This window comes from Lolium perenne, chromosome 2, assembly GCF_019359855.2.
Source record: "Lolium perenne isolate Kyuss_39 chromosome 2, Kyuss_2.0, whole genome shotgun sequence".
NCBI classification, from domain to species: Eukaryota; Viridiplantae; Streptophyta; class Magnoliopsida; order Poales; family Poaceae; genus Lolium; species Lolium perenne.
This window is the reverse complement of record NC_067245.2, coordinates 210,445,022-210,517,110: the sequence shown is the minus strand read 5'-3', so window position 1 is coordinate 210,517,110 and position 72,089 is coordinate 210,445,022. Positions and strand designations below refer to the sequence as shown.

Sequence of the window (72,089 nt, the reverse complement as noted above, 5' to 3'; positions counted from 1 at the left end):
CATATGCCGCCTTTGAAATTGAGGTCGCCGCCGGCTCATGGGTCCCACATGTCGGCCTCTATGAACAACAAACCTTTCCTTTGTTGGATTTATTTTTTACCCCTAATTTACGGCTATTTACCTTTTTTCTTTTTGATCCCCTGCGGCCTTTGAAACGATGAGGACGCCGCTGGCGTGTCGGTCCCACATGTCATCCTCTATGAAGAATAAAAGTTTCCTTTTTGGATTTATTTTTTACCCCTAATTTACGGCTATTTGCCTTTTTCTTCGATCCTGCCGACTTCGAAATGATGAGGATGCGGTGGCAGATCGGTCCCACATGTCGGCCTCTATGAACTATAAATGTTTCCTTTGTAGGATTTATTTTTACCCCTATTTTCGGGCTACTTGCCTTTTTCTTTGAAACGTTGAGGAAGCTCCTGTCTCAAGGGTCCCACATGGCATCCTCTCTGAATGATAAACCTTCATTTCTTGTTAACGACAGGTTTATCAGTATTATTTTCATGAGACTAATACAAGCTCTTTCGCTCCAAGATCTTGCAAGTTAATAGAATAAATCATGGAATTATTAGGATATGTTTTAAATTTCAAATCCACTTTATGAATTTTTGAAAATACCGTGATCTTTGTGGGTATGGAGCGATCAAGGATTTTCATATTGGCCATGAGCAGTTTCAAAAATTGCAACCCAATAATTCAAAATAAATACAAACAACTTTTATGTAGAATCTCCGTGTTTTTGTTTTTGCCAATCATAGGATCTGTGGTTCTTTAGAAAAGGGCCAACATTGCATGAGCGAAAGGCCCATTTGTAGTTATTGGGCTTCGACAGTAGGAGCAAGTAGGCCTATAGCAAATACCTTGTAGATGGCCGTTGGAACCCAAAAGTATTTGTTGCCTAGACTTAGATGCCAAACTCAGCCTTATTGACATGAACCTTGCTATGCACACGACAATTTCAGTCCGATCCGTGTACGAAACACAAGATCCAACCCTTCGTGTGAGGAAGCGGTGGCGACACACCTCCCGGATGCTAATTCGTACATACGCATATCATATAGGAGTTGTCGTATGTACATCAGTTCCGTATTGACATGTTTTTTTCTTTGGTTCACATGTGGGGTCCGCACAGTCACCTAGGTCGCACATCTACTTCCTTGCTCGTAGTTGATGCATGTTCGGTTTGGGGATGGGGTGGAACCGAACACACCCCGTGCCGGTGGATGTACTTTACCCTTTAGCGGCGAAAAAATAGGAATGGTCCTCTCATGAGTATGATCAACAAGAGGTGGCTATATTATAAAGGACGTACACACATTGTAATTATAGTGCTGAAATAAAGTCAATCCTAAAACAGCCATGCATGGGTTATAATATGAAGGCAACACAAAATACAAAAGCGGGCGGTGTTCAAATAAACCGATTCAAACTAGTACATACTAAAAACAGTGTACTACTTCTCAACACTTCAAGCATAATAAAAAAGTGTCACTTGTTTTTAAAGGTAACACCGAACGGGCAATGTTTAAAGCAGGCTTAAACCACATAGCCGCTTGTCGGACACTATCCCAACCATCCTTGGGAAGGCTGATAACTCCCAGTCTCACCTTCATCGTTTGGAGGTTGCGGCGCAAAATTTTAGGGTATTGATTATAACGAATATTCCGGTATCTTTGTGTAGACGCAGTTTTTCCTCATGAATGGAACCAATGTGCCATCGGGAGCTTTGGATTCACGCTTCTTCAGGTTGGCAATGATTGGGTAATTGAGTCCGAGGAATAGAGAGTGGTCGGCGAGGAAATTTGTTAACTTTGCCTCCAAAGAAAGTCCACTGCACATGCGGTAGATAAGGGATCCAGCTCAAAGACGTAGGTGGCAACGGGAGGATCTGCCGTAGCTGAAGCCCATTAGCAGCATAGGGAATATCGGGAGGTACTTCAGCATTGGCAATCCCAATCTTGTTTCTTGTAAGGATGATCATCAATCGCTTGCCATCAACGAGATGGAGCGAGGAACCACGCGTCTTGCGATCATCCACCACCGGTGGCGGGATTACAAACGGGAGCATCGGGTTTTACGCAATATTAGAAATGGAGACGAATAGGGTGTTGCGGCAACCATATTCAAACGGCGACATTGTTCATCGTTCATGCTCACGGTATAAATACGACTATGTAAGCTAAGGACATTGGTCATTCATGTGTTCAAATCGAGTGTCCAATATATCGGTTATCTTGCATCCATCCCACGAAACTAGTCTAAACTTCGCCAAAACTAGACACTAGTTAGTGTATACACGATTATATACTACCTCTCGTCCCACCGAAAGTGTCTGAGATTTGTCCAAATTCAGATGTATCTAGACGGTGAAAGCATATAGATACATTCAAATTTTGACAAATATATATCATCTTAAGTTTAAGTCTGTCTTGTAGTTAATTCCCTTTGTCTTAAGTGATCTATTAGAGAGCTTCCTGTGACCACCCGAAGGGTAAGAAATGTTTAAGCGTATAAGTGGATTGCCTAGACCTTTCCATCGATTCGGACTTTTGGTTGCGTTGGCTAGTCCATGAAGCTTGACATGGTGTCGAGCCGGGGTCTCGAGTTCGAGTCTGGCTTTCGCAATTTATCCTAAAATTGTTGTTGCCCCCTCGGAGTCCACGTATATGCCTCTTGAGCTATACCTCTGAGTCTTTCCACATGTTGACTTGTCTCCCATCACACGTGAGGGGGGGTGTTGAATTGTATAAGTGGATTGCCGCCCTTGCGATCAGTTCGGACTTTTGGTTGTGTTGGTAGTGCATGAAGCTTGACAAGAAAGAAATGCTCTTTGTAGCTAACCCCAAGTCCGGTAACATTTGCAAAATAGGTATCGAGATGCGGCTATCCATTCGGTAGAAGAATTTGCATTTTAGAGTTGAAGGTTCATAATCTCTTCTCTACTATTGATAGTAAAGGGTACACATGGTATTTGTTTACCTCATTTTCGCGTTCTAAAAAAGGTACGCTATATGGTTGTGCTAAGTTAAACTGATTTAAGTCTGTTCAAGTTTATCGAAAATTATACTACCAACATCTAAAACATCAATATAGGTTCATATATTACAAAAGATATTTAGATTTTCTTTTCTCGAACACATGCCTAGTCGTGCATCATTATATATTAGAGCATACGGGGTTGTAGCAAGGCTACGAAAAACTGAGAAAGCAAAAGAAAGAACTATACGGGGGACTAGAGGCAGCTAACTTTGTTAGGCTGCGGTGCTAAATCTTATATATATATGAGGTTGTAGATATTAATCGTAAACTTACTCAAACTTAAATATCATTGAATTAGGAAAAAGATAACCTGAGTTATTTTGAATGAGGGGACGTCACAATCACTAATGAAAGATAATTGTGGGAAACTGAAATCTATTCAAGAAAATGGGAGAAAAAATGTATCAAAAACAAAATTAATTATACCATTCTTGATTGTTCACCGATATAAACAAAGAAGCTGTTTGATCTGCATGTAGGTACATCCAATCAAGGCTTTTTCCCCGATCTCTAGAAAATATAAGCTACGCATGTAATTACAAACGATTTTCTTCTATTTTTCTGTTTCTACGTTAACATTTGAGATACTTGTTAATTACATCCATATTCTGCAGTTGCATAGAGTTACTAATTCAGGAATGCATTCACATACGGAGTATACTATGTTTCTTGATGACTGACTAGTACTAATTCATTGCAAGCAACGGTTCATTCATATTCGGATAAATGATGTGATCGTTAAGTCATATACTTATGAAAGTCCTTATGCATCTCTCTCGATGCGAGATGGCGAGGTGTCTCGTCCTCCTTTTGGAGGCAAAATCAATTAGTTATATATGAAACAATGGGTGTAAAAGGTTATCAAAAAGGGTGCCTTCATAGTGCCACGTTATCTTTTGAGATCTTTGGTTAATTACATCCATATTCTGCGATGGCGTAGAGTTACTAATTCAGGAATGCAATCACATGCGAGCATACTATGTTTGTTGGTGACTAATTAGTACTACTAATTCATTGCAAGCAACGGTTCATTCATATTCAGCAAAAGGGGGTGTGATCATTAAGTCATATAAGAAAGGTAAAATATAAACAAGGTAGTTCATGAATAACTTCATTGGTTAAGGCAGTGTATCATGCAATGCAACATAAGGACTGAAAAAATACCATTTGCGGTGTCCCAGAAGTACGTGGAGCCGTCAGTTTCGTCCACCGCAAAAACGTGGCCACGGAGTTCAATGGCATCACAGTAATTTGGATAATCAGGTGCAGGTGTAAGGGCCTCCACCATTCTCCAGTCGCCACCCCCTTCAAGGTAGAAAATCGTTTTGTCGAACAAGGCGATGAGCTTGTAATCTGCGTACCTCCCACCTTTTGTGGGCACTTGGCAGATTACAATCTTCAACAAATTAATTGCTGGACCCCAGTTAAAAGAGTATGCAGGTCGATATGAAACAATACTATGATGAATCTTCGAATCAGGTAGGGATGGAAGGGGGATATGTCGCTCGGTGTAGACGTTCACGAGGCACCACTCATGATGATCGGCGGCGGCGATCCAGTCGCCGTTCGCGCCAAGCCATTTTCTGTCGTGCATGAACGGCAGGGCGACAGAACGGCGAGGATGGTCGAGGGGCACCAGGTCGTACACGGTATCATGCGAGACGAGATGCGTCGCCAGGTCCCGGTGTTCACCGAACCAATAAGCGAGCGGAGGCATCGGCGGGCGGGGTTCATCCCAATGGTGCATCTTACCTTCATCCTTGCTGATCATGTCGTAGAGCTCCCTGGAACATGCAACAAGTCGGACGGTGTAGGTAACGTCCAGATGCGCAGCGATGAGGTCGATGTTGTCGCCGGTGAGAGCCTCCAAGTGGCCGTCCCTGCCGCCCCGGCAAAGCCTAGAATAATCCATCACGTGAAGATGGATTTAGGTGGATGGCGGATGCAACTGCGCTTGGGGTTTTCGGAGGAGAGGGCGAGCGCTATGGAAGGAACGATGCGGCGCGCGGCCGGCCGGGGTAAGGAGAGAAAGGTATACGGAGTAGTACTAGTGATGCGGCGTGGTGGGGATCGAGATCCTGCGCGTGCGCGTGATTCTGGGAGGGTGAAGAAGAAGATTTTTTATTTTTTTTGTAACGGGGTGAAGAAGAAGATGATAGACATGCAAGGGGCAAAAACTAGGTAATACTCTAGGCTGCTGCTGCGGCTGGGCGCCGATTTGACTGTTGGTAGACTAGCACGCCACCCATCTATAAATTTGCGACGACGTTTGGTGCAGTGATGTCTCGTCACATCAGGTTGACCAGAGAGGGCTTTTTTTTACAGTTTCCATTTCGATATATTTTTCGCCAATAATCGTAGTTCTCTACATGCCAGAGACACGTACCTTAACACGTGGGTAGCATGCAACCGCGCGAGCACCAAAATGGAATGAGAAATGTTTTAGAGCAGAACTTCATTTTCAATGCCTTTCCTAGCTTGGTTTGGAAACCGGACAGAGCTTCAGTGACTTGATGCTTCCAAGATACATTGTGACTGTGTCCCACCATCTACCATCCATTTGAGATCCAACGTTCCAAACTATCTCTTATTTCGAAGCTAAAAAAGAAAAAACTATTCATAAAATTTTGAAAAAAAATCCAGTAATATGTAGATTCCTTGTTTTAAAATCTATGAATATTTCATCCCATTCGGATGATTAGCTTGTGATTAAATAGATTCTTACGTACTCGAGCACTAGTTTAAACTAAATATATATTTGCTCACAAACCTATGATTCAAATCGAATGAAACTTCACCAAAATATAAATCGAAATATGCATGATTTACTGGAAGTTTTTCAAAATTTTCATGGTCCATGGGGTCCTCCAAAGTGCAAGCTTTTTTTTTCTTGGTTGGTACTTCAAAACCGAGTTTGGATGGTGGCAAGACTTGCACAAAGAGGATGTCAAAATTTTGGCCTTTGTGAACTTTGCAATCAACATCAAGTGTCGGACTCTCGAGAAAAAAATATGAGTTGGCGCCCACCTTTCTTTCAACCGTTGGTTCTCAATCTGAGGGTGGTCCAACTAGCTAACAAAATTGGCTTGGTATTCATGGTCTTGAACCAACGATTTGGCATGGCTTTCAATCGGTATGAGAGGTGATGTATGGAGGTGATTCATACGAGAGGGCAATAAAGAAATGTTTTGTCATCCTCGCAAAGCTAGTCTATTTGGAAAGAAATGAATAATTGGTTTTTCGCAACATTGCATGATACTAATTCATGATACTATGCATTGAAGGTGTTGTATCATAGACTAGTATCAGTCTACGATACTTCCCATTGTGACTAGTCTAAGTGCTTTTGCACCATGAACACTAGCTATGCCTGAGACCTCAAAAAACACTTCTCCATCATTCTACTATTCACACTTTCTTTTTCTAATAGAACTATGTACCATTGTTTTTAATATAATCTTGTGTCGAGAGTATATATTTCTAAAATAGTCATTTATGTTTCGCATAAGCTCAAAGAGGGGTACTTACTTATGAGATATATCTTTCAACTAATACGTTGTAGGAGTACTTTAATTATGTGAGCTATAGTGTGAAATGCTTACTAGAACGAGTACAAAAGGTGTTTGATAACATTACGGGCCACACGCCCGGTGTAGCACATTGTAGGAGCATTACATCAATTTAACAACTACGGAGGAGTAGCCTAGGTAGAGATAACGAGGCAAAGGAAATAGTTCAACGAGATAGTACAACACAACTACGGAAAGGGAGTAGCCTAGGTAGAGATAAACATGCAAATGAAATAGTTCAACGAGATACAAATCTTGCATTACAACACGAGTATTACATAAAGTACATCAGCCCTTCTTTACGGACTGTGACGCGAAGGCGGGTTCCATTGTCGGGCGTTGGCGAAGCTTGGGATGAGCCACAATGGAACCTGCCGCCATGTCCATCTAATGTTGGTTTGGAAACCAACGATGCAGTCTTCAGAATTCAAGCGAAGCGGCAAATTTACGGAGAAGGAGGATATGCAAGGCCTACGCATGGTGCGATGTGTAAACAGAGTTGCTTCTCGCCATATTTGGACGGTCATGTTACGCCCCGTCTTCTCTTTGGAAGGATAATCGGATAGTTCACTCCAAGGAAGAGAGAATATGATCCAAGGGAAATAATCCTCCTCCATGGCCTCGGTGGCATCAAGCGATCGGTGTCCATCCGTACACCTCGCAGCCAAGTAAACCCTTACCATACCCGCGAATAGTGCGACCATGACGACCCTCGGAGGTAGAAGCGGCGGGTAAAATCCGAACCAGTCCGGTATAATCCCGCCCGTCGATGCGCCCCGGGTATGGACCGGAAAAAGTCTAGAACCATCGGGAGATCGTGCTAACCACCGGGAGCCAAGATTGTACCGACCTTGTTCATCAAGTTACGGCGGAATAGGTGCCGTCTTCGATCAACAAAGGACCTTGCAAAGGAAAGCACAGCTTGAAGTCGGTTCAGCAAAACTTGATTAGTTCATTACATACATGAATAATGATGTAGCTAAAATACGCCTCCGATCCAAATTAATTGACTCAACTGGATATGTCTAGCTAGATATGCACAAATTAATTGACTCAAGTTTGTCTAGCTAGATGCGGCTAGACAAAGCTGAGTCAATTTGATTTGGATCGGAGGAGTACTTTATTTTGACTCAAAGGCATATCGGCTGCTGATTTTGATTGAATATAGAGGGGGAAAGGTACAGGCATGACACGAAAACTGCACAACAAAAAGAAAAAGGCTAAAGCTAAATCTGAAACTAGCAGGTAATAGCGAAAACACATCATATGAGATGAGAAAAATTACCCCAAGAAAGTTGATTCCATGCATAAACTTCGCACTGTCGAGTTACAACAAATACAATACCCTTGTGGATGATTGCATCGGAGTAGCCGTACGCTAAGAACTCGGTTGTCAAGAATCGTCCATCTGCTAGAAGCACGGTGAAGGACCGCAATTGCCGCGTTGAAGATGGCAAGAACAGAGAAACTAGTATAATTTGAAGCGGTTTGTTGGAACTCGGCAAATAGCTATCTTCAGCGAGTTGAAGATGTTGATCATTAGACTCGAACACAAGTTTATCCGGGGTGGATTTAAACTCACTTATTGGTGGTAGAGGAATCCGGCGACCGGTGTACACATTGACAAGCTCCCAATTCCAGGGGAAGCCAAGAAGGGCGATCCAATCTCCATTCGCGCCGCCCACATGCCCGTACCACCATCCGGAATCACGGCATCGGAAGAGATCCTGTCCAGCGGCGTCGGTTGGCACAAGGTACCCTTGCGATCTTTTGCATCATCTTGCTTGTCCTTCTCGCGCACCCCGCCGCTTGAACTTGTGGACGCGGGAGAAGGGATTGTGCGTGGCGGTACCTCGGTTTGGTGAGTATGAAGAACACAGGGCATGCCAAACGGCTGAGATGCGAGCGAGCTACACTTTGTGTTCTTGAATCATGATAAAACTTGCATGAACCGACGAGGCTCGCGGCGGTGATGACATCGCATCGGGATGCGATTTCTTCAAGGGGCCATCAGAAACACCCAAGAACGCCACTCTCATTGATCGATCTCGCCATTGGAAGGATGCGGTCAAGTGGGTGTGGGGGTGTGGGAGTGGGACGCTGGCGTTTGGGTATGAGGTATTGGAGGACGGTGCGACGGCAGTGGTAGAGCGATATGGATAAAAGTCCACAACTCCTACTAGTACCATCAAACAATTGGCTCGAGATGATCCGAAAAAGGCATGGCGGCGGTGGTGCAGGGGCTGCTTTGGTGTAGGCGGGGTCGCGAGAGAAGATGGAGATGAAGAAGACGGAGAAGCGAGGCAAAAAAACAATTTGAATTGAAATCAATAATACGAGTACTACGGGCGTGCCTTCTCTCTCTGGTCTCTGCTGCACTCTTTTTGTCGTGAAGGCGTGTGACCCGAGAAGAAGCTAATGTCTTGTATACTGTCCTTGCACGCCGTGGAGCTGTATTTTGTCTCATCAAATCAGCTGCAGACAGTTCAATGAGAAAAGATCCTTTGCCATCATCATGATATATTACCACGGGCCCACGGCGGTCACATTCATCTTGTACTACCATATCTTTGTCTTGCTCTATATGTTGCACAAACCACCACTTGGACATTTTTTTTTGCAGTTTCCACCATGTGGTGGTCTAATATGTTGCAAATTTCACCACTTGGTTATCTAATCAGCTAGTTAGTCATGTTGATAGCAAAATCGACAAGTGGGTTCAACATGTCAATGCTCCAATTAATGTTTTAGAAAAAATAAATTTTTCAAAATTCATACTTCTTTTATTTAGCTATTTAAAAATGCTTATTCATTTATTTCAACAAATATTGTGCGGTCTTGAATTTTTTTCAAACAAATATTATGGCATCGGGTTCGGGACTCCTGAAAAGGACTGGCCATCGTACGGGAACCCGAAATGATGCCCACAACATGGTCGAAAGTGGCAAGGAACCCGTCGAGGTGGATGAACTCGGGAAACCTTGGTAGAGGTAGGGATCTTGAGGAGGCCGTTAGGGTTAGCCTACCCCCCAATAAGCGTATGAACGAAAAAAATTCACATAAGTAGTAGCTATTATTAAAATTTCACAAATATTACGCGCTTTTGAATATTTCAAAAGTATTGTGGCGTCACTGGCCTTGCCCGAATTTTACCTTTCAAATTTGGATGTCACGAGCATGATCACTCAACCAACCGGGTCCAAACATATATATACAATTGGCCTCCTCGAGCCTACACCGACCAGATTGTCGCTGAAACTGGATCATATAGTTTCTATTGGATTGATGTCCTAAGGAAATATTCCAACAACGGAAGTTGTTTGTTCGTTGTATTATATTCCTTTGGAATCTTGTTGGGCTTGTTTGGTTCGAAGAAAATTCATAGAAATTTTGTGGGATTCAAATCTCAGTGGCTCCTTTGATTCTTGAATACATGATAATTCATACTAATTCACGTGTTTTTTGTGTAGCACTACAACCAAAGAACATGCAATTCAAATTTGTGTGATTTCTCTCATATAGGATTAATTCAACATGCAATCATATTCAATTCCTACATTATTTCTATTTTAACATTTTGTACACATCATGCATGTGACCCAAACAATGCGTACATGGTGGGGGGGTTGTTTCGTTGCAAAAGCAGTTGGTCACACCACAAACAAACAAACATGCAACAATTAATCTAAATTCACGCGGTTTCCCCGCGATGCAACCAAACAATATTCGATGAAACTAAGCATGGCATAAACATATACAATACACACCATACATTTTGGCTGCTTTGATTATTCGCAAGATTTTCAAAGTGCGGGAATATTAAAATTGTATGATTAGAGAGTGATGATCATCTCCAAATATATAGGATTGAGAAACAACGGTATTTGGATCCAATAACATTTGATTGCGTGTGAAAACCAAAAGAAATACTAGTAGTAGCATACGGTTACACAATGAAGGATTTTTTGTTTTTGTATAAAATGTATTGTCAATGAATTCTGAAAATTGCAATCTTATGAATTAAACAATCAGAAATCGTGTCAGACTAATTCCTACGTTTGAGATTCTAGTACGGAGTATGATTTCTTTGAAGGGGCGCAGAGGGACGTGGGTAGCAATGTCTAGTCCCTGTCTTGTCTGTATACTGCTCGTACTTACGTCGGACTAGTGTTGCTCATGAAGTCTTAATCGACGTACTACGAAGCTAGATGCATCACCGTTTCCAGTCTCTGTCCTCGTTTTTTCGATCGGCAAAATAGACAGAAATAACCCAAAGTCGAAAAGATTGGGAAAAACAAACTTTCGACATACTAGCAAGATTGGGTTATTTTTGTCCAAATTCTCGTTTTTTTCTCTTGGCTTCCCTACCCTTGAATCCATGTCACTTACGTGTGTTGCCCATGCATGCGTCATGTCCCACACTTCAGTGAGCACAAGTGACGTGCTGTACGTACGCAAACTCCCAGCGATCTTCTTTGTCAAGAGAAGACGCATCAAGATTCAAGACCCGATCGCATTTCTTGCTTTCAGCCTGGGGTCCTCCATGTAAAAGTTAGGGATTTAGATGTAATTTCATGTTTATTTTGTGTGCTGTTGTAAACTGTTGATTTTTTATGTCCTTTCAATCTTGGTCAAATCCTAGGTTTGACCGAGATTTAAACAAGTTTAAAACATGAAAATGAAAAAGTAAGCCTGGATCCTCCTTAGTCAATCCAAAATGAAGCTTTTGGGAGGTTTTTGAAATTTCCATGTTTGAAACCCAAAACCACTTCTTTTCATGCTAGACTTCATAAGACATAGTTTAGGGATAGGGGTAGATACATGATTTGTCTGGTTTCAGTATGTCTAGAGCTTGTTTATCCACTTGAATGCTTACTATATGACATAAGAAGACTATGTGCTATGGTTTTTCATTTATCTAATTTTTTTGAATTTTATGCCCATTTGAATCTTGGTCAAATCCCAGGTTTGACCAGGTTTTAAACATGTTTAAAACTTGAAAATGAAAAGGTGTAAGCATGGATCCTTTGTAGTCACTCTAAAATGAAGCTTTTGGGAGGTTCTCGAAATTTCCATGCATGCTTGAAACTCAAAACCACTTTTCTTCATGCTTGACTTCATAAGATAGAGTTTAATTAGGGTTAGGGGTAGATACACGATTTTTCTGGTTTGAATATGTCTAGACCTTGTTTATCAACTTGAATGTTTACTATATGACATAATTAAGAAGGCTATGTACGTGCTTTGGTTTTTCATTCTTTAGATTTTTGTCTGAATTTTTATGCCCATTTGAATCTTGGTCAAATCCTAGGTTTGACCAAGATTTAAATAAGTTTAAAACATGAAAATGAAAAGATAAGCATCGATCCTTCTTACTCGCTCTAAAATGAAGCTTTTGGTAGGTTTTTGAAATTTCCATGTTTGAAACCCAAAACCACTTCTCTTCATGCTTGACTTCATAAGACGAAGTTTAGGGTCGATAGGGGGTAGATACATGATTTGTCTGGTTTGAATATGTCTAGACCTTGTTTATGAACTTGAATGCTTACTATATGACATAAGAAGACTATGTGCTTTGGTTTTTTTTTATTTTTTTATTTTATGCCCATTTTAATATTGGTCAAATCCTAGGTTTGACCAAGATTTAAACAAGTTTAAAACATGAAAATGAAAAGGTAAGCCTGGATCCTTCTTAGTCACTCTAAAATGAAGCTTTTCAGAGGTTTTTGAAATTTCCATGTTTGAAACCAAAACCACTTCTCTTCATGCTTGACTTCATAAGACAGAGTTTAGGGTTAGGGGTAGATACATGATTTGTCTTATTTGAATATGTATAGACGTTGTTTGTCAACTTTTGAATGCTTACTATATATATATGTGACATAAGAAGACTATGTGCTTTTGTTTTTCATTTTTCTGATTTTTTTAATTTTATGCCCATTTAAATCTTGGTCAAATCCTGGTTTGACAATGATTTAAACAAGTTTAAAATATGAAAATGAAAATGTAAGCATTGATCCTTCTTTGTCACTCTAAAAATGAAGTTTTTGGTAGGTTTTTGAAATTTCCATATTTGAAACCCAAAACCACTTCTCTTCATGCTTGACTACACAAGACAAAGTTTAGGGTTAGGGAGTAGATACATGATTTTTCTTGTTTGAATATGTCTAGACCTTGTTTATCAACTTTAATGCTACTATATGACATAAGAAAACTATGTGCTTTGGTTTTTCATTTTTCTGATATTTTTTGGAATTTTGATGCACATTTGAATCTTGGTCAAATCCTAGGTTTGACCAATATTTAAACAAGTATATATAGAACATGAAAATGAAAAGGGAAGCATGTATCCTTCTTAATTAGTCACCCTAAAATGAAGTTTTTGGGAGGTTTTTGAAATTTCCATGTTTGAAACCCAAAACCACTTATCTTCATGCTTGACTTCGTCATAAGACAGAGTTTAGGGGTTAGGGGTAGATACATGATTTGTCTAGCTAGTTTGAATATGTCTAGACCTTGTTTATCAACTTTAATGCTTACTATATGACATATAAGAAGACTATGTGCGCTTTGGTTTTTCATTTTTCAGTTTTTTTATTTTATGCCCATTTGAATCTTGGTCGATTTAAACAAGTTTAAAACATGGAAATGAAAAGGTAAGCATCGATCCTTCTTAGTCGCTCTAAAATGAAGCTGAATTTTGGGAGGTTTTTGAAATTTCCATGTTTGAAACCCAAAACCACTTCTCTTCATGCTTGACTTCATAAGACGAAGTTTAGGGTCGATAGGGGGTAGATACATGATTTGTCTGGTTTGGATATATCTAGACCTTGTTTATCAACTTGAATGCTTACGATATGACATAAGAACACTATGTGCTTTTATTTTTTTATTTTTTTGTGCCCATTTGAATCTTGGTCAAATCCTAGGTTTGACCAAGATTTAAACAAGTATAGAACATGAAAATGAAAAGGGAAGCGTGTATCCTTCTTAGTCACCCTAAAATGAAGTTTTGGGAGGTTTTTGAAATTTCCATGTTTGAAACCCAAAACCACTTCTCTTCATGCTTGACTTCTTAAGACATAGTTTAGGGGTTAGCGGGTAGATACATGATTTGTATGGTTTGAATATGTCTAGACCTTGTTTATCAACTTTAATGCTTACTATATGACATAAGAAGACTATGAATTTTGGGAGGTTTTTGAAATTTCCATGTTTGAAACCCAAAACCACTTCTCTTCATGCTTGACTTCATAAGACGAAGTTTAGGGTCGATAGGGGGTAGATACATGATTTGTCTTGTTTGAATATGTCTAGACCTTGTTTATCAACTTGAATGCTTACTATATGACATAAGAGGACTATGTGCATTGGTATTTCATTTTTTGATTTTTATGCCCATTTGAGAATCTTGGTAAAATCCTAGGTTTGTTGAGCAAGATTTAAACAAGTTTAACATGTGAACATGATAAGGTAATTAAGTCTGGATCTTTCTCTTAGTAACTCTAAAATGAAGCTTTTGGGAGGTTCTTGAATTTACCATGTTTGAAACCCAAAACCACCGTACTTCTGTTCATGCTTGACTTCATAAGACAGAGTTTAGGGTTAGGGGTAGATACATGATTTTTCTGGTTTGAATATGTCTAGACCATGTTTATCAATTTGAATGCTTACTATATGACATAAGAAGGCTATGTGCTTTGGTTTTTCATTCTTTCGATTTTTTTCTAAAATTTTATGGCCATTTGAATCTTGGTCAAATCCTAGGTTCGACCAAGATTTAAACAAGTTTAAAACATGACAATGAAAAGGTAATTAATCATGGATCCTTCTTAATTAACCAGCCAGTCTAATTAAAATGAAGCTTTTTGGGAGGTTTTTGAAATTTCCATGTTTGAAACCCAAAACCACACTTCTCTGCTTCATGCTTGACTTCATATATAATTAAGACAAAGTTTAGGGTTAGGGGGTACATGATTTGTCTGGTTTGAATATGTCTAGACCTTGTTTTTGAACTTGAATGCTTACTATATGACATAAGAAGCCTATGTGCTTTGGATTTTTATTTTATTTATTTTTTATTTTATGCCCATTTGAATATTGGTCAAATCCTAGGTTTGACCAAGATTCAAACAAGTTTAAAACATGAAAATGAAAAGGTAAGCCTGGATCCTTCTTAACTAGTCACTCTAAAATGAAGCTTTAATTTTGGGAGGTTTTTGAAATTTCCATGTTTGAAACCAAAAACCACTTCTCTTCATGCTTGACTTCATAAGACAGAGTTTATGGTTTTAGAGGGGTAGATACATGATTTGTCTTATTTGAATATGTCTAGCTAGACCTTGTTTATCAACTTTTGAATGCTTACTATATATATGTATGTGACATAAGAAAACTATGTGCTTTGGTTTTTCATTTTACTGTTTTTTTTTGGAATTTTGATGCACATTTGAATCTTGGTCAAATCCTAGGTTTGACCAAGATTTAAACAAGTATAGAACATGAAAATGAAAAGGGAAGCATGTATCCTTCTTAATTAGTCACCCTAAAATGAAGTTTTTGGGAGGTTTTTGAAATTTCCATGTTTGAAACCCAAAACCACTTATCTTCATGCTTGACTTCGTCATAAGACAGAGTTTAGGGGTTAGGGGGTAGATACATGATTTGTCTAGCTAGTTTGAATATGTCCAGACCTTGTTTATCAACTTTAATGCTTACTATATGACATATAAGAAGACTATGTGCGCTTTGGTTTTTCATTTTTCTGTTTTTTTATTTTATGCCCATTTGAATCTTGGTTAAATCCTAGATTGACTTCATAAGACAGAGTTTAGGGTTAGGGGTAGATATACACATGATTTTTCTGGTTTGAATATGTCTAGACCTTGTTTATCAACTTGAGTGTTTACTATATGACATAATTAAGAAGGCTATGTGCTTTGGTTTTTCATTCTTTAGATTTTTTGTCTGAATTTTTATGCCCATTTGAATCTTGGTCAAATCCTAGGTTTGACCAAGATTTAAATAAGTTTAAAACATGGAAATGAAAAGGTAAGCATCGATCCTTCTTAGTCGCTCTAAAATGAAGCTGAATTTTGGGAGGTTTTTGAAATTTCCATGTTTGAAACCCAAAACCACTTCTCTTCATGCTTGACTTCATAAGACAAAGTTTAGGGTCGATAGGGGGTAGATACATGATTTGTCTGGTTTGGATATATCTAGACCTTGTTTATCAACTTGAATGCTTACGATATGACATAAGAACACTATGTGCTTTTATTTTTTTATTTTTTGTGCCCATTTGAATCTTGGTCAAATCCTAGGTTTGACCAAGATTTAAACAAGTATAGAACATGAAAATGAAAAGGGAAGCGTGTATCCTTCTTAGTCACCCTAAAATGAAGTTTTGGGAGGTTTTTGAAATTTCCATGTTTGAAACCCAAAACCACTTCTCTTCATGCTTGACTTCTTAAGACATAGTTTAGGGGTTAGCGGGTAGATACATGATTTGTATGGTTTGAATATGTCTAGACCTTGTTTATCAACTTTAATGCTTACTATATGACATAAGAAGACTATGTGCTTTGGTTTTTCATTTTTCTGTTTTATTTTTTGAATTTTACGCCAATTTTGTTTGACCAAGATTTAGACAAGTTTTACACGTGAAAACGAATAAGTAAGCCTGGATCCTTCTTAGTCACTCCAAAATGTACCAATTGATAGGTGCGTTAACTTTGCTTCATGGAAAAAATAATGTCATGTAAATGAGTTAACTTGGATTTCCTACCCTTGAAACCATAGGAAACTTTGTTCTAATGCACTATAATAATCAACCGAGCTTTTACACCGGAGTCTGTCACTTACGTGTGGTGCCCATGCGTGAGGTCCCACACTTCAGTGAGCACAAGTCACGTGCAATAGGTACGCAAACTCCCAGCCATCTTCTTTGTCAAGAGAAGACGCATCAGGATGCATATTGGAAGTCTGTGGGTCCTTCTGGATCCTTCGGTTGTCCCTCTCACAAAAAAAAACAAATCTCTCTCATTCTCAGCCTCGCTCGACTCGCTCGCTCGCTCGCTCGCACCTCCTGCTCACTGACAAACCCTGCACAAAAGTCAACATCATCACCCGAAAAAGGGGAGACACCATAATTATCTCCCTTCTTCTCTCCTTCCGAGTGATCCCTCTTCCTCCGAGTTTCACTCGACAGGCAAACACACATGTGCTGCATAGTAGAAAAATCGACCTACGAATCTATAATTAAATAGGTTAAACTAGGGTTTTGCCCAGTACTACAGATCAAGGTTCAAAAAATCCAACTACGGGGTTCGAACAACCCCATTTCTAATCCAAGATTTTTTTCGACCTGATCCAATGGCCTCAAACTATAGGCCGGGTTAGCATCTAGTGCAGTATGTGTGAGAATGTATGCACTATGTGTGCTATAACTTGTGTGTCTTTGAAATTTGAACCAAATTTGAATAAGTTTGAAATATTTGAAATGGGGCTTTTGGCCTAAACGTTTGAAACCCAAAACGACTTCTCCTCATGCTAGACTTCATAAGACCGAGTTTAGGCTTAGGGGGTAGATACATGATTTGTCTGGTTTGAATATGTCTAAACCTTGTTTATCAACTTGAATGCTTACTATATGACATAAGAAGACCATGTGCTTTTGTTTTTCATTTTTCTATTTTTTTTAAGAATTTTATGCACATTTGATTCTGGTCAAATCCTAGGTTCAACCAAGATTTAAACAAGTTTCAAGCATGAAAATGAAAATGTAAGCCAAGATCCTTCTTAATTAGTCACTCTAAAATATATGAAGCTTTTGGGACGTACTTGAAATTTCCATGTTTGAAACCCAAAACCAATTCTCTTCATGATTGACTTCATAAGACAGAGTTTAGGGTTAGGGGTAGATATACACATGATTTTTCTGGTTTGAATATGTCTAGACCTTGTTTATCAACTTGAGTGTTTACTATATGACATAATTAAGAAGGCTATGTGCTTTGGTTTTTCATTCTTTAGATTTTTTGTCTGAATTTTTATGCCCATTTGAATCTTGGTCAAATCCTAGGTTTGACCAAGATTTAAATAAGTTTAAAACATGGAAATGAAAAGGTAAGCATCGATCCTTCTTAGTCGCTCTAAAATGAAGCTGAATTTTGGGAGGTTTTTGAAATTTCCATGTTTGAAACCCAAAACCACTTCTCTTCATGCTTGACTTCATAAGACGAAGTTTAGGGTCGATAGGGGGTAGATACATGATTTGTCTTGTTTGAATATGTCTAGACCTTGTTTATCAACTTGAATGCTTACTATATGACATAAGAGGACTATGTGCATTGGTATTTCATTTTTTGATTTTTATGCCCATTTGAGAATCTTGGTAAAATCCTAGGTTTGTTGAGCAAGATTTAAACAAGTTTAACATGTGAAAATGATAAGGTAATTAAGTCTGGATCTTTCTCTTAGTAACTCTAAAATGAAGCTTTTGGGAGGTTCTTGAATTTACCATGTTTGAAACCCAAAACCACCGTACTTCTGTTCATGCTTGACTTCATAAGACAGAGTTGAGGGTTAGGGGTAGATACATGATTTTTCTGGTTTGAATATGTCTAGACCATGTTTATCAATTTGAATGCTTTACTATATGACATAAGAAGGCTATGTGCTTTGGTTTTTCATTCTTTCGATTTTTTTCTGAAATTTTATGGCCATTTGAATCTTGGTCAAATCCTAGGTTCGACCAAGATTTAAACAAGTTTAAAACATGACAATGAAAAGGTAATTAATCATGGATCCTTCTTAATTAACCAGCCAGTCTAATTAAAATGAAGCTTTTTGGGAGGTTTTTGAAATTTCCATGTTTGAAACCCAAAACCACACTTCTCTGCTTCATGCTTGACTTCATATATAATTAAGACAAAGTTTAGGGTTAGGGGGTACATGATTTGTCTGGTTTGAATATGTCTAGACCTTGTTTATGAACTTGAATGCTTACTATATGACATAAGAAGCCTATGTGCTTTGGTTTTTTATTTTATTTATTTTTTATTTTATGCCCATTTGAATATTGGTCAAATCCTAGGTTTGACCAAGATTTAAACAAGTTTAAAACATGAAAATGAAAAGGTAAGCCTGGATCCTTCTTAACTAGTCACTCTAAAATGAAGCTTTAATTTTGGGAGGTTTTTGAAATTTCCATGTTTGAAACCAAAAACCACTTCTCTTCATGCTTGACTTCATAAGACAGAGTTTATGGTTTTAGAGGGGTAGATACATGATTTGTCTTATTTGAATATGTCTAGCTAGACCTTGTTTATCAACTTTTGAATGCTTACTATATATATGTATGTGACATAAGAAAACTATGTGCTTTGGTTTTTCATTTTTCTGATTTTTTTGGAATTTTGATGCACATTTGAATCTTGGTCAAATCCTAGGTTTGACCAAGATTTAAACAAGTATAGAACATGAAAATGAAAAGGGAAGCCTGTATCCTTCTTAATTAGTCACCCTAAAATGAAGTTTTTGGGAGGTTTTTGAAATTTCCATGTTTGAAACCCAAAACCACTTATCTTCATGCTTGACTTCGTCATAAGACAGAGTTTAGGGGTTAGGGGGTAGATACATGATTTGTCTAGCTAGTTTGAATATGTCCAGACCTTGTTTATCAACTTTAATGCTTACTATATGACATATAAGAAGACTATGTGCGCTTTGGTTTTTCATTTTTCTGTTTTTTTATTTTATGCCCATTTGAATCTTGGTTAAATCCTAGATTGACTTCATAAGACAGAGTTTAGGGTTAGGGGTAGATATACACATGATTTTTCTGGTTTGAATATGTCTAGACCTTGTTTATCAACTTGAGTGTTTACTATATGACATAATTAAGAGGGCTATGTGCTTTGGTTTTTCATTCTTTAGATTTTTTGTCTGAATTTTTATGCCCATTTGAATCTTGGTCAAATCCTAGGTTTGACCAAGATTTAAATAAGTTTAAAACATGGAAATGAAAAGGTAAGCATCGATCCTTCTTAGTCGCTCTAAAATGAAGCTGAATTTTGGGAGGTTTTTGAAATTTCCATGTTTGAAACCCAAAACCACTTCTCTTCATGCTTGACTTCATAAGACGAAGTTTAGGGTCGATAGGGGGTAGATACATGATTTGTCTGGTTTGGATATATCTAGACCTTGTTTATCAACTTGAATGCTTACGATATGACATAAGAACACTATGTGCTTTTATTTTTTTATTTTTTTGTGCCCATTTGAATCTTGGTCAAATCTTAGGTTTGACCAAGATTTAAACAAGTATAGAACATGAAAATGAAAAGGGAAGCCTGTATCCTTCTTAGTCACCCTAAAATGAAGTTTTGGGAGGTTTTTGAAATTTCCATGTTTGAAACCCAAAACCACTTCTCTTCATGCTTGACTTCTTAAGACATAGTTTAGGGGTTAGCGGGTAGATACATGATTTGTATGGTTTGAATATGTCTAGACCTTGTTTATCAACTTTAATGCTTACTATATGACATAAGAAGACTATGTGCTTTGGTTTTTCATTTTTCTGTTTTTTTTTTTTGAATTTTCTGCCAATTTTGTTTGACCAAGATTTAGACAAGTTTTACACGTCAAAACGAATAAGTAAGCCTGGATCCTTCTTAGTCACTCCAAAATGTACCAATTGATAGGTGCGTTAACTTTGCTTCATGGAAAAAATAATGTCATGTAAATGAGTTAACTTGGATTTCCTACCCTTGAATCCATAGGAAACTTTGTTCTAATGCACTATAATAATCAACCGAGCTTTTACACCGGCAGTCTGTCACTTACGTGTGGTGCCCATGCGTGAGGTCCCACACTTCAGTGAGCACAAGTCACGATGCAATAGGTACGCAAACTCCCAGCCATTTTCTTTGTCAAGAGAAGACGCATCAGGATGCGTATTGGAAGTCTGTGAGTCCTTCTGGATCCTTCAGTTGTCCCTCTCACAAAAAAAACAAATCTCTCTCATTCTCGGCCTCGCTCGACTCGCTCGCTCGCTCGCTCGCACCTCCTGCTCACTGACAAACCCTGCACAAAAGTCAACATCATCACCCGAAAAAGGGGAGACACATAATTCTCTCCCTTCTTCTCTCCTTCCGAGTGATCCCTCTTCCTCCGAGTTTCACTCGACGGGCAAACACACATGTGCTGCATAGTAGAAAAATCGACCTACGAATCTATAATTAAATAGGTTAAACTAGGGTTTTGCCCAAGATTACTAGATCAAGGTTCAAAAAATCCAACTACGGGGTTCGAACAACCCCATTTCTAATCCAAGATTTTTTCGACCTCATCCAATGGCCTCAAACTATAGGCCGGGTTAGCATCTAGTGCAGTATGTGTGAGAATGTATGCACTATGTGTGCTATAACTTGTGTGTCTTTCAAATTTGAACCAAATTTGAATAAGTTTGAAATATTTGAAATGGGGCTTTTGGCTTAAACGTTTGAAACCCAAAACGACTTCTCCTCATGCTAGACTTCATAAGACCGAGTTTAGGGTTAGGGGTAGATACATGATTTGTCTGGTTTGAATATGTCTAAACCTTGTTTATCAACTTGAATGCTTACTATATGACATAAGAAGACCATGTGCTTTTGTTTTTCATTTTTCTATTTTTTTAAGAATTTTATGCACATTTGATTCTGGTCAAATCCTAGGTTCAACCAAGATTTAAACAAGTTTCAAGCATGAAAATAAAAACGTAAGCCAAGATCCTTCTTAATTAGTCACTCTAAAATATATGAAGCTTTTGGGACGTACTTGAAATTTCCATGTTTGAAACCCAAAACCAATTCTCTTCATGATTGACTTCATAAGACAGAGTTTAGGGTTAGGGGTAGATATACACATGATTTTTCTGGTTTGAATATGTCTAGACCTTGTTTATCAACTTGAGTGTTTACTATATGACATAATTAAGAAGGCTATGTGCTTTGGTTTTTCATTCTTTAGATTTTTTGTCTGAATTTTTATGCCCATTTGAATCTTGGTCAAATCCTAGGTTTGACCAAGATTTAAATAAGTTTAAAACATGGAAATGAAAAGGTAAGCATCGATCCTTCTTAGTCGCTCTAAATGAAGCTGAATTTTGGGAGGTTTTTGAAATTTCCATGTTTGAAACCCAAAACCACTTCTCTTCATGCTTGACTTCATAAGACGAAGTTTAGGGTCGATAGGGGGTAGATACATGATTTGTCTTGTTTGAATATGTCTAGACCTTGTTTATCAACTTGAATGCTTACTATATGACATAAGAGGACTATGTGCATTGGTATTTCATTTTTTGATTTTTATGCCCATTTGAGAATCTTGGTAAAATCCTAGGTTTGTTGAGCAAGATTTAAACAAGTTTAACATGTGAAAATGATAAGGTAATTAAGTCTGGATCTCTCTCTTAGTAACTCTAAAATGAAGCTTTTGGGAGGTTCTTGAATTTACCATGTTTGAAACCCAAAACCACCGTACTTCTGTTCATGCTTGACTTCATAAGACAGAGTTTAGGGTTAGGGGTAGATACATGATTTTTCTGGTTTGAATATGTCTAGACCAAGTTTATCAATTTGAATGCTTACTATATGACATAAGAAGGCTACGTGCTTTGGTTTTTCATTCTTTCGATTTTTTTCTGAAATTTTATGGCCATTTGAATCTTGGTCAAATCCTAGGTTCGACCAAGATTTAAACAAGTTTAAAACATGACAATGAAAAGGTAATTAATCATGGATCCTTCTTAATTAACCAGCCAGTCTAATTAAAATGAAGCTTTTTGGGAGGTTTTTGAAATTTCCATGTTTGAAACCCAAAACCACCGTACTTCTGTTCATGCTTGACTTCATAAGACAGAGTTTAGGGTTAGGGGTAGATACATGATTTTTCTGGTTTGAATATGTCTAGACCAAGTTTATCAATTTGAATGCTTACTATATGACATAAGAAGGCTATGTGCTTTGGTTTTTCATTCTTTCGATTTTTTTCTGAAATTTTATGGCCATTTGAATCTTGGTCAAATCCTAGGTTCGACCAAGATTTAAACAAGTTTAAAACATGACAATGAAAAGGTAATTAATCATGGATCCTTCTTAATTAACCAGCCAGTCTAATTAAAATGAAGCTTTTTGGGAGGTTTTTGAAATTTCCATGTTTGAAACCCAAAACCACACTTCTCTGCTTCATGCTTGACTTCATATATAATTAAGACAAAGTTTAGGGTTAGGGGGTACATGATTTGTCTGGTTTGAATATGTCTAGACCTTGTTTATGAACTTGAATGCTTACTATATGACATAAGAAGACTATGTGCTTTGGTTATTTATTTTATTTATTTTTTATTTTATGCCCATTTGAATATTGGTCAAATCCTAGGTTTGACCAAGATTTAAACAAGTTTAAAACATGAAAATGAAAAGGTAAGCCTGGATCCTTCTTAACTAGTCACTCTAAAATGAAGCTTTAATTTTGGGAGGTTTTTGAAATTTCCATGTTTGAAACCAAAAACCACTTCTCTTCATGCTTGACTTCATAAGACAGAGTTTATGGTTTTAGAGGGGTAGATACATGATTTGTCTTATTTGAATATGTCTAGCTAGACCTTGTTTATCAACTTTTGAATGCTTACTATATATACTAGTCATTAACCCGTGCAAACTTGCACGGGCTAGTTATTTAGAAAACATGAAAGTAAAGAAGTATTTGAAAAACTTTGTACGTGAATTTAGTTGGCCTGAAACATGTGAGAATAGGAACATACGTTTGAAAAGGTCCAACTGATCAATATATACCATGAACCGCTCCTATTGATCAATATATTTCATAGTTATGGAAACCTATATTAGAATGTGCTTATTTAAGGAACCACATGCCTAATTCATTGAGAATAAAGAGCAATACCATTCCGTAGTCATTAGAGTTTGCTTAGTTAATACGATTCGACATACAATTATACATGGATGACATCAAAGAATAATAGTTTATCTTGAACATAAAGGATGTAGAGCTATAAATTTATTCGCTGTGTATCAATAGATAGCAACACAAATTTTATTTACATTGGTATATGTACCAATCCAGGAAAGTAAAATAGAACAAAATATGTTCGTGCATGTCAGAATAAGCATTTTATGTCCTCAACAAACATAAATAAATTTCGTTCTCTTAAAATAAAAATAGAAGAAATTTGTCTTGTTTGCATGGAGCACATTTTAAGATCTTATGAATAAAAAATTGCAACCAAGTAACTTGAAAATTGACCTTATTTTGAAGTTCTTGTCAAGCTAGTTATTACTGTAACTAATCATCTGCAAGCGTAGCCTGACTCCATGTATAGGCATGCATCACCCAGGTTGCCCTACTTGGCTTGGATTTATTCAGTTATGTTAAATGTTATAATGGTAAGAATTGATTTTGGAAAAGTTATGGAGTTCCATCTATCATAGTCCGTAATGCCTAGATTTTTTCCTAGAGCTTCTAGCTTTTCTGCCAAGTGAAACTGACATTTATTATATGCACAGTTCGCACTGGCTTAGAAAATAGGGAAAATATATTAAAAGAAAATTTTATGAACACGGAATCGTTTTCCTTGGTTAGCCATATGTTGAAATATAATTTATATCTTGGATCAGATTGTGATAACCGAGGGGAATTCTAGTTGTGTGTTGTGAATTTAATATAATAATATATGGAAGTGTTCTAGCGATAACGCAAAAACAATTCATTCCTTATTTTCACACTAACCATGCGGTCTAGATGAATTAGAATTATTTGTCCAAGACTTATAACATGCATAAGTATGTATATGAGATCTATGGAATACACATAATCATACATATGATATATTTTCCATTGCTCTATTCACACAGATGGCTTATTTTCTCCCTTTTAGTAAGTACATGGCAACTCCTTTTTTTTTTTCGATAAAGGATGTTTTATTCACATCGTGTGTATACACACATGGCAACTCCTGAATGAGATGTTTCTTGTACTTTTTGTGAGAGGGACTTTTTTATACACATTAGCTGGGGCCAAAATAAATACATAGACCATATGTGTATACACACGATGTGGGGCCTGTGTATGTATAAACAGGGAAACATCAGTAATCCACTATCTGCATAGCTTATCATCCATGCATCATGCGCTGAGGGACTAAGCAATCGAGACAAATCCATGCTAACAATCAAATTTCGTTCAGCATGGATCTGTACAAAACAAAACTGCATGTAACTAATACCTGCACTTTCAGACATAGGATGCAACCATGGCGTGGATGAGAAGCTCATGCAGCCAGTACGTCCTCCCCGTCGCCATCGGCACTCGGCTTGATTTGTCTCCTTTTGGCTTGGACTTTCGAAGAAAAACTATTCGTAACGACTCGCTCAGATTGATAAACAATACACCTCAGAGCATTTATCATTCATAGGAATTTGATTGAGCATCTAATGAACAAAAAAGCAGAGTAAAAAATCGTAAACATAATGCCATCTAATCAACTATTACAGGATATCACAGCCGCATTATAGCAGGAGAAGGAAAACGTGGATGAGGTCCATCAAAAAGAAAGAAGCTTACCTGACGACAGTCAATACGTTCTAATCGCCTGATGTAAAGACACTGCCGATCGTACAATGAGAAAACCAATCCAGTGAGAAGAAATAAACTTACCTGACGATAGTCAATACGTTGTAATCGTCTGATGTAAAGACACTGTGCCGATTGTATAATCCGAGAACCAATCCAGTGAAGGTGATAAATAATGCAACAACTAAATCCCATGCAATCAGAAAATCAATGTTAGATGATGGTATGAAAAGCCATTAGAAAATCTCATGTGCCGATTGCATAATCTGGGAACAAATCCACTAAAGACGATAATTAATCCAAGAAGCAAATCACCTTCGATCAGAAAATCAAGGTTTAGACAATGGTAGGCAAAGCCATTAGTATCGTACCAGCAACCTGCAAAATACGGTAAAGTCGATTCAAGGCGGACTCACGGCATCGGCACGAAGCAGCTTATGACGATTGTGCTGATCCTCACCATTGAACAACATGGTTTTGTGTGGAATCAGGATTTCCGATGGTATTGTCTTGCATGGATCAGCCGTATTTGTAAGGAGACAGGGAGAGGAGTCCAAGAAGAATACAACTACGTGGGGAATTATTTAGACGCGCAGCGATCGGATCGGTGCAATCCGCCTACCTGGGGTAACCGTGCGTATGATAAGTAACGTGTCTACATGACATATGGTACGTTACAAATCACGACTTTTTTGACTAATCTTAACCATAAATTTTAGATCTAACTGTCTTAATTATTCTAATGATGTGGATTAATGTGGAGACTTTTACGGTGCCTCCAATTAGTAAATATAAGATGTATGTGACATAAGAAAACTATGTGCTTTGGTTTTTCATTTTTCTGATTTTTTTTGGAATTTTGATGCACATTTGAATCTTGGTCAAATCCTAGGTTTGACCAAGATTTAAACAAGTATAGAACATGAAAATGAAAAGGGAAGCCTGTATCCTTCTTAATTAGTCACCCTAAAATGAAGTTTTTGGGAGGTTTTTGAAATTTCCATGTTTGAAACCCAAAACCACTTATATTCATGCTTGACTTCGTCATAAGACAGAGTTTAGGGGTTAGGGGGTAGATACATGATTTGTCTAGCTAGTTTGAATATGTCCAGACCTTGTTTATCAACTTTAATGCTTACTATATGACATATAAGAAGACTATGTGCGCTTTGGTTTTTCATTTTTCTGTTTTTTTATTTTATGCCATTTGAATCTTGGTTAAATCCTAGATTGACTTCATAAGACAGAGTTTAGGGTTATGGGTAGATATACACATGATTTTTCTGGTTTGAATATGTCTAGACCTTGTTTATCAACTTGAGTGTTTACTATATGACATAATTAAGAAGGCTATGTGCTTTGGTTTTTCATTCTTTAGATTTTTTGTCTGAATTTTTATGCCCATTTGAATCTTGGTCAAATCCTAGGTTTGACCAAGATTTAAATAAGTTTAAAACATGAAAATGAAAAGGTAAGCATCGATCCTTCTTAGTCGCTCTAAAATGAAGCTGAATTTTGGGAGGTTTTTGAAATTTCCATGTTTGAAACCCAAAACCACTTCTCTTCATGCTTGACTTCATAAGACGAAGTTTAGGGTCGATACGGGGTAGATACATGATTTGTCTGGTTTGGATATATCTAGACCTTGTTTATCAACTTGAATGCTTACGATATGACATAAGAACACTATGTGCTTTTATTTTTTTATTTTTTTGTGCCCATTTGAATCTTGGTCAAATCCTAGGTTTGACCAAGATTTAAACAAGTATAGAACATGAAAATTAAAAGGGAAGCGTGTATCCTTCTTAGTCACCCTAAAATGAAGTTTTGGGAGGTTTTTGAAATTTCCATGTTTGAAACCCAAAACCACTTCTCTTCATGCTTGACTTCTTAAGACATAGTTTAGGGGTTAGCGGGTAGATACATGATTTGTATGGTTTGAATATGTCTAGACCTTGTTTATCAACTTTAATGCTTACTATATGACATAAGAAGACTATGTGCTTTGCTTTTTCATTTTTCTGTTTTTTTTTTGAATTTTCTGCCAATTTTGTTTGACCAAGATTTAGACAAGTTTTACACGTGAAAACGAATAAGTAAGCCTGGATCCTTCTTAGTCACTCCAAAATGTACCAATTGATAGGTGCGTTAACTTTGCTTCATGGAAAAAATAATGTCATGTAAATGAGTTAACTTGGATTTCCTACCCTTGAATCCATAGGAAACTTTGTTCTAATGCACTATAATAATCAACCGAGCTTTTACACCGGCGGTCTGTCACTTACGTGTGGTGCCCATGCGTGAGGTCCCACACTTGATGAGCACAAGTCACGTGCAATAGGTACGCAAACTCCCAGCCATTTTTTTTGTCAAGAGAAGACGCATCGGGATGCGTATTGGAAGTCTGTGGGTCCTTCTGGATCCTTCGGTTGTCCCTCTCACAAAAAAAAACAAATCTCTCTCATTCTCGGCCTCGCTCGACTCGCTCGCTCGCTCGCACCTCCTGCTCACTGACAAACCCTGCACAAAAGTCAACATCATCACCCGAAAAAGGGGAGACACCATAATTCTCTCCCTTCTTCTCTCCTTCCGAGTGATCCCTCTTCCTCCGAGTTTCACTCGATGGGCAAACACACATGTGCTGCATAGTAGAAAAATCGACCTACTAATCTATAATTAAATAGGTTAAACTAGGGTTTTGCCCAGTACTACAGATCAAGGTTCAAAAAATCCAACTACGGGGTTCGAACAACCCCATTTCTAATCCAAGATTTTTTTCGACCTCATCCAATGGCCTCAAACTATAGGCCGGGTTAGCATCTAGTGCAGTATGTGTGAGAATGTATGCACTATGTGTGCTATAACTTGTGTGTCTTTCAAATTTGAACCAAATTTGAATAAGTTTGAAATATTTGAAATGGGGCTTTTGGCTTAAACGTTTGAAACCCAAAACGACTTCTCCTCATGCTAGACTTCATAAGACCGAGTTTAGGGTTAGGGGGTAGATACATGATTTGTCTGGTTTGAATATGTCTAAACCTTGTTTATCAACTTGAATGCTTACTATATGACATAAGAAGACCATGTGCTTTTGTTTTTCATTTTTCTATTTTTTTAAGAATTTTATGCACATTTGATTCTGGTCAAATCCTAGGTTCAACCAAGATTTAAACAAGTTTCAAGCATGAAAATGAAAACGTAAGCCAAGATCCTTCTTAATTAGTCACTCTAAAATATATGAAGCTTTTGGGACGTACTTGAAATTTCCATGTTTGAAACCCAAAACCAATTCTCTTCATGATTGACTTCATAAGACAGAGTTTAGGGTTAGGGGTAGATATACTTATGATTTTTCTGGTTTGAATATGTCTAGACCTTGTTTATCAACTTGAGTGTTTACTATATGACATAATTAAGAAGGCTATGTGCTTTGGTTTTTCATTCTTTAGATTTTTTGTCTGAATTTTTATGCCCATTTGAATCTTGGTCAAATCCTAGGTTTGACCAAGATTTAAATAAGTTTAAAACATGGAAATGAAAAGGTAAGCATCGATCCTTCTTAGTCGCTCTAAAATGAAGCTGAATTTTGGGAGGTTTTTGAAATTTCCATCTTTGAAACCCAAAACCACTTCTCTTCATGCTTGACTTCATAAGACAAAGTTTAGGGTCGATAGGGGGTAGATACATGATTTGTCTTGTTTGAATATGTCTAGACCTTGTTTATCAACTTGAATGCTTACTATATGACATAAGAGGACTATGTGCATTGGTATTTCATTTTTTGATTTTTATGCCCATTTGAGAATCTTGGTAAAATCCTAGGTTTGTTGAGCAAGATTTAAACAAGTTTAACATGTGAAAATGATAAGGTAATTAAGTCTGGATCTTTCTCTTAGTAACTCTAAAATGAAGCTTTTGGGAGGTTCTTGAATTTACCATGTTTGAAACCCAAAACCACCGTACTTCTGTTCATGCTTGACTTCATAAGACAGAGTTTAGGGTTAGGGGTAGATACATGATTTTTCTGGTTTGAATATGTCTAGACCATGTTTATCAATTTGAATGCTTACTATATATATGACATAAGAAGGCTATATGCTTTGGTTTTTCATTCTTTCGATTTTTTTCTGAAATTTTATGCCCATTTGAATCTTGGTCAAATCCTAGGTTCGACCAAGATTTAAACAAGTTTAAAACATGACAATGAAAAGGTAATTAATCATGGATCCTTCTTAATTAACCAGCCAGTCTAATTAAAATGAAGCTTTTTGGGAGGTTTTTGAAATTTCCATGTTTGAAACCCAAAACCACACTTCTCTGCTTCATGCTTGACTTCATATATAATTAAGACAAAGTTTAGGGTTAGGGGGTACATGATTTGTCTGGTTTGAATATGTCTAGACCTTGTTTATGAACTTGAATGCTTACTATATGACATAAGAAGACTATGTGCTTTGGTTATTTATTTTATTTATTTTTTATTTTATGCCCATTTGAATATTGGTCAAATCCTAGGTTTGACCAAGATTTAAACAAGTTTAAAACATGAAAATGAAAAGGTAAGCCTGGATCCTTCTTAACTAGTCACTCTAAAATGAAGCTTTAATTTTGGGAGGTTTTTGAAATTTCCATGTTTGAAACCAAAAACCACTTCTCTTCATGCTTGACTTCATAAGATCGACCGAGTTTAGGGTTTTAGAGGGGTAGATACATGATTTGTCTTATTTGAATATGTCTAGCTAGACCTTGTTTATCAACTTTTGAATGCTTACTATATATATGAATGTGACATAAGAAAACTATGTGCTTTGGTTTTTCATTTTTCTGATTTTTTGGAATTTAGATGCACATTTGAATCTTGGTCAAATCCTAGGTTTGACCAAGATTTAAACAAGTATAGAACATGAAAATGAAAAGGGAAGCCTGTATCCTTCTTAATTAGTCACCCTAAAATGAAGTTTTTGGGAGGTTTTTGAAATTTCCATGTTTGAAACCCAAAACCACTTATATTCATGCTTGACTTCGTCATAAGACAGAGTTTAGGGGTTAGGGGGTAGATACATGATTTGTCTAGCTAGTTTGAATATGTCCAGACCTTGTTTATCAACTTTAATGCTTACTATATGACATATAAGAAGACTATGTGCGCTTTGGTTTTTCATTTTTCTGTTTTTTTATTTTATGCCCATTTGAATCTTGGTTAAATCCTAGATTGACTTCATAAGACAGAGTTTAGGGTTATGGGTAGATATACACATGATTTTTCTGGTTTGAATATGTCTAGACCTTGTTTATCAACTTGAGTGTTTACTATATGACATAATTAAGAAGGCTATGTGCTTTGGTTTTTCATTCTTTAGATTTTTTGTCTGAATTTTTATGCCCATTTTAATCTTGGTCAAATCCTAGGTTTGACCAAGATTTAAATAAGTTTAAAACATGGAAATGAAAAGGTAAGCATCGATCCTTCTTAGTCGCTCTAAAATGAAGCTGAATTTTGGGAGGTTTTTGAAATTTCCATGTTTGAAACCCAAAACCACTTCTCTTCATGCTTGACTTCATAAGACGAAGTTTAGGGTCGATAGGGGGTAGATACATGATTTGTCTGGTTTGGATATATCTAGACCTTGTTTATCAACTTGAATGCTTACGATATGACATAAGAACACTATGTGCTTTTATTTTTTTATTTTTTTGTGCCCATTTGAATCTTGGTCAAATCCTAGGTTTGACCAAGATTTAAACAAGTATAGAACATGAAAATGAAAAGGGAAGCGTGTATCCTTCTTAGTCACCCTAAAATGAAGTTTTGGGAGGTTTTTGAAATTTCCATGTTTGAAACCCAAAACCACTTCTCTTCATGCTTGACTTCTTAAGACATAGTTTAGGGGTTAGCGGGTAGATACATGATTTGTATGGTTTGAATATGTCTAGACCTTGTTTATCAACTTTAATGCTTACTATATGACATAAGAAGACTATGTGCTTTGCTTTTTCATTTTTCTATTTTTTTTTTGAATTTTCTGCCAATTTTGTTTGACCAAGATTTAGACAAGTTTTACACGTGAAAACGAATAAGTAAGCCTGGATCCTTCTTAGTCACTCCAAAATGTACCAATTGATAGGTGCGTTAACTTTGCTTCATGGAAAAAATAATGTCATGTAAATGAGTTAACTTGGATTTCCTACCCTTGAAACCATAGGAAACTTTGTTCTAATGCACTATAATAATCAACCGAGCTTTTACACCAAAGTCTGTCACTTACGTGTGGTGCCCATGCGTGAGGTCCCACACTTCAGTGAGCACAAGTCACGTGCAATAGGTACGCAAACTCCCATCCATTTTCTTTGTCAAGAGAAGACGCATCAGGATGCGTATTGGAAGTCTGTGGGTCCTTCTGGATCCTTCGGTTGTCCCTCTCACAAAAAAAAACAAATCTCTCTCATTCTCGGCCTCGCTCGAATCGCTCGCTCGCTCGCTCGCACCTCCTGCTCACTGACAAACCCTGCACAAAAGTCAACATCATCACCCGAAAAAGGGGAGACACCATAATTCTCTCCCTTCTTCTCTCCTTCCGAGTGATCCCTCTTCCTCCGAGTTTCACTCGACGGGCAAACACACATGTGCTGCATAGTAGAAAAATCGACCTACTAACCTATAATTAAATAGGTTAAACTAGGGTTTTGCCCAGTACTACAGATCAAGGTTCAAAAAATCCAACTACGGGGTTCGAACAACCCCATTTCTAATCCAAGATTTTTTTCGACCTCATCCAATGGCCTCAAACTATAGGCCGGGTTAGCATCTAATGCAGTATGTGTGAGAATGTATGCACTATGTGTGCTATAACTTGTGTGTCTTTCAAATTTGAACCAAATTTGAATAAGTTTGAAATATTTGAAATGGGGCTTTTGGCTTAAACGTTTGAAACCCAAAACGACTTCTCCTCATGCTAGACTTCATAAGACCGAGTTGAGGGTTAGGGGGTAGATACATGATTTGTCTGGTTTGAATATGTCTAAACCTTGTTTATCAACTTGAATGCTTACTATATGACATAAGAAGACCATGTGCTTTTGTTTTTCATTTTTCTAATTTTTTAAGAATTTTATGCACATTTGATTCTGGTCAAATCCTAGGTTCAACCAAGATTTAAACAAGTTTCAAGCATGAAAATGAAAACAAAAGCCAAGATCCTTCTTAATTAGTCACTCTAAAATATATGAAGCTTTTGGGACGTACTTGAAATTTCCATGTTTGAAACCCAAAACCAATTCTCTTCATGATTGACTTCATAAGACAGAGTTTAGGGTTAGGGGTAGATATACACATGATTTTTCTGGTTTGAATATGTCTAGACCTTGTTTATCAACTTGAGTGTTTACTATATGACATAATTAAGAAGGCTATGTGCTTTGGTTTTTCATTCTTTAGATTTTTTGTCTGAATTTTTATGCCCATTTGAATCTTGGTCAAATCCTAGGTTTGACCAAGATTTAAATAAGTTTAAAACATGGAAATGAAAAGGTAAGCATCGATCCTTCTTAGTCGCTCTAAAATGAAGCTGAATTTTGGGAGGTTTTTGAAATTTCCATCTTTGAAACCCAAAACCACTTCTCTTCATGCTTGACTTCATAAGACGAAGTTTAGGGTCGATAGGGGGTAGATACATGATTTGTCTTGTTTGAATATGTCTAGACCTTGTTTATCAACTTGAATGCTTACTATATGACATAAGAGGACTATGTGCATTGGTATTTCATTTTTTGATTTTTATGCCCATTTGAGAATCTTGGTAAAATCCTAGGTTTGTTGAGCAAGATTTAAACAAGTTTAACATGTGAAAATGATAAGGTAATTAAGTCTGGATCTTTCTCTTAGTAACTCTAAAATGAAGCTTTTGGGAGGTTCTTGAATTTACCATGTTTGAAACCCAAAACCACCGTACTTCTGTTCATGCTTGACTTCATAAGACAGAGTTTAGGGTTAGGGGTAGATACATGATTTTTCTGGTTTGAATATGTCTAGACCATGTTTACCAATTTGAATGCTTACTATATATATGACATAAGAAGGCTATATGCTTTGGTTTTTCATTCTTTCGATTTTTTTCTGAAATTTTATGCCCATTTTAATCTTGGTCAAATCCTAGGTTCGACCAAGATTTAAAAAAGTTTAAAACATGACAATGAAAAGGTAATTAATCATGGATCCTTCTTAATTAACCAGCCAGTCTAATTAAAATGAAGCTTTTTGGGAGGTTTTTGAAATTTCCATGTTTGAAACCCAAAACCACACTTCTCTGCTTCATGCTTGACTTCATATATAATTAAGACAAAGTTTAGGGTTAGGGGGTACATGATTTGTCTGGTTTGAATATGTCTAGACCTTGTTTATGAACTTGAATGCTTACTATATGACATAAGAAGACTACGTGCTTTGGTTTTTTATTTTATTTATTTTTTATTTTATGCCCATTTGAATATTGGTCAAATCCTAGGTTTGACCAAGATTTAAACAAGTTTAAAACATGAAAATGAAAAGGTAAGCCTGGATCCTTCTTAACTACTCACTCTAAAATGAAGCTTTAATTTTGGGAGGTTTTTGAAATTTCCATGTTTGAAACCAAAAACCACTTCTCTTCATGCTTGACTTCATAAGACAGAGTTTATGGTTTTAGAGCGGTAGATACATGATTTGTCTTATTTGAATATGTCTAGCTAGACCTTGTTTATCAACTTTTGAATGCTTACTATATATATATGTGACATAAGAAGACTATGTGCTTTTGTTTTTCATTTTTCCGATTTTTTTAATTTTATGCCCATTTAAATCTTGGTCAAATCGTAGGTTTGACAATGATTTAAACAAGTTTCAAATATGAAAATGAAAAGGTAAGCATGGATCCTTCTTAGTCACTCTAAAATGAAGCTTTTGATAGGTTTTTGAAATTTCCATATTTGAAACCCAAAACCACTTCTCTTCATGCTTGACTACATAAGACAAAGTTTAGGGTTAGGGGGTAGATACATGATTTTTCTTGTTTGAATATGTCTAGACCCTTGTTTATCAACTTTAATGCTTACTATATGACATAAGAAAACTATGTGCTTTGGTTTTTCATTTTTCTGATTTTTTGGAATTTTGATGCACATTTGAATCTTGGTCAAATCCTAGGTTTGACCAAGATTTAAACAAGTATAGAACATGAAAATGAAAAGGGAAGCCTGTATCCTTCTTAGTCACCCTAAAATGAAGTTTTTGGGAGGTTTTTGAAATTTCCATGTTTGAAACCCAAAACCACTTAATCTTCATGCTTGACTTCGTCATAAGACAGAGTTTAGGGGTTAGGGGGTAGATACATGATTTGTCTAGTTTGAATATGTCTAGACCTTGTTTACCAACTTTAATGCTTACTATATGACATATAAGAAGACTATGTGCGCTTTGGTTTTTCATTTTTTCATTTTTTTTATTTTATGCCCATTTGAATCGTGGTCAAATCCTAGATTTGACCAAGATTTAAACAAGTTTAAAACATGAAAATGGAAAGGTAAGCCTGGATCCTTCTTAGTCGCTCTAAAATGAAGCTTTTGGGATGATTTTGAAATTTCCATGTTTGAAACCCAAAACCAATTCTCTTCATGCATGCTTGACTTCATAAGACAGAGTTTAGGGTTAGGGGGTTAGATACATTATTTGTCTAGTTTGAATATGTCTAGACTTTGTATATCAACTTGAATATATTATTGTACCATGTCTCCACACAGCCCAAAATGCACATATTTTCAAAAGTTTTCTTGCATGAGTACTTGTAACTAGTAAAAATAGAAAGTAAAAATATGAACCCCATGTATGAAGGATACTAAAAAGAACTCTTTCACATTTTTTTGGTCTAGATTATGAGTTTGCTTGGCTTCATACACAAGTGAGTACATGTCATGCAAAAATTAACACGAAATTTAGTTATCATGACCCATTTTTGGCAGGCATTGTGCATATCGCCTTGAGAAACATCTTTGCGAGCTAGTGTATTAAACGTTTATTCACATATAATGGATTTGTTTTTACTTTATTAGTGCACACAATGACAGAATCGGCCAAATGTGTATGATTTTTGTGAAGGTGCTAGAAAAACAAGATGCACTACGATGAAGCATGAAAGGAGGCAAGGGGAGGGATAGTGAAGAGGTGGGAGAGACCGAGAGATGAACCGCAAGGTAATTAAAAAATTGGGGCCAAAACGATTCCAACTTCCTAGGCATTGACCAACTTTGCCCCTCTTAACCCAACGTGGCAGTGAACCCGTATAAGCAACAACTTCCTCTTACTCCGCTTCTCCGAAATGGTAAGAGAACCTCTCCGGCTTAAGTGACCAATCGACATAGCTATGGCCTTCCGACTTGGCTCACGGTCGCCGCGCGCGTAGTCCTACCACCGACGAGGAAGCGGAGAATCAGCGCCGCCTTCGCTTCGTCCATCGCGCACCAAGGCATAACCCGCCCGCTCTGCGCGGCCGGTTGTTCAGCCCGCGGCGGCGCGGCGGCCGTGGAGCCCCTCGCCGGCCGCTTCCGTGCGGGCCGATGGATGCAGAGGCGGGGATCTCCCACGCAACCCCGCATGCGACGCCCGCTCGGCCCTGGCCGGCTTTTCCGCCCGCGCATGCCGCATGGTTTTCTTTGCCGGCGGGTGAGATCCCCTTCCGGCGGGCGCGAACGATGCGGAGGCGAGGGAGCTCCGTGGCCAGCCGCCTAATCCGACCGCACTTCGAGGCGGTGCCGGCCGTGGAGCCGGGCCGTTCTTTCGAAGCGCATCACGGCGACGCCCTTTGCGGGAGCAACACCGCCAAGGAGCTCGTATATAACGTGATGTTCCGGCACTCTATAGATGCTTGGGATGCTCTGCAAGCTTTCGTGCAGGCTAAGAATGCGGCGGCTGCAAATCCCAGGGACGCAGCATTGCAGCGGCGCGCCGATGAGGCTAAGGAGGCGCACGCTTTCCACCAGGCATGCCTCGACAGGCTTAACATCCAGCACGGCTTCGTGCAACCGCCAAACGCCGCTCCAGCTAAGATCCAAAAATACTCCGGTGAGCATATCACTCCGGAGTAGAACAATTCAATTTCTAGTACTGTAGGAGTACTTTATTAGTGCACAAACCAGGCGAAATTAAAGGTGTGTTCTTTGTGTGTGATGTAAATCCGAGTGAATGAGTGATCCCTCTTCCTCCGAGTTTCACTAGCTAGACGGGCAAACACACATGTGCTGCATAGTAATAATAAAAAGGTAGAAAAATCGATATACGAATCTATAATTAAATAGGTTAAACTAGGGTTTTGCCCGATTACTACAGATCAAGGTTCAAAAAATCCAACTACGGGGTTCGAACAACACGATTCTAATCCAAGAATTTTTTCTACCTCATCCAAATGGCCTCAAACTATAGGGTTAGCATCTATCTAGTGCAGTATGTGTGAAAATGTATGCACTATGTGTGCTATAACTTGTATGTCTTTCAAATTTGAACCAAACTTGAATAAGTTTGAAATATTTGAAAAGGGGCTTTTGGCTTAAACGTTTGAAACCCAAAACGACTTCTCTTCATGCTAGACTTCATAAGACCGAGTTTAGGGTTAGGGGGTAGATACATGATCTGTCTGGTTTGAATATGTCTAAACCTTGTTTATCAACTTTAATGCTAACTATATGACACAATAAGACTATGTGCTTGGGTTTTTCATTTTTCTGTTTTTTTTATTTTATGCCCATATATTTGAATCTTGGCCAAATCCTAGGTTTGACAAAGATTTAAACAAGTTTAAAACATGAAAATGAAAAGGGAAGCCTCTATCCTTCTTAATTAGTCACTCTAATATGAAGTTTTTGGGAGGTTTTTGAAATTTCCATGTTTGAAACCCAAAACCACTTCTCTTCATGCTTGACTTCATAAGAAAGAGTTTAGGGTTAGGGGTAGATACATGATTTGTATGGTTTGAATATGTCCAAACCTTGTTTATCAACTTGAATATGCTTACTATATATATGACGTACATAAGAAGACTATGTACTTTGGTTTTTCAGTTTTCTATTTTTTAAATTTTCTGCCCACTTGAATCTTGGTCAAATTAATCCTAGGGTTGACCATGATTTAAACAAGTCTATAACATGAAATGAAAAGGTAAGCATGGATCCTTCTTAGTCACTCTAAAATGAAGCTTTTGGGATGTGTTCTTGAAATTTCCATGTTTGAAACCCAAAACGACACTTCTTTTCATGCTTTGGTTTTTCATTCTTTTGATTTTTTCTGAATTTTTATGCCCATTTGAATCTTGGTCAAATATATCCTAGGTTTGACCAAGATTTAAACAAGTTTAAAACATGACAATGAAAAGGTAATTAATCATGGATCCTTCTTAATTAATCAGTCAGTCTAATTAAAATGAAGCTTTTGGGAGGTTTTTCAATTTTCCATGTTTGAAACCCAAAACCACACTTCTTTTCATGCTTGACTTCATTTATAAGACACAGTGTAGGGTTAGGGGTAGATGACTTGTTTGATTTGAATGTGTCTAGACCTTCTTCATGAACTTTTGAATGCTTACTATATGACATAAGAAGATTATGTGCTTTCGTTTTTTATTTTTTTATTTCTTATTTTATGCTCATTTGAATATTGGTCAAATCCTAGGTTTGACCAAGATTTAAACAAGATTAAAACATCAAAATGAAAGGGTAAGCCTGGATCCTTCTTATGCACTCTAAAATGTGAAGCTTTTGGGGTTTTTAAAAATGATCCTTCTTAGTCCATGTTTGAAACCCGAAACCACTTCTCTTCATGCTTGACTTCATAAGACAGAGTTTAATTAGGGGTTAGGGGTATAGATACATGATTTGTCTGGTTTGAATATGTCTAGATCAACCTTGTTTAACAACTTGAATGCTTACTATATGACATAAGAAGACTATGTACTTTGGTTTTTCATTTTTTCACTTTTTAAATTTTCTACCCATTTGAATCTTGGTTAAATCCTAGGTTTGAACAAGATTTAAACAAGTTTAAAACATGAAAATAAAATGGTAAGCATGGATCCTTCTTAGTCTCCCTAAAATGAAGCTTTTTTTTGAAATTTCCATGTTTCAAACCCAAAACCGCCACTTCTCTTTCATGCATGCTTGAGTTGCATAGGTTGAATATGTCTAGACCTTGTTTCTCAACTTTAATGCTTAGTACTATATGACATAAGAAGCTTTTGAGATGTTCTTGAAATTTCCATGTTTGAAACCCAAAACGACTTCTCTTCATGCTAGACTTGAGGAAGATCGACCAAGTTTAGGGTTAGGGGGTAGAGATACATTATTTGTCTGGTTTGAATATGTCCAAACCTTGTTTATCAACTTGAATGCTTACTATATGACATTAGAAGACTATATGCTTTTGTTTTTCCTTTTTCTGAGTTTTTTTTTGAATTTAATGCCGATTTGAATCTCTTTGTCAGATCCTAGGTTTGACAAATTAAGATTTAAACAAGTTTAAAATATGAAAATGAAAAGGTAAGCATGGATCCTTCGTAGTCACTCTAAAATGAATCTTTTGGGAGGTTTTTGAAATTTCCATGTTTCAAACCGAAAACCACTTCTCTTCATGCTTGACTTCATAAGACAGAGTTTAGGGTTAGGGGGTAGATACATGATTTGTCTGGTTTGGATATATCTAGACCTTGTTTATCAACTTGAATGCTTACGATATGACATAAGAAGACTATGTGATTTGGTTTTTCATTTTTTCTGATTTTTTTGAATTTTGTGCCCACCCATTTGTATCTTGGTCAAATCCTAGGTTTGACCAAGATTTAAACAAGTTTAAATCATGAAAATGAAAAGGTAAGCATGGATCCTTCTTACTCACTCTAAAATGAAACTTTTGGGAGGTTTTTGAAATTTCCATGTTTGAATCTTTTGGTCAAATCCTAGGTTTGAATATGTCTAGACCTTGTTTCTCAACTTTAATGCTTAGTACTATATGACATAAGAAGCTTTTGGGAGGTTCTTGAAATTTCCATGTTTGAAACCCAAAACCACTTCTCTTCATGATTGACTTAATAAGACAGAGTTTAGGGTTATGGGTAGATACATGATTTTCCTTGTTTGAATATGTCTAGACCTTGTTTATCAACTTAATTAATTGAATGCTTACTATATGACATATAAGAAGACCTTGATTTTTCAATTTTTTTGAATTTTTGATTTTTGATGCCCATTTGAATCTTGGTCAAATCATAGGTTTGACCAAGATTTGAACAAGTTTAAATCATGAATATGAAAAATTAACCATCTATCCTTCTTAGTCACTCCAAAATGTAGCTCTTGGGAGGGTTTTTGAAATTTCCATGTTTGAAACAAAAAACCACTTCTCTTCATGCATGCTTGACTTCATAAAGATAGAGTTTAGGGTTAGGGGTAGATATATACATGATTTTGTGGTTTGAATATGTCTAGACTTTGTTTATCAACTTGAATGCTTACTATATGACATGCAAAGACTTGCTTTGGTTTTTGATTTTGTTTAATTTTGAATTTTATGCCCATTTAAATCTTGGTCAAATCCTAGGTTTGACCATGACTTAAACAAGTTTAAAACATGAATATGTAAAAGTAAGCATGTATCCTTCTTAGTCACTCCAAAATGAAGCTCTTAATTAAGAGGGTTTTTGAAATTTCCATGTTTGAAACCAAAAACCACTTATCTTCACATGCATGCTTGACTTTATAAGACAGAGTTTAGGGTTAGGGGTAGATACATGATTTTTCAGGTTTAATATGTCTAGACCTTGTTTATCAACTTAATTTAATGCGCGCATACTGTATGACATAAGAAGACCTTGGTATTCATTTTATTTGAATTTTTATGCCCATTTGAATCTTGGTCAAATCCTAGGTTTGACCAAGATTTGAACAAGTTTAAAACATGAATATGAAAAGGTAAGCATGCATGTATGCTTCTCAGTCACTCCAAAATGAAGCTCTTGGAAGGGTTTTTGAAATTTCCATGTTTGAAACCAAAAACCACATCTCTTCATGCTTGACTTCATAAGACAGAGTTTAGGGTTAGGGGTAGCCACATACATGATTTTTCTGGTTTGAATATGTCTAGACCTTGTTTATCAACTTAATTGTATGCTTATTATATGACATAAGAAGACTATGTGCATTGGGTTTTCATTTTTTTATCCCCATTTGTTGAATCTTGGTCAAATCCTAGGTTTGACCAAGATTTAAACAAGTTTAAAACATGAATAATATGAAAAGTAACCTGCATCGATCCTTCTTAGCCACTCCAAAATGAAGCTCGTGGGAGGTTTTTGAAATTTCCATGATTTTTCTGGTTTGAATATGTCTAGACCTTGTTTATCAACTTGAATGCTTACTATATGACATACACGAGACTATGTGCTTTGGTTTTTGATTTTTTTTTGAATTCTTATGCCCATTTGAATCTTCGTCAAATCCTAGGTTTGACCATGACTTAAACAAGTTTAAGACATGAATATGACAAAGTAATCATGTATCCTTCTTAGTCACCCCAAAATGAAGCTCTTGGGAGGGTTTTTTAAATTTCCATGTTTGAAACGAAAAACCACTTCTCTTCACCATGCATGCTTGACTTCATAAGACAGAGTTTAGGGTTAGGGGGTAGATACATGATTTTTCAGGTTTAATACGTCTAGACCTTGTTTATCAACTTAATTGAATGCTTACTATATGACATAAGAAAACCTTGGTTTTTCAAATTTTTTTTGAATTTTTATGCCCATTTGAATCTTGGTCAAATCCTAGGTTTGACCAAGATTTGAACAAGTTTAAAACATGAATATAAAAAAGTAAGCATGTATGCTTCTTAGTCACTCCAAAATGAAGCTCTTGGGAGGGTTTTCGAAATTTCCATGTTCGAAACCAAAAACCACATCTCTTCATGCTTGACTTCATAAGACAGAGTTTAGGGTTAGGGGGTAGATACATGATTTTTCTGGTTTGAGTATGTCTAGACCTTGTTTATCAACTTAATTGAATGCTTACTATATGACATAAGAAGACTATGTGCCTTGGTGTTTCATTTATTTTGATTTATTTTGAATTTTATGCCCATTTTTATGCCCATTTAAACAAGTTTAAATCATGAATATGAAAAATTAGTCACTCCAAAATGTAGCTCTTGAGAGGGTTTTTGAAATTTCCATGTTTGAAACCAAAAACCACTTCTCTTCATGCATGCTTTGACTTCATAAGACAGAGTTTAGGGTTTGGGGTAGACAGCACGCGCCGACGCGTGGACGAAATTTATTCTCTGTCCCACGACATGCACTTGCCGAGTGTCTTCAACGATCGACACGAGCAGTGAAGCTTTTATGGAGCCCAGCGGAGAGGGGCTCCATTTCTCGAGCGGTAGCTAGGTGACATGGTGACATACACCATGTCACCGTGTGACATGCGGCCTAAATCCAAATTTAAACATTGCGAAAAAATCTGAAAAAAATCATGCACGTTCACAGCTCATATTAAGATAACCCCTAAAAATTTCAGATCAAAATTCGAAACATACATCGAGAAACAAAAAAGAGAAACTCAGATGTGAATAGTCTACAGAGAAACTCAGATTTGAATTCGGGAACTATTCATGACAGATTTCTCTTTTTTGTTTCTCGATGTATGTTTCGAATTTTGACTTGAATTTTTTAGGGGTTATCTTAATATCTATGAACATGCATGATTTTTTCAGATTTGTTCGCAGTGTTCAAATTTGAATTTAAACCGCATGTCACACGGTGACATGCAATAGGTGCATGTCACACGATCTGTGATGATTTGGGGCTAAAAAGAAGCCTTTCCACCTCATTTCCTCCACTGTTTCACATATTTTAGCTTCTATTTATGCGATGCCGTGGAGGTGGGGGTCTGGTCGTCACCCTCCTCCTCCCCACCTCATTTCCTCCACTGTCTCGCAACTCCTTGATCTACTACTCCTATCCATATACATGCCACTCAAATGGATGTATTTGTAGATACATCCATTTTAGTGGTAGTTAATATGGACCGGAGGAAGTACTAATAATATGAGGCATGTTTTTGAGCTGGCCCTGTTTAGTAGAGTTTACATTTGAGAGTTACATCTTTCTACCACCATTATTTTTGATTTAGCTTGTCTTTTGTGCCCACCATTTTATCGAGCAGGGTTAATGCAAGATCCATAGCAAACTAGCTTCTCATGACATTTTTTTGGCGGAGTGCATCTTCTCATGGCGAGCTAGCGACTTTGCCACTAGAGTTTTTTTTGTTGAACTAGTACATTTTTTGGATTTTCCCATTTTATTTGTGCACAAGCTATGAGCCGCCCGCAATTCAGCACCATATATTGGTGGGATTTTCTAGTTCAATTGTTTTGTACTAGGATATTAGCAGGATGCTATCTTCTAGGGCTTTCATTTCCCCTATATCCAGCCCCACCCACGGACAAGCAAGGGCCTCTCTCCCTACCTCGCACCTAGTCCGTCTCGCTCCCTCTCAGTCCTCCATCCGTAGCCGACATCCACCGCGCCGGAGCTAGCTCAGCGACGCCGTCAACCACACTCCGTCCGCTTCGTCGGATCTGCTTCCCCGACTCACTGGTTCATCTTACCGGCTGGCGAGATCGGTACACAAAGCGCCACCATGATCCACCGAACCAAAACGAACGGCCAACGCGCCACCTCCCCAGTCGACCAAGGTTGAACACTTTGTCCGACAGCTTTTGTTATGTATTTGATTTCCGAGACTAGTTTATTGCTTGCTTCCACTGCTTGTTATTAGCATCTGTTTTTTTTTGTAATTCCTGCTAGATATTCCCCTCGAGAATGCCTACGAAGAATCTCGGAGGCAAAATATCTTGCAGAATAAGATAATTGCAGCCAAGCTCGGCATACTGTGGAATGGGACAAAATCACCGCACCCCAAGTCGTTGCCGAGATTTTTCACCCGTGTGATGTGCCGCCAAAAGGACGATTCCGTGGGGCAGCTGCTGAAGAAGGTATTTAGCCGCACTGCTCAAATTTCATATGTGTTGTTTGCTGATTGATTTGATGAACTTTGATTTGCAGCAGCTAGCCACTGCTCATGTTCCTAACAAAGACAGTGAGCGCGCCAGTGATGCAGACATTGGTAGAAAGGAGGCGGGATTTGGTCCTATTGTTCTAGCAAGCAATCATTTGAGGGGCCTGATACGTCCAATTTGCATCACTATTTTATATCATAATTTGCTGTTATTCATTGATATATTTCATATTGGGACACAATACTTATGTTATTTCATCTATTTTGCATGTTTCATCATTATTGGAGGATCAAGCACCGGAGCCAGGATTCTGCTGGAAAAAGCATCGTCAGAACGCAATATTTCGGAAGATCAACTGTGGGAGGAAATTATACCAAAAATCCTATTTTTCAAGATAACGGAGGAAGCCAGAAGGAGGGGCCAGGAGGACCCAGGGTGGGCCCACACCCTAGGGCGGCGCGGCCCATGCCACTGGCCGCGCCGCCATGTGGTGCAGGGGCCCACGACCCCTTTCGCCTCCTTTTCTTCGCGAAACCCTTCATCCCGAAGACCTAAGCCACAGAGGGTACCTCACGAGGAGTTACAGCCGCCTCTGCGGGGCGGAGAACACCAGAGAGAAAAGAGCTCTCCGGCGGGCAGGAATCCGCCGGGGAAATTCCCTCTGGGAGGGGGAAATCGACGCCATCGTCACCGTCATCGAGCTGGACATCATCGCCATCACCATCATCATCATCTCCACCATCATCACCGCCATCTCCTCCGCAGCACCTCGTCACCGCCGTAGCAATTTGGGTTTGATCTTGATTGTTTGATAGGGGAAACTCTCCCGGTATCGATTTCTACTTGTTGTTGATGCTATTGAGTGAAACCATTGAACCAAGTTTATGTTCAGATTGTTGTTCATCATTATATCACCTCTGATCATGTTCCATATGATGTCTCGTGAGTAGTTCGTTTAGTTCTTGAGGACATGGGTGAAGTCTAAATGTTAGTAGTGAACTATGGTTGAGTAATATTCAATGGTGTGATATTTAAGTTGTGGTGTTATTCTTCTAGTGGTGTCATGTGAACGTCGACTACATGACACTTCACCATTTATGGGCCTAGGGGAATGCATCTTGTATTCGTTTGCTAATTGCGGGGTTGCCGGAGTGACAGAAACCTAAACCCTCGTTGGTATATCGATGCAGGAGGGATCGCAGGATCTCAGAGTTTAAGGCTGTGGTTAGATTTATTCTTAATTACTTTCTTGTAGTTGCGGATGCTTGCAAGGGGTATAATCACAAGTATGTATTAGTCCTAGGAAGGGCGGTACATTAGCATAGGTTCACCCACACAACACTTATCATAACAATGAAGATTATTTAGCCGTATGTAGCGAAAGCACTAGACTAAAATCCCGTGTGTCCTCGAGAACGTTTGGTCATTATAAGTAAACAAACCGGCTTGTCCTTTGTGCTAAAAAGGATTGGGCCACTCGCTGCAATTGATACTCTCGCACTTTACTTACTCGTACTTTATTCAACTGTTACATCAAAACCCCCTGAATACTTGTCTGTGAGCATTTACAGTGAATCCTTCATCGAAACTGCTTGTCAACACCTTCTGCTCCTCGTTGGGATCGACATTCTTACTTATCGAAGATACTACGATACACCCCCTATACTTGTGGGTCATCAGGGCCGCCTAGGATCAGCACATCTGGATCCTCCTGAGCTCAACATTAAGGAGGTAATTTTATAATAGTGTTTTAAACATGACATAATCTAATGTACTGAAAGAGATCAAGCATCAAGCTGAGTGGAGTGGTATAGATGGTAGAGATATAGATATAGATTTCAGATTTCCTAATTTTTTCTTGAAAATAGGGTCGCCCCGGCCTCTTCATCCAAATGATGCACCCACCCTTTTATTGCAATGTTTTAGACTCCATTTAAGGTTTAGAAACTCATGGGTTGCTCAAAGTGGTGACATGAATCAACCAACATATTTCCTTTTAATCTGCTGATTGATTTTATGCATGGCAAATCGCAAAAGCAAGTGACTGCTCATGTCCCTGCCAAGCAGCATTGTAGCACAGAGATGTCCGAGTTCGATGATGCAAACGTTTGTAGGAACAAAACAGAAGGATGTGGCAATGGGGAAGCTAAGATTAGGCGTCTTCAAAAGGACTTGGATGTGGCCACTTGGCGGAACAAAGAAATGAACCGAGGATGGAATTCTACAATTCAAGATGGCCTACATCTTGTTCTTGATCTGCGAAGCTAGTGGTGGCAACTTGGTTACCGCTTTGGCTGATGCGAGATGTCCATGAGATCAAGCTGGAAGATCTTGGAACAGTGAAAGCACGAGCAGAAACTCTGCACTCATCTTTGCGGTAGATGATTTTCAAAGGGTGATGCAAGAGCCGCTATATGAATAGATTGTTGTTTTTCGGTTGATGATGTCCCTGGTTCTTTTGTTTACTTATGTCTTGGTAGTACTTAGGGGAACTAGCTTGTACAAGTAATTTTTTCCGATAAAGTTGTACAAGTAAATGGCACATGCTTCGCATGTTTGACCAATTAAGTTAAAAAGCTTCACAAAATCCTGCGTCGAAGTTGTTTCACTAAAAAAAAGAGCTCTCACGTGCAAGGCACGTGTAATTTACTAGTATATACTAGTACTAGTAGAGATGGTACACCTAGACATTAGAGATTTGTTTGTTTTAAAGTTATTTTTAATTGTGTACAAGATGGAAAATATAACTTCAGGGCATCCACAATGTTGCTATTGCCAAATCTGATACGATGGTGAATTTGGCTTTGGTGTGAAATATAGCAATAGCTCCACAATGTAGTGGTTCCAAATATTTATAACGTGGGACCCGCCATCAAGCTAAAACAACACATAAAGCCAATATGGAACTACTCTCACAATGTAGGGAACTAGTTCCAAATGCCAAAAGTGAAATTTGGCATCGGAGCACCTACTTGCTCCGGTTCCTTGTTTTTCTGGTTTTGGAACTACCTCTACAATGTATGGAACTAGTTCCAAAAGCCAAAAATCAAATATGGAACCACTTTTGGCTACACGTTGTGAATGCTCTTAGCAAATTCCTAGTATTTTTCATGGTCGATGTAAAAAAAAGTATTTTTCATGGTTGATGTAAAAAAAAACAAGTTTTTTTCATGGTCGATGTAAAAAAAGAGAGAAAACATGTCTCATAAAAAGCCTTATGGTTAGCACATTTTTTTTTACGGAGTAACTCTTTTTTACATAGCTCAAATTACTATTCAATTTTCCATTGAAATATTTTATGTGTATAAAGCAAGCGAAGAAGTACACATGCATTTTTCGTTTTATTCTTTTTTGACATTTTTCAAAATGTATAGAAGATGAATTTCGAAATAAAGAGATCATATGCACCCAAGAACCAACAAGCATATCCCCTTGACCCCGAACATACTCAGGGCCCTTTTGTTGTGGCTTTTTTTTTTTGCCTTTTTGGCTTTTGGATTTTGGAAGCCAAAAACAAATATTATATTATTTTTGCTTCCAAAATCCAAAAGCCAAAAAGCCACACCCAAAGGACCCTCGGCTGGACACAGGATTTCGTAGGCTAGGGTTCCACAGTTTTCCACCAACCAGTAATAATTTCAACTCTGCCCGAAAATTCCCGCCGAAATCCCCCCCTCCCGCTTCCAAAATTCAAAGCGATGTGAAATAGGTACAGTGTCGATCTTATCCCCCCGGACCGCTCAATTCAGACCTATCACCGGCGGCGCCGAACCCCGCATCTCTCTCTCACGCTTCCACCCTGCATGACCCACCGGATCATCTCACACGCCGGCGCCGGCCCACTGTCCCACTCCCACACCAGCACTACTGCCTTCTCATCGGCCACCGTAGTGACCGACGACGTTCCGCCGTCTCCCTTGCTTTTTAGCAAGCCGGAGTAGCTTCCACCTCCCCCACCCCCACCGACGACCACTGTACCATACGAGCTCCTCCGTAGCCGACTTCCACCGCCGCCTTGTCAGCGACAGTCACCATCGCCGGGTTCTCATATCTTAATCCCCTACTCCTTCCGTCCACCGGACTGGAGAGATGGGCGTCCCCATGGTCCACGACAGGAAACCAAAGCGTACACGCGCCCACTTCCAAGAAGGTTGATATGGCCGCATTCGTTATGCATGTGATTTCGAAAAGTATTTTTTTGCTTACTTGCACCGCCATCTCATTAGCATTTTTTTTGTAATGCATGCTAGATATTATTGCAATACAGAAGAATGAATTAAAAGAGAAACGGATACGGAATATATGTAGAAGATATGCAAGCCGTGTGGGCACAAGCGTTTGTAACGCTATTGCCTCTAGTGCAAACCTGAACAAAATCGGAGAAGAACCCTTTCCCCTCCCCAAAGATAAAGAACAATGTTATGATTCACAATTTGATCCTGCTGAGCCTCTTGGAGAGCTGACTCAGGAAGATGCCTTGCCTGACCATTCTCCTCAACCCCACCAGGTGATTTACGTGTTTTTACTTTGAGATATACGTCGCAACTTCCATGTGTTGTATACTTGTATCTGAATCCCACCAAACATGTTCACATGCCACCTCTAGGTCTCCTTAATGCATCATATATATGTTTCCAGCATGCACGTCATCCTTTCTTGTTCTACATTCTATCCCATTTGCATATCATCATATATGGGACTTACGTAGACCGAAATATCGTTTATGTGTGCTAGGAATCTGCGACTTCAAGTAAGAATTTCGCAGGAACCACCAATGAGAGGAAGACCATTCAATATGCACCTGAATCGGTGATAGAACATTTGCAACCAAAAAAGAAACCTTCCGCTACTAGACAGTCTCGGCGATTCATGGCACTAGTTGAAGAAAATAATGAAAATGCTAAAATCTTGAAATAAAAAAACGTGGTGAACACCCCAAGAGGTTGAATCAGCCACATTACCAATCCGATCCAACCGGCGACAATCGGCAGCAGAACCGGTTTCCACAAAGAACTTCTCAGCCACAATTGGCAGCGAGAACCGATTTCCACGGCAACTTCTCACCACAATTGGCGGCAGAACAGTTCCAAAGCAACTTCTCAACAACAATTGGCAGCGAGAACCGGTTTCCACGGCAACTTCTCAGCCACAATTGGGATCAGCGATGCTGTGGTAGGAAATCTTGCCCAAGGACACCTTTGTGCAGTCCCGAGTTGACACAACCACAACTGGCCAAACACTTGCTAGCACAACATCAACAAACCGTTGATGATCTCCCACCTTGACCCATATTAGTCTGCCATAGACAACTCCCACGAGGATGAGCCCCACACCGAAGAAGGTACATTTTCCAATGCTTATAGTTTCATTCTCCGTTATAAAGTTATACTTTATAGATAAATAAATAAATAAATATATATATAAATATAAATATATATATCTACCTTGATAGCTTGATGTAATGCTTAACTTTGTAGTTGCACCACGATCAAGAAAAACAAGGGGCCCAACAGTAGGGAAAATGTTCGTAGCTAAGCTTGCTGGGATGGAATCAAGATTTCGCCTTTCATCTATCATAGGTGGCAGAAGGCCACTGGACCCAGAAGAATCTTGTAAATTAGCATCGGATGTAGGAATTTTCGTCAGGAATGAAATTCCTATCTTCCCAACATGGAAAGAGCACGTAGACACCTCTGCGCATTTTGAAAAATTAGTGCACAGGTTACACGTAAGTCATCTTTCTCTTGGTAATGTTACTCATACTAGTATACCACATTGGCACGTCCCGTTCCTTCTAGCTTGTTGTTGGCTCTATGTATATTGCACCAACGGTTTATATTGTTGTGAACAGTTAAGGTTCGAGTTCGATGAGGACCAAGATGAAGTAAAGCATGTTCTCAACAGTCTATTCTCAGTATGCAACGCCCGATATCGCAGGCTAAAGAAGAAATACTTCACTTTGGAAAGATTCTTGGGAGTGTTCCAACTATATCTCCTTTTAAGCAAATGACTGACAAACAGTGGGGAGATCTTGTGAAGCACTGGTCTGATCCAAAGAATATGGTATGATTTGTAAGACTGAGACCAGATCACATCTTGGATTCTTATTTATAGCAGAATTTGGCTAAACAGAATCAGAAAAACCGCGGTAAACTACTTTTACCTAGCCGTACGGGATCTCGTAACCTTATAGTGCACATTCGGCAAAAAGTAAGGACATGTTGTTTTATACTGCTATTTAGAAATATTTTAGTAAAAGATCATGCAGAGTATAAAAACCAATGTGCCGCTTATATTATGATCCTCCATTTCAACCACGTTATTCGATTTATAAATGGTAGTACTAAAATGCAGATGTTACATAATGCAAGTAAAAGGGAACCAAACAAAGAGATGACTCTGCCAGAGATTTTTGAAGCATGCCAGAAGAACAAACTTGAAGTGATTGGAGAAGTCGCACAGAGTGTTCTTGTAAGTCTTCTAAAAGATTGAAATTTTGTGACGACTCACATCCCAACTTGTAGGAGTAGTAAAGTACATGTCAATATGATATTATATATGTTTATTAAAATTCAAGTGATGTGAATCAGACATGCCAAACTGTAGGAATAAAAGTAGGTCATACACATGATAAATCTACTATCAGCAAGTTTCTCTGTAGTAACTATCATGTTTACACATGTGTACGAACTGAATTTTTTGCAGGAAGATATGAAATTAGAGATGGCAAAACCCGGTAAAAACGGTCTGGAAAAAACCGATGAAGAATGTGTGAAGGCATTTTCTATGGCAATAAAAATAAAGGCATTGCCAAAAACACTTTCTTACGGAATGCTTTGGACTGCTTTGAAGTGCAAGTCCATGTCCAAGTCAAAGTATTTGCATGCTCAAGTTCTAGAGGAGCAACTCCAAGTAGAACGAGCTGCATCAGCTGCGCTAAGACTAGAAGTCGACAATTTTAGAACGATAGCGGCACGAGAAGGAGGCCCTCTTTGGAGCAGGTTAGGAATGCTAGTAAGTAGTAAGAAGAGTATCTGCTAGATAATTGGAGATGAACGGGGATAGTGACAGGTCATTACCTTCGTCTTGTAAAATGGTTCCTTAGTCTGAGCATATTTCGTAGGTGCATTTATCTGCAATTGCTATGATCTTGGTGGTCGTTTCCTTGTTGTGATGTGGATTTTTTTTTGAACCGGAACCCTGCTGATTGTTAATATTATAAGTGGATTGCCTAGCCCTTTCCATCAGTTCTGACTTGTGGTTCCGTTGGCTCGTGGATGAAGCTTGACATGGTATCAGAGCCCATAGTCTCAAGTTCGGACTTTTGGTCGCGTTGGCTAGTGCATTAAAGCTTGACACTGATGATTTTCTGTGATCCATTGATTTCCAGCTTTCTACATATAGCCCAGGTCTAGAAGCTTGTCAACTGTCCGGTTCATTCATCGTTGTATTGAGTGCAATGAACGGAACAGTGCTTCTCCTTTGTGTTGTCTTTGCAACACAACGGCTTCTATGCAATACAGGCGAGTTGTGAACAAAGATACTTATGTATACTACCAAATTTCGACTCCATATAATCAATAGCTTAACAACCGTCTAATTCAAAATCTCAACACTGTAGCATATACCTCCTGCCTATTGAATACAATGATTTCACACACTGAAATATTTTGTACGCATTTTGAATTGGAGAACATGGGAACCGACTTTGGTTTCTGATTATGACTTGATGTGACCCTAGGCCCTGGATTCCTGAGCAGAAGGTATGTGTAAAAACAAAGAGATTACGAAGTCCTGGTGGCATTGACACTCCTTTCTTACTTGCTATATTTTTTTGGTGTTTATATATAATAGAGAATTACCAGCTTATTGTCGAACCTGTTAGATTTTGGGCAATAATTGTTACGTGGCTGCTTCTTAATTAAAGTTTATCATGTCATGTAGATGGATTTGTGAAAGATGCAGCGGGTCGTTCTTCAGATCGTCTACATGGGATTCCCACCTACATGTATGTTCATGGTTTCATGGAGTACTTCAGCTCATAGCAGCCACATACGATCCTGCAAGATTTGCATTTTTTTTGACCTTGCAAGATTTGCATTCAATGTATCGCCAAGGCGCGTCCGTGAGAACTCTAGAAACATCTTCGTCAGACTCGTTTTGGCGCGCGCGATTCGAGCGAATCCAATGAATTTTGACCGTTCTCTTAAAAAAAAGGAACTTTGACCGTTGGATCAAGCGTTGGAGAACTGATGTGCCAACGGCCAATAATTATGATCGTGGTAACCGATTTTCAACGTGATGATGAATTGATGTGACATTTGGCCATACTAGTACGGTCTCATATTTTTGTATTACTTAGTACTTGGACTGTGGCCAAATTCGAAATCTCATTCCAGCGGCAAAACTTCCCGCCCGAAAAATACAAATATTTCACACGCTTCTAACTTCCCATTCTACCCTCGTAAAGATGACAACAATGTCCATGTATAAGTCGGTTGGTGGGGGGTCTACCCGTCATTTTTTTTCGATCACCACCTCCCTAGCTCCGGAAACCCCCCGGAAAGAAATTCATTTCCCTCACTCTCTCCTCTGAGACCACCCACCGGAACTTCCCAAGTCCCTCTCTCTCCCACCTCCACACGGCCACCGCACCGGAACATCCCCGCCGGACTTCCCTGGCCTACCCGAGGCCTCGCGATCCTCGTCATCCGGCTATGCGCCGGAGCCGCTTCATCGACGCCGTCATCAACCGGACCGGATCATCCCCGCCGAACCTCGAAACCATATACTCATCCGGCGAGTCTACCGCAGTCGTTTCAGCTGCGGTATTGTCCACCCCACCGGAGCCGCCGCGGATCCGTCGTCCACCGCATCGGATCTAGCTCACCGACACCACTGTGCATTAACCGGATCTGCTTCACCGGCGCCGTGCATGATCTAAACTCTTCTACTGTCGCTTTTCTATTGCTTGCCTGCAAGTTCTTGTTTAATCTTGGGGGAACCTGTTTGTGCTAACGACGCGTCGTTACGTTTTTGCAGATGAGATGAGTAACCATGAAGTGTAATGGCCGTCTCTCCAACCCCAAGTAGCACATGTAGCGTACTTCATCACCGGATCTATCAACCCCAGGAAGATCTGCTGTGACTCCCACAGAGTGCTTCTCCTAATGTAAGTCCCTTGTTTTAGCGTCATGTTCTGGGTTCAGATGCTTGTTTGTCTGAAGCTCTTTTAGTTCATTCCTAGCTATGACCGTAACACCTTGCTATTTTCTACTTCATTGCTAACTTTAAGCGATTGAACATTTTGGTTTGCATTCCCTGCTCTGTAGATGTAGCCATCATAACTTCTATCTTGCTCAGTCGTTGTTACAAAAATTATAGGTATTATAGTAACATCCTGCTATTATTTAGTTCATGGCCAATTTTAAGTAATTGCACATGTTGGTTCGCATTCCCTGCTCTATAGCTTTTGGCATCGTAACTTCTATATTTGGTTTACATTCCCTGCTCTGTAGATCTAGCCATCATAACTTTATCTTGCTCAGCCGTTGTTACAAAAATTATGGCCTGCTACTATGTTGTTTGTGCCAATTTTTTACTCCATGAACATGTTGGCTTGCATTCCCTGTACTACAGGTGATGCCATTGTTTTGTATCTAGTTCATTGTAAGCTAACAAAGTAAGGACTTAGTTTGGCATGCTATCACTCGCTATCTAGCTTTGTAGTACAAATATACTTGTCATACTACTAGATAATAATTTTGCGTGCCATCTTGTTCTTCAAAAGCTGCATTATTGACTTGTTTCTACGACTGGGCATGCCGCTCACATAGGGAAAGCTGAACAGATTGGTTTGCAGTCCCTCGTAGACAAGGTCACAGGTGATCCCACTATATTCTGTAGCTGGTCCATCCTAAGCTCCAGCATTAACTATCCTCTATGTGTTGCTCATTACAAGTTTATATCCCAAAACATCTTGATTTGCATCCCCTTCACTATAAGTTCAGGAGTATTATTTAGCTCACGGCCAAAATGAAGTAATTGCACTTGGCACATGTTGGTTCACATTCCCTCCTCTTTAGCTTTTGACAGCGTATCTTCTATTTTTTGTTTACAGTCCCTGCTCGGTAGATGTAGCCATCATAACTTCATCTTGCTCGATCGTTGTTACAAAATTTATAGCCTGCTACTATGTTGTTCATGCCAATTTTGTACTCCACTGAACATGTTGGTTTGCATGGGACTCGGCAGTAGTAAGTCTATTTGTTTCATTCTAACATGCTCTGTTATATTGGTACATTGGTACGCGGCATGCACTCTTTGTTTGCTTATTGTGCGCATTACAATGATCTTGTTATAACGACGAAATGATGAGTTCCAAATTCTTTGGCAAACAATATTGTAGTGTCTTTGCCTTTCCATTGTTGCTGTCTTAACTTGTAATGTCTTTGTTTCAGATATAGGTCTTTGCATGGACAACTTAAAAGATTTGCTTGGGATCCCTTCATTGTATTGCTAGGTTTAATTACCATTCAATTTCTCTGGGTTACGTAATATTTTTTCAATGCCTTACTTGGTGATGTAATATTTAGTTAGTTTTTATAGTTCTTTCGCGCATTTTTCTTTGGTGCTTGTGGTAAGTGAGGCTATCAGACGAAATCAATGCCGCGTAAATATTCTCGATAGCTAAATCACGAATTCCCATCCCTTAAACGGCCCAATTAAGCGAAATCACATATGTGCCGCCCGCAAAATCCTAAAGCGCCTATTACGCCGGCATATAAACGACAACTAAACGGGTGGCCCACTTACTTATTGGGCCAGCCCACTTGATTCTTGTGGACCCCACACTTTTATTGGGCCGGCCCACTTGCTATAAGGTGGACCCCACCCACTAATTGGCCGGCCCACTAAAAAGTAATGACAGACCAAAAGCTTTTTTTGTGGCCCCCACATAAAAAATTGGCCGGCCCTATAAGACGAAAGTGGGACCCACTGTGTTTTTGGCCGGCCCACAATCTTGTTGGGCCGGCCCACTTGCTATATGGTGGACCCCACATACTAAATGGGCCGGACCCTTAACAGGAAAGTGGGTCCCACCGTGTTTTTGGCCGGCCCACTAGCATGTTGGGCGGCCCACTTGCTATATGGTGGACCCCACATACTAAATGGGGCGGGCCGTTAAGCCGCAAGTTGGACCCACCGGTTTTTTTGGCCCGGCCCACTATCTTGTTGGGCCGGCCCACTTGCTATATGGTGGACCCCACATACTAAATGGGCCAGCCCTTTAACAGGAAAGTGGGACCCACCTGTGTTTTTGGCCCGGCCCACTATCTTGTTGGGCCGGCCCACTTGCTATATGGTGGACCCCACATACTAAATGGGCTGGCCCTTTAACAGGAAAGTGGGACCCACCGGTGCTTTTGGCCCGGCCCACTGGCTTGTTGGGCCAGCCCATTTGATCAAATGTGGACCCCACGTACTAAATGGGCTGGCCCGATAGCAGGAAAGTGGGACCCACATGCTAATTGGGCCGGCCCAATAACTTCTTGGGCCGGCCCAGTTGCCTTAATGTGGACCCCACTTTGTAAATGGGCCGGCCCGATACCAAGAAAGTGGGTCCCACATGTCTTGTGGGCCGGCCCTTTTGCCTGTTGACCGGTCAAACGAGTGCATTCGGCCCGGCCCACATGCTTAGTTGGCCGGCCCATTAAAATTTTGACCAGTCAACCTTAGAGGTTAGGCCCGGCCCACGTAACTAATGGACCAGCCCAGCCATATAGTTGACCGGTCAAACTAAGTCAGCTGGCCCGGCCCGCAAACTTAATGGGCCGGCCCGCTTAAGACGTGGCAGGCCTCGTGTGGGCCTACCATCTACCACGGGGTTTCAGCCGGTTAACGCCGTTAATCGCGATTAACGGCGTACGCACGTGTCGGTTGCATGACGTCGGCGGATCAACGGGCTCCGGAAACACTTGGGCAACGGTCCGATTTTCCGTGGCGGAAGGGCGCCCAAGCGCGACGGACCGAAAAAATCGTCGTAGGACTTTGCCTGACGCAGTTTCCACAACAGAACCCATATCGTCGGGTTAGGCCCATAGGCGACGAAAAATACCCCTTAGCGGACGATTTTGAGACGTTGTCTATCAGAACTTTTCTTGTAGTGTAATTGCTCATGATAAACTCCTTGAGGATTTTGAGCTTCTCAAAAGTGGCTCTAGGGCTATTGAGAGTGAGCTCATCAAAATCACCGAGTCATATGAGCAATTTAAAGCTCTCAACCTAATAGAGCTTGCTAAGTTGCTTTCTCCTTGTGCTATGATTGATAATGCTTGTGCTACTAACTCTACCTCTTGTGAAGCCTCCATCTTGAAGGAGAATGTTGAGCTAAGGGATCAACTTGCTTTGCTAACAAGCAATTATGAGAAATTGGAAGAAAATTATGGAAAACTTTCTAGCTCCCATGATGATCTTCTAGTCTCTCATAATTTGCTAAAGTTAGCCCATGAGGCTATCGTGTCAAAGGTAAAATCTTGTGAGCCTCATGTGAGTACTAGCACTACCTCTCAAAATGCTATTTTGCCATGTGCTAGTGCTTTTAGTTCACCCACTCATGCTATTGACTTATCTTGTGGTGAACTACCTTCTATGCCTTGTTCTACAATTCCATGTGCTAGTGCTAGTAATTCACCCACCCATGCTATTGCTATATCTTGTGGTGAATTACATACCTTGCCTTGTTGCTCTAACAATAAAGCTTCCACTTCCTCTAGTACTTGTGTTGTTACTAACCATGTAGGGGAAATCAAAGAGCTCGAGGCCCAAGTCACTTCTTTGAAGAAGGACTTGGTAAAGGGTCATGAAGGTAAGCAATTCCCCAATGACAAGAGTGGACTTGGATTCAACTCCAACAACAAGAACAAGTCCACCTCGCACAAGCGGAAGAAGGGCCAAGGGCATGTGAAGGACCCGCCAAGATTGTGTGCTTCAAGTGCAAGATTGAAGGGCATCATGATAGATTGTGCCCCTTGAAGAAGAAGCCACTTGGCGTGAAGAAACAAGGGAAGCGGCCTCAAGATGGAGCTCAAGGTCTACCTCTACTTGAAGAAGGGCCGCTACCCAAGAAGGATCAAGCCAAGGCTCCCGTTGTGGAGAAATCAAGTGAGAAGAAGGAGAAGAGAAGAAGATGCTACATATGCCGTGAGAAGGGCCACATCTCCTCCTTTTGCACTAGTGGTAACTCATCCAACCCTATCTTGATCGATGGTGCTTATTCTCTTTGCAAGGATCAGGTTGGAAATGTGTTTGCCAAATATATGGGAACTCAATGTGGTTTCTCAAAAAGAACCATTTGGGTTGCCAAACCTATTGTGACTAACTTCTTATGACCCAACTTGGTTGGGGACCATCAAGCCAAAATTTGATCAATAGGTACATTGTGGAGGGCATGGAGGCTTGACTAGCTCATGAAGACTTAGGGGATCTTCATCATTCTCACTTCCTCAAGTCAAGTTGTATTCCTCTTATCCTTTACCCATGCACCTCCTTGCGGTAACGAGTCCTCAACTCCTTTACATGGAAAGTTACTCGCTCTCCTTTTACATGTGTTGGTTTTGTACCTTGCATGTGATTGTGTATGTTGTGCTTCCTACTTGCTTATCTTGCTTCTTATATATGTTGGGTGGCACATCATGTACAATTGTTCTTTGTTGAGCCTATTGCATCTTGTTCATATCTTAGTTGTTGGCTCATGTGAGAAATTAATGGACTATCCCATTTTGGAGGAGTGATATGCTTTGTGCATTTCACAATCCTAAAATGTGCGACATGATGAATTAAAATCCTATAATGTCCATTAATTATCTCACTTTGTTCTTATTTGCCTCTTGCACGAAAAATGTCTTTATCACATTATGGGGGAGTATTGTGCCTTGTGCATTTTACAAGCCTAGAAAATGTGAACATTTGAGGTTGTGTCACATAGTGTTGATATTATAGATTATCTTGCTCCTATGTGACATGTTTGCTCAAACAAATCCCACTTTACCATATGCTTTCTTGTTGTGAAGATAATCTTGGACATACTCACAAACTACAATATGGATATTTCCTAAATACCTCTTGTTCTTGGACAATTGGTAATAAATTGTGTGGTATTGTTCCGGATCATCCTCACCTTGGCACATGTGCTCAATTGCTTATTTCTTGCCAAGAATTTGTCCTTGTGGGTTAGACTCCCATTTGTCTTCCTTGCTTCTTTTGGATTACCTTATTTCACTTGAACCTTGTTAGTGTTTTGATAAACATGGTTGAGCAATAATCCCGCATTTGTGCATTTTGTATTCAAATGCAAAATTCTAAATAGTGCACTAATCTTGGGGGAGCTCTCCTATGTTAACTAGAACACTCCCTTGTTTCAAGAATTTGACCTTGGAAGACAAACCTTTTCTTTTCGGTACTTTTGTGCCATCATCAAAAGCGTTGAGGGTTTGGTTCATTTGGAACCTTGCTTTCTTTGGGAGTGGTCATCTCATTTCTTGAATTTTGGTTTTACCTTTCTATAATGAGATAAGTCCTTGAGCATGCTTGTTTTGGATATCTTGCTCCATCTCTCTTGTACCTATCTTGTGTGTGCATGTTTCTTTGTGAATAAACGTCTTCGTGATGTTGTCCACTTAGAGAAACTTATACACATAAGAGATGGTGCATACCTTTTGATATCCCTCTTTGTTGGAGTCCATTCCTTTATTCTTATTTGACTCTTTGATGACTTCACAAAGAACTTGGCTATGAGTGCTCGTTTTATACTATTTGCATCTTCAAGCACTCATAGTTGATTTTGGCACAAGCTTTGAGTGGTCTTGTGGGAGTGATGATGCCATGCTTGTGTACCTTATTCTTCAATGCAAATTGTCTATCTTGTGCACAAACTTTGGCGAGCTTCCACATATTACTTAGAGTATATTGTTGGTTCATTGATTGCTTGCTTCATTTGTCGAAGCTTTCTCACCTTCACATCCTCTTGCAATCTTTGATCCTCAATATAGTTTGATTTCCTCCGAATATTCGTCATTGAATATGTGCATTTGATTTCACTCACAATTATGAGAAATGCACAACTTATGGAGGAACGCTCACTATATTGGCCTTCCAAACCTTTCGTCCATTTTGGCAATCGATGCCAATGGGGGAGAAGTTTGGAGGGTTTAAGGGAATTGCTTTTGTTTGTTCTTAAGCATTTGCCTTTCATGCCTTGCATTTGTTGCTTTGCATGGTTGAATATTTAGAGGATACTCCGCTAGGCATTAATTGCCGTTATATGAAATGAAATTCAAGTTCATTCACACATGCATATATTATGGGGGAGTGTGTTCTAAATATTCAACTTTGGGTTGTTCGCTAAATTTCATATTTAAACCCTCTCAAAGAGATTGTCATCAATTACCAAAATGGGGGAGATTGTAAGAACATGTCCATTACCCCATGTGTGGTTTTGGTAATTGATGACAATCCCTATGGACTAATGGTTGCATTGAGAATCGATCTTAGGTCAAGTCCATAGCTATGTGTTGGACTCAAGGTTGTAAGATGGAGAAGACGGAGTACAATGAAGAAGATGGTGTCGAAGAGAGACGAGGCCGGTGTTGAAGATGAAGAGAGAAGACGGCGTATAAGATGAAGAGAGAAGACGGCGTTGAAGATGGATGAAGACGGTGTCGTGCGTACAAGATGGAAGAAGACGGTGGCGTGTATGTTGAAGGAAGACGGTGGCATGTACAATCATGAAGAGTATGAAGACGGAGCTTACCGACTCGAGAAGAACGCGCAAGGACTAGGTTTGTGCTCGATAGGATAGTGAGTCGCATCATCGGAGAGAGCTCAAACCTTGCATGCATTGCATCGTGTTCTTGGTTCTTCTTGGTTCTTATGCATGAAACGGATTTCGGTTGCATCGCATGATTGCATGCGCGAGAGTGATGATTTTCCCGATATACCGTATTGAGAGGTTGCACCTCTATGACCATGAGAAAATCATAACTCACTCTTTTGCATGATTTCATCATGTGAGAAGGTAGCTCTTGTCGCCCTCTTTCCAATGAAATTGGTTTCATGTCATTCCGATCTTCCTAGCTCAAGATATTGCGTTTTCCGTGTTGCATGAAAAAGAAAAGGCACATATGGGCCGAGCGGTACTACCGCGGGCGGTACCGGGCTAAATACCGCACGCGCAGTTTTTCTTACTGGATCCGGAGCGGTACCGGGCCGGTAGTACCGTAACCCAATTACGGTACCAGGCCGGTACCGGGCCCGGTACTACCGGCCGGCCCGATCTGGCGTCTCCTTCCTCCAGCCCATCAGTGCCCCACAGCCGAGCCACCTCTTCACCCGCGAGTGGGCCACTGCCCTCCTCCGGCCCACGTTGCCTCACGCCTTCACGCGGCTGGGCCCCGCTCGCCCTTCCTAGCCATCGCCGCACCAGCGCCGCGCTCGAGTCACGCGCCCGCGTTGCTCGCTCCCGCGCGGGAGGGCGTTGACCCGCGGGAGATCTCCCGCCCACGCCTTGGCGGCCGCTCCCGCCTGCTGCTGCTAGCTTGCACGCGCACGCATGCACTGCCACGCTGCCAGCTTCTCTCTCTCTCTTTCTCTCAGATTTGGTTTTGCTCAGTTTTGAACATAAGCGGTAGTACCGCTCCGCGGAGCGGTACTACCGGTTTGGGGCGTTTTTCACCTGTTTTCTGCGCAGTCCGCGCGTGAGCGGTAGTACCGCTTTGACAAGTGGTAGTACCGCTTTGGGTGCGGATCTGACCGTTTTTCAGCCCCAACAGCTATATTTCTGGGTCCCCTATTTATACTCTTCTTCCACCTCCGACCCAACTAACCCTTCCCCTCCATTCTCTCTCCTCCATTGTTGACCTTGGGTTCTTGCTTCCTCCTCTTGATCCCCCCACTATTTGTTGCATATTTTTGGGGGAAAGGAGAGAGGAGATCTAGATCTAGTGCTTCACCAATTGAATCCCTCTCTAAGTGAGGGGATCTTGGAGTTTCTTGGTGTTTCTCCACACTTTGTTCTTCCACCCTTATTCCCCCAATAGCTTCTTCTAGCTTTGTTGGAATTTGGGAGAGAAGAACTTGGGCATCCTAGTGGTGTTCTTAGCCATTGCATTAGGTGCATCGGTTTGTGTTCTCTCCGGGGTTTCCATCTCGTAGAGTGTGTGTTCTTCCTTAGTGGATCTTGGTGGTAGGGTTCCTTTTGTGGAGCATTGGAGAAGAGTTCCTTTGGTGGAGCATTGGAAGGGTTCCTTGGTGGAGCATTGGAAGGGTTCCTTTGGTGGAGCATTGGAAGGGTTCCTTGGTGGAGCATTGGAAGGGTTCCTATTGTGGAGCATTGGAGATGTGCAGCTATGGAAGCTAGCTTGGTGATGTACTAGCTCCATAGGGTGTTGGGAGCATCCTTGTGTGTGGAGCTCGCCCCAACCTTGTGAAGGAATCACCGCCTCGACCGGTGCCTTAGTGGAAGAGGGGGAGCACCTTTGTGGAGCTCTCTCGAGGAAGAAGGTGAGGCCTTCCTTCGTGGTGTGGCCGTCTAGTCTCTTGTGTGAGACTAGCACCTCCTCAACACAGACGTACTTCCTATTGTGGAAGGAACTGCGGTAAACAAACATCGCCTCGCCTCCGCGCCCTCTGGTTGTCTCGCTCCTTACTCTTACTATCTTGTTGATTCCTTTACTAGTTGCACTTGTCCTAGTTTCATTGTAGGAACACCACTATTGCTAAAGCTATCACCTTTACCTTCCGTTGCGCTAAAATTAAAAAAGGCTAAAACTTATCGTACCGCCTATTCACCCCCCTTCTAGGCGACGTCCTAGAACATTCACCCGATTCTGGGCGCGGGTGCTTGCATACGTGTGTAGACTCAAGCCGAACCACTCGACAGTTTTAATTTCCTTTCAGATGCTCCATGTGGAATCGATACTTCTGATGACATCATTGATGACATAGCAACTGCTGCGGTTTGATTGACAAGACATGACCTGACGGGCCCACCCTACTTATGCGCGGTCAGTTTAGGAAATGACTAGTGCTTGTGCATTGACCGTGGCGCCCCCTCGATTTCCGCGCGTAGTGGGAGTAATGGGCCGCTGGTTCCATTTTTCTTGCTTGGACACGTGTACGATCAGATCATCGTCCATCTCCCCACGATTGATGGAGTTATGACCATGATTTCCCAACAGTCCTCGCTATAAATAAAAGCTCTTTCACTATTTTTTACCCCTCCATACTGCTCATCTTCCTCCTCAATCTCTTCTCTCACCATCGTTCCTGCTTCCAAGAACTCAAGCACCATGGGCAAGAAGAAAGGAACCGCCGAACCAGGTGCTTCGTCTGGCATTGACAAGGTCTGCCGCGATTGGCGTGCCTCCACCATCTCCAACCGTGATGTAAACAAGCTACGCACGCTTGGCTTCATCTCGTCAACCGACGATGACATCCGCCTCCCAGGTTCATCTTCTCGCCCAAGGCCTCCCAAGGGCTTCACTGTTATGTTCGTCGCCTTCTTATTTCGTGGGCTTTCGCTTCCTGCCCATGAATTCCTTTGCTCTCTTCTCTTTTTATACGGGGTTCAGCTCTGGCAGCTGACCCCAAATTCCATCCTGCATCTTTCCATATTCATCACCTTGTGCGAGGCGTTCCTCGGCATCGACCCTCATTGGGTCTTGTGGAGGAAAATCTTCTATGTCAAACGCCACAACGGCAATGACGATCCCCTCGTTATTGGCAGCGTCGGCTTTGTTGTCAGAAAGGAGGTTGACTACCTCGACTTCCCGATGAAGGAATCAGTCCAGGGCTAGCGACAAAAATGGTTCTATCTGCGAGATACTCCAGTAGCTGGACGCCGCTCCAACTTGCCCTTGTTTGAAGATGTCCTGGTGGCCACGCCGAAGAAATCCTGGCGAAATACCTTGACTATCGAAGAAAGCGCCATAGCCGATCAACTTTTCGGAAAGGTCTTAGACCTGAAGAATGCAGGGGGTCTAACAATGTGCGGTACTGAGGTGGTCTCGGTGTTTCTAAAACTTCGTGTGCAACCATCGATGTCTCAGCCTCATCATCTATGGTTGTACGTCGGCTGACATAGGCATCCCCAATGGGCCTGTCGAAGATAGTACCCGGGGTTTGCTTAAGGCCCACGACTTGATGAATAAGAAGATTCGGAAGCTCAAGTTGTTATCAAGGAAAGCTAGAGTTGTATTAGGAATACTACTTGTAATCTTACGGGACAGATTAGAAACCCTCCCGGACTCTGTAAACTTGTGTATTACGAATCCCTCGGCTCCGCCTCCTATATAAGGGGGAGTCGAGGGACAAAGATAGGATCGATTCATTGTTCATGCAACCCTAGTTTTCATAATTGTCGAGTACTTTTCGGCTGAAACCTTCGAGATCTACTTGCCCTCTACTTCCAACTAAACCCTAGTCTACAATACGTAGGCATTGATAAGTTAATCCCTTGTCAATTGGCGCCGTCTGTGGGGACTAGAGGTGTCAAGGAGCTGATCTCGATGGCACGTTCAAAATCGTCGACTTCATCAACTTCGAGCAACGCGATGGAGAGAGGTAAACAGATCGAAACTGGTCTAGTCGATTTTGTTCCTCACCCGCCCTCCCGTTTGGATGCATATGCGTACCTGGAGGATCCCATGGAGATGACGTTCGGAAGGTTCCACTTTCGCGTCGAGAAAGAAGGAGTGTATCGTCTCGAAATTCCGATCTCGTCGGGATTATCAGCGATCGATCCTGATTTTTCGAGCTCGACATCATCAATCGAGTCAGGCGACGAGGAGACTTCATCGCCACGCTTCATCAGCACCAGGGCAAGTGAAAAACTCGCCAAGATCTTCAGCGACATGTCCTTCGAGTCGTCTGCGAACTCCAATATAAGCAGCGATTCTGACAGTGTCGACAGTTTCGACTTCATCGACAAATCCACCACTGTCGGAAAGGTCTTCGCCGGTCTATACAACGGTGTCACCAATCTCGACAAAACTCAAAAAATAAAGCATCATCAGATCTATGCAATCGGAGAAACAAGCCGACCTCAGGAGCAGACATCAGAGAACTTCGACGAGGCGGGAAATCCGTTTGTCGACCCTGCAGATCTCACGTGAGGTCTAGGAACAAAATATATCGGCACAAGGACGCGAGAGATGGTGCAATTTCCGCAGGCAGTATGGGATCGAGTCGACAGAGCTATCAATGGTACAGAGCCGATGACTGTAGCAGCGACAACTGAGGAGCTACAAGCATATCAATATAGGCTCGCTCGAACTAGGCGAGAACTCGAGAAACAGAAAATCGCCTTGGACAAGAGGCAAGAAGCAGCATCAGCATCAAGTAGGCGCAGAGCGGAGCTGAGTCGCCAATCAGGTACTTCAGGAAGCAGTCACAGAGAAGCTTGCAATAGGGCAAGGTCTCGACTAAACAACATACCTGAAGCTGAGAGGGAAAATCTAGTTCAAAACCTCGACATGTCCTTTATGTCGATAGACACGAGGGGGAACATTATCCCTAAGACGCCAGAAGCTGGGTACATTGCGACGCAAGCCTTCATCCTTGCATCCAAACCACCTGCCGGAGATCCAAGAGAAGCACTGTACAACATGGCTATGGCAGGAGTAGGAGCCATGGGAGCGGCGTTCGTAAACTCACCTCCCGAATGATCGGCAAGACAAAATAGTCCATGACCTACTGCAGCAGCACCAGGTCCCGAGAGAACGAGCGGAGCAAGAGACACAGAAATTCAAGCAAGGGTAGATAGAGCACGACAAAATAGAAGGGAGCATCGGCAGTCTCCAGACATAGCCGAAGAAGATATGTGTGGGTTACCATGCTTTACAAGGAGGGTCCGAAAAACTCGGGTGCCTTCAGGGTTTAAGCTACCCGATAATTTCAAAAAATTCGACGGCCTGCAAGATCCAGAGGATTGGCTAGTCGATTATCTCGAGACAGTGAAGCTGATAGGCGGAACCAGAGCAACAGCTATGCAGAGCATTCAAATACACCTGAGTGGAGCTGCACGATCTTGGATAAAAAAGCTTCCTTCAGGGTCCATAGACAGCTGGGATGACTTTGAGGATATATTCGTCAAAAACTTCCGGTCCACATGCAAGAAACCCGCATCGCTAGAGGAGTTGAGGTCATGTCGACAAAAGCACGATGAGTCAATGAGAAAATACATCCAGAGATGGAACATCATCAAAAACTCGGCAGAAAACATATCTGATGAGAGAGCAATAGATGCATTCGTGGCAGGAATTCGACGGGGAGATTTCGTCGAGGATTTGGGGAGAACCAACCCAAAGATAGTATCCACGTTAATGGAGATAGCAAACAGGTGGGCAGATGGAGAGGATGCTGTCCACAATAAGCGACATAGGTCGCCAGAGGAAGACCGCAATCGAAATTTTCAAAATAGACGACGTTTTTCTCGACAGTTCTCGAGTTATGATGCTCCTGGCCAAATCTCGGCTGGCTTTCGAGGAAACAGTGGAGGAAGCAACAGAGACGACTATCAAAGAGGCAACGATCAGCGTGGCGACAATAGAGATGATCCCCGAAATAACAGACAAAATAGTGGACCAAGGTTTCAGAGACCTTTTGTGTCTCCCGAGGATATGATGAACCGTCCATGTCAGATGCATTTTTATGTCGACAATAATGGGAAGAGACAGTCAGGACACCTACAGAAGGACTGCCGAAATTTTCAGGCAATGCTAAGGTTTGCAGGGCAAGCCAATGCTCAGGCGATAAATAGAAATCCTCAAGGGCCTAGGAGTGAGATCCACTTGCCACCTCCTCCCGCAATTACGGAAGAAAACCGACACCAACTCAGAATAGCGGCAGCACCACAACCACCCCCATACATTGATCCCAACTCCAACGGATCAGTCTCGATGATTCAGAAGGGAAGGCCGTCCAATAGAGCTCAGAAAGTGATTTCGTGACAAGTGTTCATGGCAGAAAAGATGCCTCCCCCAACGATTGAGTACCTAAATTGGTCAGGGCAGGACATTGGCTTCACAATTGCGGATCACCCGCAGCAAGTTCCTCGACCAGGGCAGTCAGCACTTATCTTACCAGTAGTGATAGCAGGATTCGATGTTTCTCGAGTATTCATAGATGGAGGTAGCAGTTTAAACCTTATGTACGCAGATACGCTAAGGAAGATGAACATATCCCTAGCAAACCTGAAACCAACTGATACACGTTTTCATGGTATCACACCAGAAAAGCCAAGTTACCCGTTAGGGAAGATCAATCTCGACGTTCAGTTTGGGACCCGAGAAAATTACAGGATAGAAAGGCTGGAGTTCGAAGTCGTGGATTTCCCGTCGCAGTATCACGCCTTGTTGGGACGACCAGCATATGCCAGGTTTATGGCGGTACCACATTACACATATCTGCTATGGAGGCTACCAGGACCTAAGGGACCAATCACAGTCAAAGGAAGTTTCGCGTTAGCTGATAAGTGCGACAGGGATTTTCATCGACTATCAGAAACTTTCGGGATGCAAGCTGAATACATGGCGTCAAGGCTTATGAACGATTATGATGTGCTGCCAGATGTCGGGAGACCTAATAAAGAATCAACCTTTAATACTACGAAAGATTCCAAGGAGGTGCAGATCCACCCGACAGATCCGAAGAAAACGACGTCCATCGCAACAAACATGGACCTCGCATAGGAAAGCGCGCTCGTCGAGTTCCTCCGTGAGCACTGGAAAATTTTCGCATGGTGTCCAGCTGACATGCCAGGAGTACCCAGGGAACTTGCTGAGCACCACTTAAACTTGGATCCAATTGCGAGACCAATCAAACAACCTTTGCGGCGTTTTTCGGAACCAAACCGCAAAGCTATGCTGTCAGAGATAGATCGACTTAGAGAAGCTGGTTTTATCAAAGAACTACATACAGAGGCCATGTGGGTACAGTAGTAACAACTTCCAAGACTCAAATATAAAACAAAAGTACTGTAGTAAAATAATGGGTTGTCTCCCATAAGCGCTTTTCTTTAACGCCTTTCAGCTAGGCGCAGAAAGTGTATATCAAGTATTATCAAGAGATGAAGCATTCGCATTCTTACCAGGGGCTTTGCACCTACCCTTCTTACTCTTTGGTTTAGGGAATATATGATGGCATCCAGGTATGGAGGAACTTAGAGTGCCTTTTTCCATATCTATGATTGCTCCGAAGAGCTTTAGCAGGGATCTTCCAAGTGTGATTTGTCCTGTACCTACACATTCAATAACGAGATAATCAGTGGATACCGTTTTTCCAAGAAGGTTTGTGAATACCCCTTCAGCTATTCCTTTGGGAATTATAACAGAGTTATCAATGAGAGTTATTCCTTCTCCTCCTTTGGTAAGTCCCCAGAGTGTCAAAGATTTATAAATAGTTTCAGGCATAAGGCAAAATTCAGTCATAATATCACAACGAGCATCAAAAATTTTACCATCAATAGTAACTTTAATAGTGGGGTCCCACATTGATGGTTCAGAGTTTATTGGAACATAATCAAAGTGCTCACGAATCCGACCATACCCTTCTTTCAAGCAAGATACATGTGTCTCAAGAGTATTCAATCTATTATAGACACTTACAAGGGATGTATCATAATTATTAGTGGAGCTAGATGATGCAACCAATTTTTTTATGGCATTAAAAGCTTGATCCCCATCACAGTGAAGGAAATCTCCTCCCACTACAGCATCTAAGGCATATCTATAGCGAAGAATAAGCCCAAAATAAAAATTACTAAGAAGCAAACTTAGTGTCATTTTAGGTTCAGTTTTACTATAAGAATCAAAAATTCTAGACCAAGCTTCTTTAAAACTCTCTTCACCTCCTTGTTTAAAAGTGAAAATCGATTCCTCAGGTGATAGAGTAACAACTACAGGACTAGTCATGATAATAAAAATAAGGTAAATGCAAGTAACTAATTTTTTTGTGTTTTTAATATGGCAAACAAGATAGTAAATAAAGTAAAACTAGCAACTAATTTTTTTGTGTTTTGTTTTAGTGCAACAAACAAAGTAGTAAATAAAAGTAAAGCAAGACAAAAACAAAATAAAGAGATTTGAAGTGGAGACTCCCCTTGCAGCGTGTCTTGATCTCCCCGGCAACGGCGCCAGAAAAAGTGCTGCTGACGTGGGAGTTGACGTGGGATTGCAACGTCGCCAGAAAGTAGCTTCCTTGTGACCGTAAAGCACTCGTCCGTTGGGAACCCCAAGAGGAAGGTGTGATGCGTACAGCGGCAAGTTTTCCCTCAGTAAGAAACCAAGGTTTATCGAACCAGTAGGAGTCAAGAAGCACGTTGAAGGTTGATGGCGGCGGAGTGTAGTGCGGCGTAACACCAGGGATTCCGGCGCCAACGTGGAACCTGCACAACACAATCAAAATACTTTGCCCCAACTTAACAGTGAGGTTGTCAATCTCACCGGCTTGCTGTAACAAAGGATTAGATGTATAGTGTGGATGATGATGTTTGCAGAAAACAGTAGAACGAGTATTGCAGTAGATTGTATTCGATGTAAAAGAATGGACCGGGGTCCACAGTTCACTAGAGGTGTCTCTCCCATAAGAAATAGCATATTGGGTGAACAAATTATAGTTGGGCAATTGACAAATAAAGAGAGCATAACAATGCACATACATGTTATGATGAGTAGTGTGAGATTTAATTGGGCATTACGACAAAGTACATAGACCGCTATCCAGCATGCATCTATGCCTAAAAAGTCCACCTTCAGGTTATCATCCGAACCCCCTCTAGTATTAAGTTGCAAACAACAGACAATTGCATTAAGTATGGTGCGTAATGTAATCAACAAATACATTAAGCATAGTATCCTTAGATATAGAATTGATGTTTTATCCCTAGTGGCAACAGCACATCAACAACCTTAGAGGTTGCTGTCACTCCCCCAGATTTAATGGAGACATGAACCCACTATCGAGGATAATTACTCCCTCTTGGAGTTACAAGCAATGACTTGGCCAGAGCCTCTACTAGCAACGGAGAGCATGCAAGATCATAAACAACACATAGATAGATTGATAATCAACATAGCATAGTATTCATTATTCATCGGATCCCAACAAACGCACATGTAGCATTACAGATAGATGATCTTGATCATGTTAGGCAGCTCACAAGATCCAACAATGATAGCACAATGAGGAGAAGACAACCATCTAGCTACTGCTATGGACCCATAGTCCAGGGGTGAACTACTCACACATCAATCCGGAGGCGACCATGGTGGTGTAGAGTCCTCCGGGAGATGATTCTCCTCTCCAGCAGGGTGCCGGAGGCGATCTCCTGAATCCCCCGAGATGGGATTGGCGGCGGCGGCGTCTCTGGAAGGTTTTCCATATCGTGGCTCTCGGTACTGGGGCTATTATCGACGAAGGCTTAAGTAGGCGGAAGGGTAGGTCAGGGGGCCTCACGGGGGACCCACACCACAGGGCCGCGCGGCCAGGGCCCAGGCCGCGCCGCCCTGGTGTGTCGTCGCCCTGTGGCCCCACTTCGTCTCTCCCTCGGTCTTCTGGAAGCTTCGTGGAAAAATAGGACCCTGGGCGTTGATTTCGTCCAATTTCGAGAATATTTCCTTACTAGGATTTCTGAAACCAAAAACAGCAGAAAACAACAACTAGCTCTTCGGCATCTCGTTAATAGGTTAGTGCCGGAAAATGCATAATAATGACATATAATGTGTATAAAACATGTGAGTATCATCATAAAAGTAGCATGGAACATAAGAAATTATAGATACGTTTGAGACGTATCACACCTGAAGGCGACAAATTAAAGTATGTCTTACGGATGACGTTTCCAAACGCGTCTAACAATGAGGCAGAATATGAAGCCCTCATACATGGGATAAAGATGGCGAAGGCTTGCGGTGCTACTCGATTAAAAATATTTGGCGACTCTCAATTGGTGGCTCAGCAAGTCATGAATCAATGTGATGCAGTCAACGATAGTATGGTAGCATACAAGGAGGTATACAACGAGCTCGAGAAGTTGTTTGATGGATGCGAGGTAAATCACATCAGTAGGCTAAGCAACGATGAAGCCGATCTTCTCGCAAACATTGGGTCGCAGTGTCTCGCAATTCCACCAGGCGTATTCTGTGAAGAGATAGCAGAAAGATCTACCAAGCCGAAGAAAGCAAAAAAGAAGGAGAAAGATGAAAAACCCTCGGGGGCTGCAAAAGTAGTATCAGAAGAAGAAGAGGAACATGATCTCGTAATGATGGTACAAATTCCATGGATGTAGGTGTACATATCATACATCCTAAGAAAAGAAATATCCAACGATCCAGTTGAAGCAAGGGGAGTTATCAGACGATCCAAAGCTTTTACTGTGGTAAAAGGAGAGCTGTACAAACGGAGTATTTCGGGAGTGTTACAAAGATGCGTCACACCCGAAGAAGGAAGGATGATCTTGAAGGATGTGCACGAAGGAGTTTGTGGTCATCACGCAAGCAGTCGAGCTATCGCAGCAAAGGTTTTTCGAGCTGGGTTTTACTGGTTAACAGCAATCGAGGACGCAAAGGAGATAGTACGAACTTGCGACGCATGCCAGAGATTTGCCGCGAAGCCTCATGATACGTCTCCGACGTATCGATAATTTCTTATGTTCCATGCCACATTATTGATGATATCTACATGTTTTATGCATACTTTATATCATATTTATGCATTTTCCGGCACTAACCTATTAACGAGATGCCGAAGAGCCAGTTGCTGTTTTCTGCTATTTTTGGTTTCAGAAATCCTAGTAAGGAAATATTCTCTGAATTGGATGAAATCAACGCCCAGGGGCCTATTTTCACACGAAGCTTCCAGAAGACCGAAGGAGTCACGAAGTGGGGCCACGAGGTGCCCAGACACCAGGGCGGCGCGGCCCAAGCCTTGGCCACGCCGGCCTGTCGTGTGGGGTCCTCGTGTGGCCCCCTGACCTTCCCTTCCGCCTATAAATAGCCTTCGTTGCGAAACCCCCAGTACCGAGAGCCACGATACGGAAAACCTTCCAGAGACGCCGCCGCCGCCAATCCCATCTCGGGGGATTCAGGAGATCGCCTCCGGCACCCTGCCAGAGAGGAGAATCATCTCCCGGAGGACTCTTCACCGCCATGGTCGCCTCCGGAGTGATGAGTGAGTAGTTCACCCCTGGACTATGGGTCCATAGCAGTAGCTAGATGGTCGTCTTCTCCTTATGTGCTTCATTGTCGGATCTTGTGAGCTGCCTAACATGATCAAGATCATCTATCTGTAATGCTATATGTTGTGTTTGTTGGGATCCGATGGATAGAGAATACTATGTTATGTTGATTATCAATCTATTACCTATGTGTTGTTTATGATCTTGCATGCTCTCCGTTATTAGTAGAGGCTCTGGCCAAGTTTTTACTCTTAACTCCAAGAGGGAGTATTTATGCTCGATAGTGGGTTCATGCCTCCATTAAATGCAGGACAGTGACGTAAAGTTCTAAGGTTGTGGATGTCTTGTTGCCACTAGGGATAAAACATTGATTCTATGTCCGAGGAAGTAGTTATTGATTACAATACGCACCGTACTAAATGCAATAGACTGTTGTTTGCAACTTAATACTGGAAGGGGTTCGGATGATAACTTTGAAGGTGGACTTTTTAGGCATAGATGCATCTTTGGATAGCGGTCTATGTACTTTGTCGTAATGCCCAATTAAATCTCACAATACTCATCATATCATGTATGTGCATTGTCATGCCCTCTCTATTTGTCAATTGCCCAACTGTAATTTGTTCACCCAACATGCTATTTATCTTATGGAGAGACACCTCTAGTGAACTGTGGACCCCGGTCCATTCTTTTAATCGAATACAATCTACTGCAATACTTGTTCTACTGTTTTCTGCAAACAATCATCATCCACACTATACATCTAATCCTTTGTTACAGCAAGCCGGTGAGATTGACAACCTCACTGTTTCGTTGGGGCAAAGTACTTTGGTTGTGTTGTGCAGGTTCCACGTTGGCGCCGGAATCCCTGGTGTTGCGCCGCACTACATCTCGCCGCCATCAACCTTCAACGTGCTTCTTGGCTCCTACTGGTTCGATAAACCTTGGTTTCTTACTGAGGGAAACTTACTGCTGTACGCATCACACCTTCCTCTTGGGGTTCCCAACGGACGCGTGTTGAACGGAAAGACAATACGTCATCTACGCGCATCAAGCAGAATTTCTGGCGCCGTTGCCGGGGAGATCAAGACACGCTGCAAGGGGAGTCTCCACATCGCAATCTCTTTACTTTGTTTTTGTCTTGCTTTATTTTATTTACTACTTTGTTTGCTGCACTAAATCAAAACACAAAAAAATTAGTTGCTAGTTTTATTTTATTTGCTATCTTGTTTGCCATATTAAAAACACAAAAAAATTAGTTACTTGCATTTACTTTATCTAGTTTGCTTTATTTACTATTGCTAAAATGGGTACTCCTGAAAATACTAAGTTGTGTGACTTCACAACCACAAATAATAATGATTTCTTATGCACACCTATTGCTCCACTTGCTACTACAGCAGAATTCTTTGAAATTAAACCTGCTTTACTGAATCTTGTTATGCGAGAGCAATTTTCTGGTGTTAGTTCTGATGATGCTGCTACCCATCTCAATAATTTTGTTGAATTATGTGAAATGCAAAAGTATAAA

General features: G+C 40.3%; 1 protein-coding gene across 1 annotated transcript; it reads left to right on the top strand.

The window, feature by feature from the left end:
- Positions 1-42,829: 42,829 nt before the first annotated feature.
- On the top strand, positions 42,830-61,346 carry LOC139835718 (uncharacterized). Its single transcript, XM_071825580.1, has 4 exons — positions 42,830-43,002; positions 43,115-43,302; positions 43,373-43,496; positions 61,282-61,346. Exons 1-4 carry the CDS (start codon positions 42,948-42,950, stop codon positions 61,344-61,346), a joined length of 432 nt encoding a protein of 143 aa, XP_071681681.1. The 5' UTR covers positions 42,830-42,947.
- The last annotated feature ends 10,743 nt before the right edge of the window (positions 61,347-72,089 follow it).

What these genes read in the sequence shown, in the direction of transcription:
- LOC139835718 (XM_071825580.1), top strand. Translation starts at nt 42,948, where the DNA reads ATGATCCACCGAACCAAAACGAACGGCCAACGCGCCACCTCCCCAGTC. An exon ending in CACCTCCCCAGTCGACCAAG is followed by an intron (nt 43,003 to 43,114) that starts GTTGAACACTTT and finishes AATTCCTGCTAG; the next exon opens with ATATTCCCCTCGAGAATGCC. An exon ending in TGGGGCAGCTGCTGAAGAAG is followed by an intron (nt 43,303 to 43,372) that starts GTATTTAGCCGC and finishes TTTGATTTGCAG; the next exon opens with CAGCTAGCCACTGCTCATGT.